Consider the following 72,089-nt stretch of genomic DNA (forward strand, 5'->3'; position numbering starts at 1 on the left):
ATAGGATAGGATAGAGGATAGGTTAGGATAGAGTATAGGATAGGATAGAGGATAGGATAGCATAGAGGATAGGATAGGATAGAGGATAGGATAGGATAGAGGATAGGATAGGATAGAGGATACGATAGGATAGGATAGAGGATAGGATAGGATAGAGGATAGGATAGGATAGAGGATAGAATAGGATAGAGGATAGGATAGGATAGAGGATAGGATAGGATAGAGGATCGGATAGGATAGAGGATAGGATAGGATAGAGGATAGGATAGGATAGAAGATAGGATAGGATAAAGGAGAGGATAGGATAGAGGATAGGATAGGATAGAGGATAGGATAGGATAGAGGATAGGATAGGATAGAGGATAGGATAGGATAGAGGATAGGATAGGATAGAGGACAGGATAGGATAGAGGATAGGATAGGATAGAGGATAGGATAGGATAGAGGATAGGATAGAGGATTGGTTAGTATAAAGGATAGGAGAGGATAGAGGATAGGATAGGATTGAGGATAGGATAGGATAGAGGATAGGATAGGATAGAGCATAGGATAGGATAGGATTGAGGGTAGGATAGGATAGAGGATAGGATAGGATAGAGGATAGGATAGGATAGAGGATAGGATAGAGGATTGGTTAGTATAAAGGATAGGAGAGGATAGAGGATAGGATAGGATTGAGGATAGGATAGGATAGAGGATAGGATAGGATAGAGCATAGGATAGGATAGGATTGAGGGTAGGATAGGATAGAGGATAGGATAGGATAGAGGATAGGATAGGATAGAGGATAGGATAGGATAGAGGATATGATAGAGGATAGGATAGACGATTGGATAGGATAGAGGATATTATAGGATAGAGGATATGATACGATAGCGGATAGGATATAATGGAGTATACGATAGTAATGAGGATAGGATAGCGTTGAGGATAGGATAGGATAGAGGATAGGATAGGATAGAGGATAGGATAGGATAGAGGATAGGATAGGATAGAGGATAGGTTAGGATAGAGGATAGGATAGGATAGAGGATAGGATAGGATAGAGGATAGGATAGGATAGAGGATAGGATAGGATAGAGGATAGGATAGAGGATAGGATAGAGGATAGGTTAGGATAGAGGATAGGTTAGGATAGAGGATAGGATAGGATAGAGGATGGGATAGGATAGAGGATAGGATAGGATAGAGGATAGGATAGAATAGAGGATAGGATAGGATAGAGGATAGGATAGGATAGAGGATAGGATAGGATAGAGGATGGGATAGGATAGAGGATAGGATATAATGGAGTATAGGATAGGAATGAGGATAGGATAGGGTTGAGGATAGGATAGGATAGAGGTTAGGATAGTGTAGAGAAGAGGATAGGATAGAGGATAGGATAGGATAGAGGATAGGATAGGATAGAGGATAGGATAGGATAGAGGATAGGATAGGATAGAGGATAGGATAGGATAGAGGATAGGATAGGATAGAGGATAGGATAGGATAGAGGATAGGATAGGATAGAGGATAGGATAGGATAGAGGATAGGATAGGATAGAGGATAGGATAGGATAGAGGATAGGATAGGATAGAGGATAGGATAGGATAGAGGATAGGATAGGATAGAGGATAGGATAGGATAGAGGATAGGATAGGATAGAGGATAGGATAGGATAGAGGATAGGATAGGATAGAGGATAGGATAGGATAGAGGATAGGATAGGATAGAGGATAGGATAGGATAGAGGATAGGATAGAGGATTGTTTAGTATAAAGGATAGGAGAGGATAGAGGATAGGATAGGATAGAGGATAGGATAGAGGATAGGATAGGATAGAGGATATGATAGAGGATAAGATAGAGGATTGGATAGGATAGAGGATATTATAGGATAGAGGATATGATACGATAGCTGATAGGATATAATGGAGTATAGGATAGTAATGAGGATAGGATAGCGTTGAGGATAGGATAGGATAGAGGATAGGATAGGATAGAGGGTAGGTTAGGATAGAGGATATGATAGGATAGAGGATAGGATAGGAAAGAGGATAGGATAGGATAGAGGATAGGATAGGATAGAGGATAGGATAGGATAGAGGATAGGATAGGGTAGAGGATAGGATAGGATAGAGGATAGGATATGATAGGATAGAGGATAGGATAGAGGATTGGATAGGATAGAGGATATTATAGGATAGAGGATATGATACGATAGCGGATAGGATATAATGGAGTATAGGATAGTAATGAGGATAGGATAGCGTTGAGGATAGGATAGGATAGAGGATAGGATAGGATAGAGGATAGGTTAGGATAGAGGATAGGATAGGATAGATGATAGGATAGGATAGAGGATAGGATAGGATAGAGGATAGGATAGGATAGAGGATAGGATAGGATAGAGGATAGGATAGAGGATGGGATAGAGGATAGGATAGAGGATGGGATAGAGGATAGGATAGGGGATTGGATAGGATAGAGGATATTATAGGATAGCGGATAGGATATAATGGAGTATAGGATAGGAATGAGGATAGGATAGCGTTGAGGATAGGATAGGATAGAGGATAGAATAGGATAGAGGGTAGGTTAGGATAGAGGATAGGATAGGATAGAGGATAGGATAGGAAAGAGGATAGGATAGGATAGAGGATAGGTTAGGATAGAGGATTGGATAGTATAAAGGATAGGTGAGGATAGAGAATAGGATAGCATTGAGGATAGGATAGGATAGTGGATAGGATAGGATAGAGCAGACGATAGAGGATAGGATAGGATAGAGGATAGGGTAGGAGATTGGATAGGATAGAGGATACGATAGGGTAGATGATATCATAGGCAAGAGGATAGGATATGATAGAGGATACGATATTATAGAGGATAGGATAGGATAGAGAATAGGATAGGATAGAGGATAGGTTAGGATAGAGTATAGGATAGGATAGAGGATAGGATAGCATAGAGGATAGGATAGGATAGAGGATAGGATAGGATAGAGGATAGGATAGGATAGAGGATACGATAGGATAGGATAGAGGATAGGATAGGATAGAGGATAGGATAGGATAGAGGATAGAATAGGATAGAGGATAGGATAGGATAGAGGATAGGATAGGATAGAGGATCGGATAGGATAGAGGATAGGATAGGATAGAGGATAGGATAGGATAGAAGATAGGATAGGATAAAGGATAGGATAGGATAGAGGATAGGATAGGATAGAGGATAGGATAGGATAGAGGATAGGATAGGATAGAGGATAGGATAGGATAGAGGATAGGATAGGATAGAGGACAGGATAGGATAGAGGATAGGATAGGATAGAGGATAGGATAGGATAGAGGATTGGTTAGTATAAAGGATAGGAGAGGATAGAGGATAGGATAGGATTGAGGATAGGATAGGATAGAGGATAGGATAGGATAGAGCATAGGATAGGATAGGATTGAGGGTAGGATAGGATAGAGGATAGGATAGGATAGAGGATAGGATAGGATAGAGGATAGGATAGAGGATTGGTTAGTATAAAGGATAGGAGAGGATAGAGGATAGGATAGGATTGAGGATAGGATAGGATAGAGGATAGGATAGGATAGAGCATAGGATAGGATAGGATTGAGGGTAGGATAGGATAGAGGATAGGATAGGATAGAGGATAGGATAGGATAGAGGATAGGATAGGATAGAGGATATGATAGAGGATAGGATAGACGATTGGATAGGATAGAGGATATTATAGGATAGAGGATATGATACGATAGCGGATAGGATATAATGGAGTATACGATAGTAATGAGGATAGGATAGCGTTGAGGATAGGATAGGATAGAGGATAGGATAGGATAGAGGATAGGATAGGATAGAGGATAGGATAGGATAGAGGATAGGTTAGGATAGAGGATAGGATAGGATAGAGGATAGGATAGGATAGAGGATAGGATAGGATAGAGGATAGGATAGGATAGAGGATAGGATAGAGGATAGGATAGAGGATAGGTTAGGATAGAGGATAGGTTAGGATAGAGGATAGGATAGGATAGAGGATGGGATAGGATAGAGGATAGGATAGGATAGAGGATAGGATAGAATAGAGGATAGGATAGGATAGAGGATAGGATAGGATAGAGGATAGGATAGGATAGAGGATGGGATAGGATAGAGGATAGGATATAATGGAGTATAGGATAGGAATGAGGATAGGATAGGGTTGAGGATAGGATAGGATAGAGGTTAGGATAGTGTAGAGAATAGGATAGGATAGAGGATAGGATAGGATAGAGGATAGGATAGGATAGAGGATAGGATAGGATAGAGGATAGGATAGGATAGAGGATAGGATAGGATAGAGGATAGGATAGGATAGAGGATAGGATAGGATAGAGGATAGGATAGGATAGAGGATAGGATAGGATAGAGGATAGGATAGGATAGAGGATAGGATAGGATAGAGGATAGGATAGGATAGAGGATAGGATAGGATAGAGGATAGGATAGGATAGAGGATAGGATAGGATAGAGGATAGGATAGGATAGAGGATAGGATAGGATAGAGGATAGGATAGGATAGAGGATAGGATAGGATAGAGGATAGGATAGAGGATTGTTTAGTATAAAGGATAGGAGAGGATAGAGGATAGGATAGGATAGAGGATAGGATAGAGGATAGGATAGGATAGAGGATATGATAGAGGATAAGATAGAGGATTGGATAGGATAGAGGATATTATAGGATAGAGGATATGATACGATAGCTGATAGGATATAATGGAGTATAGGATAGTAATGAGGATAGGATAGCGTTGAGGATAGGATAGGATAGAGGATAGGATAGGATAGAGGGTAGGTTAGGATAGAGGATATGATAGGATAGAGGATAGGATAGGAAAGAGGATAGGATAGGATAGAGGATAGGATAGGATAGAGGATAGGATAGGATAGAGGATAGGATAGGGTAGAGGATAGGATAGGATAGAGGATAGGATATGATAGGATAGAGGATAGGATAGAGGATTGGATAGGATAGAGGATATTATAGGATAGAGGATATGATACGATAGCGGATAGGATATAATGGAGTATAGGATAGTAATGAGGATAGGATAGCGTTGAGGATAGGATAGGATAGAGGATAGGATAGGATAGAGGATAGGTTAGGATAGAGGATAGGATAGGATAGATGATAGGATAGGATAGAGGATAGGATAGGATAGAGGATAGGATAGGATAGAGGATAGGATAGGATAGAGGATAGGATAGAGGATGGGATAGAGGATAGGATAGAGGATGGGATAGAGGATAGGATAGAGGATTGGATAGGATAGAGGATATTATAGGATAGCGGATAGGATATAATGGAGTATAGGATAGGAATGAGGATAGGATAGCGTTGAGGATAGGATAGGATAGAGGATAGAATAGGATAGAGGGTAGGTTAGGATAGAGGATAGGATAGGATAGAGGATAGGATAGGAAAGAGGATAGGATAGGATAGAGGATAGGTTAGGATAGAGGATTGGATAGTATAAAGGATAGGTGAGGATAGAGAATAGGATAGCATTGAGGATAGGATAGGATAGTGGATAGGATAGGATAGAGCAGACGATAGAGGATAGGATAGGATAGAGGATAGGGTAGGAGATTGGATAGGATAGAGGATACGATAGGGTAGATGATATCATAGGCAAGAGGATAGGATATGATAGAGGATACGATATTATAGAGGATAGGATAGGATAGAGAATAGGATAGGATAGAGGGTAGGTTAGGATAGAGGATATGATAGGATAGAGGATAGGATAGGAAAGAGGATAGGATAGGATAGAGGATAGGATAGAGGATAGGATAGAGGATTGGATAGGATAGAGGATATTATAGGATAGAGGATATGATGGGATAGCGGATAGGATATAATGGAGTATAGGATAGGAATGAGGATAGGATAGCGTTGAGGATAGGATAGGATAGAGGATAGGATAGGATAGAGGATATGATAGGACAGAGGATAGGATAGGATAGAGGATAGGATAGGATAGAGGATAGGATAGGATAGAGGATAGGATAGGGTAGAGGATAGGATAGGATAGAGGATAGGATATGATAGGATAGAGGATAGGATAGAGGATTGGTTAGTATAAAGGATAGGAGAGGATAGAGGATAGGATAGGATAGAGAATAGGATAGAGGATAGGATAGGATAGAGGATATGATAGAGGATAGGATAGAGGATTGGATAGGATAGAGGATATTATAGGATAGAGGATATGATACGATAGCGGATAGGATATAATGGAGTATAGGATAGTAATGAGGATAGGATAGCGTTGAGGATAGGATAGGATAGAGGATAGGATAGGATAGAGGATAGGTTAGGATAGAGGATAGGATAGGATAGATGATAGGATAGGATAGAGGATAGGATAGGATAGAGGATAGGATAGGATAGAGGATAGGATAGAGGATGGGATAGAGGATAGGATAGAGGATGGGATAGAGGATAGGATAGAGGATTGGATAGGATAGAGGATATTATAGGATAGCGGATAGGATATAATGGAGTATAGGATAGGAATGAGGATAGGATAGCGTTGAGGATAGGATAGGATAGAGGATAGAATAGGATAGAGGGTAGGTTAGGATAGAGGATAGGATAGGATAGAGGATAGGATAGGAAAGAGGATAGGATAGGATAGAGGATAGGTTAGGATAGAGGATTGGATAGTATAAAGGATAGGTGAGGATAGAGAATAGGATAGCATTGAGGATAGGATAGGATAGTGGATAGGATAGGATAGAGCAGACGATAGAGGATAGGATAGGATAGAGGATAGGGTAGGAGATTGGATAGGATAGAGGATACGATAGGGTAGATGATATCATAGGCAAGAGGATAGGATATGATAGAGGATACGATATTATAGAGGATAGGATAGGATAGAGAATAGGATAGGATAGAGGATAGGTTAGGATAGAGTATAGGATAGGATAGAGGATAGGATAGCATAGAGGATAGGATAGGATAGAGGATAGGATAGGATAGAGGATAGGATAGGATAGAGGATACGATAGGATAGGATAGAGGATAGGATAGGATAGAGGATAGGATAGGATAGAGGATAGAATAGGATAGAGGATAGGATAGGATAGAGGATAGGATAGGATAGAGGATCGGATAGGATAGAGGATAGGATAGGATAGAGGATAGGATAGGATAGAAGATAGGATAGGATAAAGGATAGGATAGGATAGAGGATAGGATAGGATAGAGGATAGGATAGGATAGAGGATAGGATAGGATAGAGGATAGGATAGGATAGAGGATAGGATAGGATAGAGGACAGGATAGGATAGAGGATAGGATAGGATAGAGGATAGGATAGGATAGAGGATAGGATAGAGGATTGGTTAGTATAAAGGATAGGAGAGGATAGAGGATAGGATAGGATTGAGGATAGGATAGGATAGAGGATAGGATAGGATAGAGCATAGGATAGGATAGGATTGAGGGTAGGATAGGATAGAGGATAGGATAGGATAAAGGATAGGATAGGATAGAGGATAGGATAGGATAGAGGATAGGATAGGATAGAGGATAGGATAGGATAGAGGATAGGATAGAGGATTGGTTAGTATAAAGGATAGGAGAGGATAGAGGATAGGATAGGATTGAGGATAGGATAGGATAGGATTGAGGGTAGGATAGGATAGAGGATAGGATAGGATAGAGGATAGGATAGGATAGAGGATAGGATAGGATAGAGGATATGATAGAGGATAGGATAGACGATTGGATAGGATAGAGGATATTATAGGATAGAGGATATGATACGATAGCGGATAGGATATAATGGAGTATACGATAGTAATGAGGACAGGATAGCGTTGAGGATAGGATAGGATAGAGGATAGGATAGGATAGAGGATAGGATAGGATAGAGGATAGGATAGGATAGAGGATAGGTTAGGATAGAGGATAGGATAGGATAGAGGATAGGATAGGATAGAGGATAGGATAGGATAGAGGATAGGATAGGATAGAGGATAGGATAGAGGATAGGTTAGGATAGAGGATAGGATAGGATAGAGGATGGGATAGGATAGAGGATAGGATAGGATAGAGGATAGGATAGAATAGAGGATAGGATAGGATAGAGGATAGGATAGGATAGAGGATAGGATAGGATAGAGGATGGGATAGGATAGAGGATAGGATATAATGGAGTATAGGATAGGAATGAGGATAGGATAGGGTTGAGGATAGGATAGGATAGAGGTTAGGATAGTGTAGAGAATAGGATAGGATAGAGGATAGGATAGGATAGAGGATAGGATAGGATAGAGGATAGGATAGGATAGAGGATAGGATAGGATAGAGGATAGGATAGGATAGAGGATAGGATAGGATAGAGGATAGGATAGGATAGAGGATAGGATAGGATAGAGGATAGGATAGGATAGAGGATAGGATAGGATAGAGGATAGGATAGGATAGAGGATAGGATAGGATAGAGGATAGGATAGGATAGAGGATAGGATAGGATAGAGGATAGGATAGGATAGAGGATAGGATAGGATAGAGGATAGGATAGGATAGAGGATAGGATAGGATAGAGGATAGGATACGATAGAGGATAGGATAGAGGATTGTTTAGTATAAAGGATAGGAGAGGATAGAGGATAGGATAGGATAGAGGATAGGATAGAGGATAGGATAGGATAGAGGATATGATAGAGGATAAGATAGAGGATTGGATAGGATAGAGGATATTATAGGATAGAGGATATGATACGATAGCTGATAGGATATAATGGAGTATAGGATAGTAATGAGGATAGGATAGCGTTGAGGATAGGATAGGATAGAGGATAGGATAGGATAGAGGGTAGGTTAGGATAGAGGATATGATAGGATAGAGGATAGGATAGGAAAGAGGATAGGATAGGATAGAGGATAGGATAGGATAGAGGATAGGATAGGATAGAGGATAGGATAGGGTAGAGGATAGGATAGGATAGAGGATAGGATATGATAGGATAGAGGATAGGATAGAGGATTGGTTAGTATAAAGGATAGGAGAGGATAGAGGATAGGATAGGATAGAGGATAGGATAGAGGATAGGATAGGATAGAGGATATGATAGAGGATAGGATAGAGGATTGGATAGGATAGAGGATATTATAGGATAGAGGATATGATACGATAGCGGATAGGATATAATGGAGTATAGGATAGTAATGAGGATAGGATAGCGTTGAGGATAGGATAGGATAGAGGATAGGATAGGATAGAGGATAGGTTAGGATAGAGGATAGGATAGGATAGATGATAGGATAGGATAGAGGATAGGATAGGATAGAGGATAGGATAGGATAGAGGATAGGATAGGATAGAGGATAGGATAGAGGATGGGATAGAGGATAGGATAGAGGATGGGATAGAGGATAGGATAGAGGATTGGATAGGATAGAGGATATTATAGGATAGCGGATAGGATATAATGGAGTATAGGATAGGAATGAGGATAGGATAGCGTTGAGGATAGGATAGGATAGAGGATAGAATAGGATAGAGGGTAGGTTAGGATAGAGGATAGGATAGGATAGAGGATAGGATAGGAAAGAGGATAGGATAGGATAGAGGATAGGTTAGGATAGAGGATTGGATAGTATAAAGGATAGGTGAGGATAGAGAATAGGATAGCATTGAGGATAGGATAGGATAGTGGATAGGATAGGATAGAGCAGACGATAGAGGATAGGATAGGATAGAGGATAGGGTAGGAGATTGGATAGGATAGAGGATACGATAGGGTAGATGATATCATAGGCAAGAGGATAGGATATGATAGAGGATACGATATTATAGAGGATAGGATAGGATAGAGAATAGGATAGGATAGAGGGTAGGTTAGGATAGAGGATATGATAGGATAGAGGATAGGATAGGAAAGAGGATAGGATAGGATAGAGGATAGGTTAGGATAGAGGATTGGATAGTATAAAGGATAGGTGAGGATAGAGAATAGGATAGCATTGTGGATAGGATAGGATAGTGGATACGATAGGATAGAGCAGACGATAGAGGATAGGATAGGATACAGCAGACGATAGAGGATAGGATAGGATAGAGGATAGGGTAGGAGATTGGATAGGATAGAGGATAGGATAGGGTAGATGATATTATAGGCAAGAGGATAGGATATGATTGAGGATACGATATTATAGAGGATAGGATAGTATAGAGAAATAGGATAGGATAGAGGATAGGTTAGCGTAGAGTATAGGGTAGGATAGAGGATAGGATAGGATAGAGGATAGGATAGGATAGAGGATAGGATACGATAGAGGATAGGTTAGGATAGAGGATAGGATAGGATAGAGGATAGGATAGGATAGAGGATAGGATAGGATAGAGGATAGGATAGGATAGAGGATAGGATAGGATAGAGGATAGGATAGAGGATAGGATAGAGGATAGGATAGGATAGAGGATAGGATAGGATAGAGGATAGGATAGGATAGAGGATAGGATAGGATAGAGGATAGGATAGGATAGAGGATAGGATAGGATAGAGGATAGGATAGGATAGAGGATAGGATAGGATAGAGGATAGGATAGGATAGAGGATAGGATAGAGGATAGGATAGAGGATTGGATAGGATAGAGGATATTATAGGATAGAGGATATGATGGGATAGCGGATAGGATATAATGGAGTATAGGATAGGAATGAGGATAGGATAGCGTTGAGGATAGGATAGGATAGAGGATAGGATAGGATAGAGGATATGATAGGACAGAGGATAGGATAGGATAGAGGATAGGATAGGATAGAGGATAGGATAGGATAGAGGATAGGATAGGGTAGAGGATAGGATAGGATAGAGGATAGGATATGATAGGATAGAGGATAGGATAGAGGATTGGTTAGTATAAAGGATAGGAGAGGATAGAGGATAGGATAGGATAGAGGATAGGATAGAGGATAGGATAGGATAGAGGATATGATAGAGGATAGGATAGAGGATTGGATAGGATAGAGGATATTATAGGATAGAGGATATGATACGATAGCGGATAGGATATAATGGAGTATAGGATAGTAATGAGGATAGGATAGCGTTGAGGATAGGATAGGATAGAGGATAGGATAGGATAGAGGATAGGTTAGGATAGAGGATAGGATAGGATAGATGATAGGATAGGATAGAGGATAGGATAGGATAGAGGATAGGATAGGATAGAGGATAGGATAGGATAGAGGATAGGATAGAGGATGGGATAGAGGATAGGATAGAGGATGGGATAGAGGATAGGATAGAGGATTGGATAGGATAGAGGATATTATAGGATAGCGGATAGGATATAATGGAGTATAGGATAGGAATGAGGATAGGATAGCGTTGAGGATAGGATAGGATAGAGGATAGAATAGGATAGAGGGTAGGTTAGGATAGAGGATAGGATAGGATAGAGGATAGGATAGGATAGAGGATAGGATAGGATAGAGGATAGGATAGGATAGAGGATAGGATAGAGGATGGGATAGAGGATAGGATAGAGGATTGGATAGTATAAAGGATAGGTGAGGATAGAGAATAGGATAGCATTGAGGATAGGATAGGATAGTGGATAGGATAGGATAGAGGATAGGTTAGGATAGAGGATAGGATAGGATAGAGGATAGGATAGGATAGAGGATAGGATAGGATAGAGGATAGGATAGGATAGAGGATAGGATAGAGGATGGGATAGAGGATAGGATAGAGGATGGGATAGAGGATAGGATAGAAGATTGGATAGGATAGAGGATAGGATAGGAAAGAGGATAGGATAGGATAGAGGATTGGATAGGATAGAGGATATTATAGGATAGAGGATATGATACGATAGCGGATAGGATATAATGGAGTATAGGATAGTAATGAGGATAGGATAGCGTTGAGGATAGGATAGGATAGAGGATAGGATAGGATAGAGAATAGGATAGGATAGAGGATAGGTTAGGATAGAGTATAGGATAGGATAGAGGATAGGATAGCATAGAGGATACGATAGGTTAGAGGATAGGATAGGATAGAGGATAGGATAGGATAGCGGATACGATAGGATAGGATAGAGGATAGGATAGGATAGAGGATAGGATACGATAGAGGATAGGATAGGATAGGATAGAGGATAGGATAGGATAGAGGATAGGATAGGATAGAGGATAGGATAGGATAGAGGATAGGATAGGATAGAGGATAGGATAGGATAGAGGATAGGATAGGATAGAGGATCGGATAGGATAGAGGATAGGATAGGATAGAGGATAGGATAGGATAGAGGATAGGATAGAGGATTGGTTAGTATAAAGGATAGGAGAGGATAGAGGATAGGATAGGATTGAGGATAGGATAGGATAGAGGATAGGATAGGATAGAGCATAGGATAGGATAGGATTGAGGGTAGGATAGGATACAGGATAGGATAGGATAGAGGATAGGATAGGATAGAGGATAGGATAGAGGATAGGATAGGATAGAGGATATGATAGAGGATAGGATAGACGATTGGATAGGATAGAGGATATTATCGGATAGAGGATATGATACGATAGCGGATGGGATATAATGGAGTATACGATAGTAATGAGGATAGGATAGCGTTGAGGATAGGATAGGATAGAGGATAGGATAGGATAGAGGATAGGATAGGATAGAGGATAGGATAGGAAAGAGGATAGGATAGGATAGAGGATAGGTTAGGATAGAGGATAGGATAGGATAGAGGATAGGATAGGATAGAGGATAGGATAGGATAGAGGATAGGATAGGATAGAGGATAGGATAGGATAGAGGATAGGATAGAGGATAGGATAGAGGATAGGTTAGGATAGAGGATAGGCTAGGATAGAGGATAGGATAGGATAGAGGATAGGATAGGATAGGATAGAGGATAGGATAGAATAGAGGATAGGATAGGATAGAGGATAGTATAGGATAGAGGATAGGATAGGATAGAGGATGGGATAGGATAGAGGATAGGATATAATGGAGTATAGGATAGGAATGAGGATAGGATAGGGTTGAGGATAGGATAGGATAGAGGTTAGGATAGTGTAGAGAATAGGATAGGATAGAGGATAGGATAGGATAGAGGATAGGATAGGATAGAGGATAGGATAGGATAGAGGATAGGATAGAGGATAGGATAGGATAGAGGATATGATAGAGGATAGGATAGACGATTGGATAGGATAGAGTATAGGATACGATAGAGGATAGGATAGGATAGGATAGAGGATAGGATAGGATAGAGGATAGGATAGGATAGAGGATAGGATAGGATAGAGGATAGGATAGGATAGAGGACAGGATAGGATAGAGGATAGGTTAGGATAGAGGATAGGATAGGATAGAGGATAGGATAGGATAGAGGATAGGATAGGATAGAGGATAGGATAGAATAGAGGATAGGATAGGATAGAGGATAGTATAGGATAGAGGATAGGATAGGATAGAGGATGGGATAGGATAGAGGATAGGATATAATGGAGTATAGGATAGGAATGAGGATAGGATAGGGTTGAGGATAGGATAGGATAGAGGTTAGGATAGTGTAGAGAATAGGATAGGATAGAGGATAGGATAGGATAGAGGATAGGATAGGATAGAGGATAGGATAGGATAGAGGATAGGTTAGGATAGAGGATATGATAGGATAGAGGATAGGATAGGAAAGAGGATAGGATAGGATAGAGGATAGGTTAGGATAGAGGATTGGATAGTATAAAGGATAGGTGAGGATAGAGAATAGGATAGCATTGTGGATAGGATAGGATAGAGAATAGGATAGCATTGTGGATAGGATAGGATAGTGGATAGGATAGGATAGAGCAGACGATAGAGGATAGGATAGGATAGAGCAGACGATAGAGGATAGGATAGGATAGAGGATAGGGTAGGAGATTGGATAGGATAGAGGATAGGATAGGGTAGATGATATTATAGGCAAGAGGATAGGATAGGATAGAGGATAGGATAGAGGATTGGTTAGTATAAAGGATAGGAGAGGATAGAGGATAGGATAGGATAGAGGATAGGATAGAGGATAGGATAGGATAGAGGATATGATAGAGGATAAGATAGAGGATTGGATAGGATAGAGGATATTATAGGATAGAGGATATGATACGATAGCTGATAGGATATAATGGAGTATAGGATAGTAATGAGGATAGGATAGCGTTGAGGATAGGATAGGATAGAGGATAGGATAGGATAGAGGATAGGTTAGGATAGAGGATAGGATAGGATAGAGGATAGGATAGGGATAGAGGATAGGATAGAGGATAGGATAGGATAGAGGATATGATAGAGGATAAGATAGAGGATTGGATAGGATAGAGGATATTATAGGATAGAGGATATGATACGATAGCTGATAGGATATAATGGAGTATAGGATAGTAATGAGGATAGGATAGCGTTGAGGATAGGATAGGATAGAGGATAGGATAGGATAGAGGATAGGTTAGGATAGAGGATAGGATAGGATAGAGGATAGGATAGGGATAGAGGATAGGATAGAGGATAGGATAGGATAGAGGATATGATAGAGGATAAGATAGAGGATTGGATAGGATAGAGGATATTATAGGATAGAGGATATGATACGATAGCTGATAGGATATAATGGAGTATAGGATAGTAATGAGGATAGGATAGCGTTGAGGATAGGATAGGATAGAGGATAGGATAGGATAGAGGATAGGTTAGGATAGAGGATAGGATAGGATAGAGGATAGGATAGGATAGAGGATAGGATAGGATAGAGGATAGGATAGGATAGAGGATAGGGTAGGATAGAGGATAGGATAGAGGATAGGATAGAGGATAGGATAGAGGATAGGATAGAGGATAGGATAGGATAGAGGATAGGATAGGATAGAGGATAGGATAGAGGATAGGATAGAGGATTGGATAGGATAGAGGATATTATAGGATAGAGGATATGATGGGATAGCGGATAGGATATAATGGAGTATAGGATAGGAATGAGGATAGGATAGCGTTGAGGATAGGTTAGGATAGAGGATAGGATAGGATAGAGGGTAGGTTAGGATAGAGGATATGATAGGATAGAGGATAGGATAGGAAAGAGGATAGGATAGGATAGAGGATAGGTTAGGATAGAGGATTGGATAGTATAAAGGATAGGTGAGGATAGAGAATAGGATAGCATTGTGGATAGGATAGGATAGTGGATACGATAGGATAGAGCAGACGATAGAGGATAGGATAGGATAGAGCAGACGATAGAGGATAGGATAGGATAGAGGATAGGGTAGGAGATTGGATAGGATAGAGGATAGGATAGGGTAGATGATATTATAGGCAAGAGGATAGGATATGATAGAGGATACGATATTATAGAGGATAGGATAGTATAGAGAATAGGATAGGATAGAGGATAGGTTAGCGTAGAGTATAGGGTAGGATAGAGGATAGGATAGGATAGAGGATAGGATAGGATAGAGGATAGGATAGGATAGAGGATAGGATAGGATAGAGGATAGGTTAGGATAGAGGATAGGATAGGATAGAGGATAGGATAGGATAGAGGATAGGATAGGATAGAGGATAGGATAGGATAGAGGATAGGATAGGATAGAGGATAGGATAGAGGATAGGATAGAGGATAGGATAGGATAGAGGATAGGATAGGATAGAGGATAGGATAGGATAGAGGATAGGATAGGATAGAGGATAGGATAGGATAGAGGATAGGATAGGATAGAGGATAGGATACGATAGAGGATAGGATAGGATAGAGGATAGGATAGGATAGAGGATAGGATAGGATAGAGGATAGGATAGGATAGAGGATAGGATAGAGGATAGGATAGAGGATTGGATAGGATAGAGGATATTATAGGATAGAGGATATGATGGGATAGCGGATAGGATATAATGGAGTATAGGATAGGAATGAGGATAGGATAGCGTTGAGGATAGGATAGGATAGAGGATAGGATAGGATAGAGGATATGATAGGACAGAGGATAGGATAGGATAGAGGATAGGATAGGATAGAGGATAGGATAGGATAGAGGATAGGATAGGGTAGAGGATAGGATAGGATAGAGGATAGGATATGATAGGATAGAGGATAGGATAGAGGATTGGTTAGTATAAAGGATAGGAGAGGATAGAGGATAGGATAGGATAGAGGATAGGATAGAGGATAGGATAGGATAGAGTATATGATAGAGGATAGGATAGAGGATTGGATAGGATAGAGGATATTATAGGATAGAGGATATGATACGATAGCGGATAGGATATAATGGAGTATAGGATAGTAATGAGGATAGGATAGCGTTGAGGATAGGATAGGATAGAGGATAGGATAGGATAGAGGATAGGTTAGGATAGAGGATAGGATAGGATAGATGATAGGATAGGATAGAGGATAGGATAGGATAGAGGATAGGATAGGATAGAGGATAGGATAGGATAGAGGATAGGATAGAGGATGGGATAGAGGATAGGATAGAGGATGGGATAGAGGATAGGATAGAGGATTGGATAGGATAGAGGATATTATAGGATAGCGGATAGGATATAATGGAGTATAGCATAGGAATGAGGATAGGATAGCGTTGAGGATAGGATAGGATAGAGGATAGAATAGGAAAGAGGATAGGATAGGATAGAGGATAGGTTAGGATAGAGGATTGGATAGTATAAAGGATAGGTGAGGATAGAGAATAGGATAGCATTGAGGATAGGATAGGATAGTGGATAGGATAGGATAGAGCAGACGATAGAGGATAGGATAGGATAGAGGATAGGGTAGGAGATTGGATAGGATAGAGGATACGATAGGGTAGATGATATCATAGGCAAGAGGATAGGATATGATAGAGGATACGATATTATAGAGGATAGGATAGGATAGAGAATAGGATAGGATAGAGGATAGGTTAGGATAGAGTATAGGATAGGATAGAGGATAGGATAGCATAGAGGATAGGATAGGATAGAGGATAGGATAGGATAGAGGATAGGATAGGATAGAGGATACGATAGGATAGGATAGAGGATAGGATAGGATAGAGGATAGGATAGGATAGAGGATAGAATAGGATAGAGGATAGGATAGGATAGAGGATAGGATAGGATAGAGGATCGGATACGATAGAGGATAGGATAGGATAGATGATAGGATAGGATAGAAGATAGGATAGGATAAAGGATAGGATAGGATAGAGGATAGGATAGGATAGAGGATAGGATAGGATAGAGGATAGGATAGGATAGAGGATAGGATAGGATAGAGGACAGGATAGGATAGAGGATAGGATAGGATAGAGGATAGGATAGGATAGAGGATAGGATAGAGGATTGGTTAGTATAAAGGATAGGAGAGGATAGAGGATAGGATAGGATTGAGGATAGGATAGGATAGAGGATAGGATAGGATAGAGCATAGGATAGGATAGGATTGAGGGTAGGATAGGATAGAGGATAGGATAGGATAGAGGATAGGATAGGATAGAGGATAGGATAGGATAGAGGATAGGATAGGATAGAGGATAGGATAGAGGATTGGTTAGTATATAGGATAGGAGAGGATAGAGGATAGGATAGGATTGAGGATAGGATAGGATAGAGGATAGGATAGGATAGAGCATAGGATAGGATAGGATTGAGGGTAGGATAGGATAGAGGATAGGATAGGATAGAGGATAGGATAGGATAGAGGATAGGATAGGATAGAGGATATGATAGAGGATAGGATAGACGATTGGATAGGATAGAGGATATTATAGGATAGAGGATATGATACGATAGCGGATAGGATATAATGGAGTATACGATAGTAATGAGGATAGGATAGCGTTGAGGATAGGATAGGATAGAGGATAGGATAGGATAGAGGATAGGATAGGATAGAGGATAGGATAGGATAGAGGATAGGTTAGGATAGAGGATAGGATAGGATAGAGGATAGGATAGGATAGAGGATAGGATAGGATAGAGGATAGGATATGATAGAGGATAGGATAGAGGATAGGATAGGATATAATGGAGTATAGGATAGGAATGAGGATAGGATAGGGTTGAGGATAGGATAGGATAGAGGTTAGGATAGTGTAGAGAATAGGATAGGATAGAGGATAGGATAGGATAGAGGATAGGATAGGATAGAGGATAGGATAGGATAGAGGATAGGATAGGATAGAGGATAGGATAGGATAGAGGATAGGATAGGATAGAGGATAGGATAGGATAGAGGATAGGATAGGATAGAGGATAGGATAGGATAGAGGATAGGATAGGATAGAGGATAGGATAGGATAGAGGATAGGATAGGATAGAGGATAGGATAGGATAGAGGATAGGATAGGATAGAGGATAGGATAGGATAGAGGATAGGATAGAGGATTGTTTAGTATAAAGGATAGGAGAGGATAGAGGATAGGATAGGATAGAGGATAGGATAGAGGATAGGATAGGATAGAGGATATGATAGAGGATAAGATAGAGGATTGGATAGGATAGAGGATATTATAGGATAGAGGATATGATACGATAGCTGATAGGATATAATGGAGTATAGGATAGTAATGAGGATAGGATAGCGTTGAGGATAGGATAGGATAGAGGATAGGATAGGATAGAGGGTAGGTTAGGATAGAGGATATGATAGGATAGAGGATAGGATAGGAAAGAGGATAGGATAGGATAGAGGATAGGATAGGATAGAGGATAGGATAGGATAGAGGATAGGATAGGGTAGAGGATAGGATAGGATAGAGGATAGGATATGATAGGATAGAGGATAGGATAGAGGATTGGTTAGTATAAAGGATAGGAGAGGATAGAGGATAGGATAGGATAGAGGATAGGATAGAGGATAGGATAGGATAGAGGATATGATAGAGGATAGGATAGAGGATTGGATAGGATAGAGGATATTATAGGATAGAGGATATGATACGATAGCGGATAGGATATAATGGAGTATAGGATAGTAATGAGGATAGGATAGCGTTGAGGATAGGATAGGATAGAGGATAGGATAGGATAGAGGATAGGTTAGGATAGAGGATAGGATAGGATAGATGATAGGATAGGATAGAGGATAGGATAGGATAGAGGATAGGATAGGATAGAGGATAGGATAGGATAGAGGATAGGATAGAGGATGGGATAGAGGATAGGATAGAGGATGGGATAGAGGATAGGATAGAGGATTGGATAGGATAGAGGATATTATAGGATAGCGGATAGGATATAATGGAGTATAGGATAGGAATGAGGATAGGATAGCGTTGAGGATAGGATAGGATAGAGGATAGAATAGGATAGAGGGTAGGTTAGGATAGAGGATAGGATAGGATAGAGGATAGGATAGGAAAGAGGATAGGATAGGATAGAGGATAGGTTAGGATAGAGGATTGGATAGTATAAAGGATAGGTGAGGATAGAGAATAGGATAGCATTGAGGATAGGATAGGATAGTGGATAGGATAGGATAGAGCAGACGATAGAGGATAGGATAGGATAGAGGATAGGGTAGGAGATTGGATAGGATAGAGGATACGATAGGGTAGATGATATCATAGGCAAGAGGATAGGATATGATAGAGGATACGATATTATAGAGGATAGGATAGGATAGAGAATAGGATAGGATAGAGGGTAGGTTAGGATAGAGGATATGATAGGATAGAGGATAGGATAGGAAAGAGGATAGGATAGGATAGAGGATAGGTTAGGATAGAGGATTGGATAGGGTAGATGATATTATAGGCAAGAGGATAGGATATGATAGAGGATACGATATTATAGAGGATAGGATAGTATAGAGAATAGGATAGGATAGAGGATAGGTTAGCGTAGAGTATAGGGTAGGATAGAGGATAGGATAGGATAGAGGATAGGATAGGATAGAGGATAGGATAGGATAGAGGATAGGTTAGGATAGAGGATAGGATAGGATAGAGGATAGGATAGGATAGAGGATAGGATAGGATAGAGGATAGGATAGGATAGAGGATAGGATAGGATAGAGGATAGGATAGAGGATAGGATAGAGGATAGGATAGGATAGAGGATAGGATAGGATAGAGTTTAGGATAGGATAGAGGATAGGATAGGATAGAGGATAGGATAGGATAGAGGATAGGATAGGATAGAGGATAGGATAGGATAGAGGATAGGATAGGATAGAGGATAGGATAGGATAGAGGATAGGATAGGATAGAGGATAGGATAGAGGATAGGATAGAGGATTGGATAGGATAGAGGATATTATAGGATAGAGGATATGATGGGATAGCGGATAGGATATAATGGAGTATAGGATAGGAATGAGGATAGGATAGCGTTGAGGATAGGATAGGATAGAGGATAGGATAGGATAGAGGATATGATAGGACAGAGGATAGGATAGGATAGAGGATAGGATAGGATAGAGGATAGGATAGGATAGAGGATAGGATAGGGTAGAGGATAGGATAGGATAGAGGATAGGATATGATAGGATAGAGGATAGGATAGAGGATTGGTTAGTATAAAGGATAGGAGAGGATAGAGGATAGGATAGGATAGAGGATAGGATAGAGGATAGGATAGGATAGAGGATATGATAGAGGATAGGATAGAGGATTGGATAGGATAGAGGATATTATAGGATAGAGGATATGATACGATAGCGGATAGGATATAATGGAGTATAGGATAGTAATGAGGATAGGATAGCGTTGAGGATAGGATAGGATAGAGGATAGGATAGGATAGAGGATAGGTTAGGATAGAGGATAGGATAGGATAGATGATAGGATAGGATAGAGGATAGGATAGGATAGAGGATAGGATAGGATAGAGGATAGGATAGGATAGAGGATAGGATAGAGGATGGGATAGAGGATAGGATAGAGGATGGGATAGAGGATAGGATAGAGGATTGGATAGGATAGAGGATATTATAGGATAGCGGATAGGATATAATGGAGTATAGGATAGGAATGAGGATAGGATAGCGTTGAGGATAGGATAGGATAGAGGATAGAATAGGATAGAGGGTAGGTTAGGATAGAGGATAGGATAGGATAGAGGATAGGATAGGAAAGAGGATAGGATAGGATAGAGGATAGGTTAGGATAGAGGATTGGATAGTATAAAGGATAGGTGAGGATAGAGAATAGGATAGCATTGAGGATAGGATAGGATAGTGGATAGGATAGGATAGAGCAGACGATAGAGGATAGGATAGGATAGAGGATAGGGTAGGAGATTGGATAGGATAGAGGATACGATAGGGTAGATGATATCATAGGCAAGAGGATAGGATATGATAGAGGATACGATATTATAGAGGATAGGATAGGATAGAGAATAGGATAGGATAGAGGATAGGTTAGGATAGAGTATAGGATAGGATAGAGGATAGGATAGCATAGAGGATAGGATAGGATAGAGGATAGGATAGGATAGAGGATAGGATAGGATAGAGGATACGATAGGATAGGATAGAGGATAGGATAGGATAGAGGATAGGATAGGATAGAGGATAGAATAGGATAGAGGATAGGATAGGATAGAGGATAGGATAGGATAGAGGATCGGATAGGATAGAGGATAGGATAGGATAGAGGATAGGATAGGATAGAAGATAGGATAGGATAAAGGATAGGATAGGATAGAGGATAGGATAGGATAGAGGATAGGATAGGATAGAGGATAGGATAGGATAGAGGATAGGATAGGATAGAGGATAGGATAGGATAGAGGACAGGATAGGATAGAGGATAGGATAGGATAGAGGATAGGATAGGATAGAGGATAGGATAGAGGATTGGTTAGTATAAAGGATAGGAGAGGATAGAGGATAGGATAGGATTGAGGATAGGATAGGATAGAGGATAGGATAGGATAGAGCATAGGATAGGATAGGATTGAGGGTAGGATAGGATAGAGGATAGGATAGGATAGAGGATAGGATAGGATAGAGGATAGGATAGGATAGAGGATAGGATAGGATAGAGGATAGGATAGAGGATTGGTTAGTATAAAGGATAGGAGAGGATAGAGGATAGGATAGGATTGAGGATAGGATAGGATAGAGGATAGGATAGGATAGAGCATAGGATAGGATAGGATTGAGGGTAGGATAGGATAGAGGATAGGATAGGATAGAGGATAGGATAGGATAGAGGATAGGATAGGATAGAGGATATGATAGAGGATAGGATAGACGATTGGATAGGATAGAGGATATTATAGGATAGACGATATGATACGATAGCGGATAGGATATAATGGAGTATACGATAGTAATGAGGATAGGATAGCGTTGAGGATAGGATAGGATAGAGGATAGGATAGGATAGAGGATAGGATAGGATAGAGGATAGGATAGGATAGAGGATAGGATAGGATAGAGGATAGGATAGGATAGAGGATAGGATAGGATAGAGGATAGGATAGAGGATAGGATAGAGGATAGGTTAGGATAGAGGATAGGTTAGGATAGAGGATAGGATAGGATAGAGGATGGGATAGGATAGAGGATAGGATAGGATAGAGGATAGGATAGAATAGAGGATAGGATAGGATAGAGGATAGGATAGGATAGAGGATAGGATAGGATAGAGGATGGGATAGGATAGAGGATAGGATATAATGGAGTATAGGATAGGAATGAGGATAGGATAGGGTTGAGGATAGGATAGGATAGAGGTTAGGATAGTGTAGAGAATAGGATAGGATAGAGGATAGGATAGGATAGAGGATAGGATAGGATAGAGGATAGGATAGGATAGAGGATATAGGATAGGATAGAGGATAGGATAGGATAGAGGATAGGATAGGATAGAGGATAGGATAGGATAGAGGATAGGATAGGATAGAGGATAGGATAGGATAGAGGATAGGATAGGATAGAGGATAGGATAGGATAGAGGATAGGATAGGATAGAGGATAGGATAGGATAGAGGATAGGATAGGATAGAGGATAGGATAGGATAGAGGATAGGATAGGATAGAGGATAGGATAGGATAGAGGATAGGATAGGATAGAGGATAGGATAGGATAGAGGATAGGATAGGATAGAGGATAGGATAGGATAGAGGATAGGATAGGATAGAGGATAGGATAGGATAGAGGATAGGATAGGATAGAGGATAGGATAGAGGATTGTTTAGTATAAAGGATAGGAGAGGATAGAGGATAGGATAGGATAGAGGATAGGATAGAGGATAGGATAGGATAGAGGATATGATACGATAGCTGATAGGATATAATGGAGTATAGGATAGTAATGAGGATAGGATAGCGTTGAGGATAGGATAGGATAGAGGATAGGATAGGATAGAGGGTAGGTTAGGATAGAGGATATGATAGGATAGAGGATAGGATAGGAAAGAGGATAGGATAGGATAGAGGATAGGTTAGGATAGAGGATTGGATAGTATAAAGGATAGGTGAGGATAGAGAATAGGATAGCATTGTGGATAGGATAGGATAGTGGATAGGATAGGATAGAGCAGACGATAGAGGATAGGATAGGATAGAGCAGACGATAGAGGATAGGATAGGATAGAGGATAGGGTAGGAGATTGGATAGGATAGAGGATAGGATAGGGTAGATGATATTATAGGCAAGAGGATAGGATAGGATAGAGGATAGGATAGAGGATTGGTTAGTATAAAGGATAGGAGAGGATAGAGGATAGGATAGGATAGAGGATAGGATAGAGGATAGGATAGGATAGAGGATATGATAGAGGATAAGATAGAGGATTGGATAGGATAGAGGATAGGATAGGATAGAGGATAGGATAGAGGATAGGATAGAGGATAGGATAGGATAGAGGATAGGATAGGATAGAGGATAGGATAGGATAGAGGATAGGATAGGATAGAGGATAGGATAGGATAGAGGATAGGATAGGATAGAGGATAGAATAGGATAGAGGATAGGATAGGATAGAGGATAGGATAGAGGATAGGATAGAGGATTGGATAGGATAGAGGATATTATAGGATAGAGGATATGATGGGATAGCGGATAGGATATAATGGAGTATAGGATAGGAATGAGGATAGGATAGCGTTGAGGATAGGATAGGATAGAGGATAGGATAGGATAGAGGATATGATAGGACAGAGGATAGGATAGGATAGAGGATAGGATAGGATAGAGGATAGGATAGGATAGAGGATAGGATAGGGTAGAGGATAGGATAGGATAGAGGATAGGATATGATAGGATAGAGGATAGGATAGAGGATTGGTTAGTATAAAGGATAGGAGAGGATAGAGGATAGGATAGGATAGAGGATAGGATAGAGGATAGGATAGGATTAGAGGATATGATAGAGGATAGGATAGAGGATTGGATAGGATAGTGGATATTATAGGATAGAGGATTTGATACGATAGCGGATAGGATATAATGGAGTATAGGATAGTATTGAGGATAGGATAGCGTTGAGGATAGGATAGGATAGAGGATAGGATAGGATAGAGGATAGGTTAGGATAGAGGATAGGATAGGATAGATGATTGGATTGGATAGAGGAGTGGATAGGATAGAGGATAGGATAGGATAGAGGATAGGGATAGGATAGTGGATTGGATAGAGGATGGGATAGAGGATAGGATAGAGGATGGGATAGAGGATAGGATAGAGGATTGGATAGGTTAGAGGATATTATAGGATAGCGGATAGGATATAATGGAGTATAGGATAGGAATGAGGATAGGATAGCGTGAGGATAGGATAGGATAGAGGTTAGTATAGGATAGAGGGTAGGTTTGGATAGAGGATAGGATAGGATAGTGGATAGGATAGGAAAGAGGATAGGATAGGATAGTGGGATAGGTTAGGATAGTGGATTGGATAGTATAAAGGATAGGTGAGGATAGAGAATAGGATAGCATTGAGGATAGGATAGGATAGTGGATAGGATAGGATAGAGCAGACGATAGAGGATAGGATAGGATAGAGGATAGGGTAGGAGATTGGATAGGATAGAGGATACGATAGGGTAGATGATATCATAGGCAAGAGGATAGGATATGATAGAGAATACGATATTATAGAGGATAGGATAGGATAGAGAATAGGATAGGATGAGGATAGGTTAGGATAGAGTATAGGATAGGATAGAGGATAAGGATAGCATAGAGGATAGGATAGGATAGAGGATAGGATAGGATAGAGGATAGGATAGGATAGAGGATACGATAGGATAGGATAGAGGATAGGATTAGGATAGAGGATAGGATAGGATAGAGGATAGAATAGGATAGAGGATAGGATAGGATAGAGGATAGGATAGGATAGAGGATCGGATAGGATAGAGGAATAGGATAGGATAGAGGATAGGATAGGATAGAAGATAGGATAGGATAAAGGATAGGATAGGATAGAGGATAGGATAGGATAGAGGATAGGATAGGATAGAGGATAGGATAGGATAGAGGATAGGATAGGATTGAGGACAGGATAGGATAGAGGATAGGATAGGATAGAGGATAGGATAGGATAGAGGATAGGATAGAGGATTGGTTTGTATAAAGGATAGGAGAGGATAGAGGATAGGATAGGATTGAGGATAGGATAGGATAGAGGATAGGATAGGATAGAGCATTGGATAGGTTAGGATTGAGGGTAGGATAGGATAGTGGATAGGATAGGATAGAGGATAGGATAGGATAGAGGATAGGATAGGATTGAGGATAGGATAGGTTAGAGGAGTGGTTAGTATAAAGGATAGGAGAGGATAGAGGATACGATAGGATTGAGGATAGGATAGGATAGAGGATAGGATAGGATAGAGCATAGGATAGGATAGGATGAGGGTAGGATAGGATAGAGGATAGGATAGGATAGAGGATAGGATAGGATAGAGGATAGGATAGGATAGAGGATATGATAGAGGATAGGATGGACGATTGGATAGGATAGAGGATATTATAGGATAGAGGATATGATACGATAGCGGATAGGATATAATGGAGTATACGATTGTAATGAGGATAGGATAGCGTTGAGGATAGGATAGGATAGAGGATAGGATAGGATAGAGGATAGGATAGGATAGAGGATAGGATAGGATAGAGGATAGGTTCTGATAGAGGATAGGATAGGATAGAGGATAGGATAGGATAGAGGATAGGATAGGATAGAGGATAGGATAGGATAGAGGATAGGATAGGATAGAGGATAGGATAGAGGATAGGATAGAGGATTGGATAGGATAGAGGATATTATAGGATAGAGGATATGATGGGATAGCGGATAGGATATAATGGAGTATAGGATAGGAATGAGGATAGGATAGCGTTGAGGATAGGATAGGATAGAGGATAGGATAGGATAGAGGATATGATAGGACAGAGGATAGGATAGGATAGAGGATAGGATAGGATAGAGGATAGGATAGAGGATGGATAGAGGATAGGATAGAGGATGGGATAGAGGATAGGATAGAGGATGGGATAGAGGATAGGATAGAGGATTGGATAGGATAGAGGATATTATAGGATAGCGGATAGGATATAACGGAGTATAGGATAGGAATGAGGATAAGGATAGCGTTGAGGATAGGATAGGATAGAGGATAGAATAGGATAGTGGTAGGTTATGATAGAGGTTGGATAGGGATAGAGGATAGGATAGGGAAAGAGGATAAGGATAGGATAGAGGATAGGTTAGGATAGAGGATTGGATAGTATAAAGGATAGGTGAGGATAGAGAATAGGATAGCATTGAGGATAGGATAGGATAGTGGATAGGATAGGATAGAGCAGACGATAGAGGATAGGATAGGATAGAGGATAGGGTAGGAGATTGGATAGGATAGAGGATACGATAGGGTAGATGATATCATAGGCAAGAGGATAGGATATGATAGAGGATACGATATTATAGAGGATAGGATAGGATAGAGAATAGGATAGGATAGAGGATAGGTTAGGATAGAGTATAGGATAGGATAGAGGATAGGATAGCATAGAGGATAGGATAGGATAGAGGATAGGATAGGATAGAGGATAGGATAGGATAGAGGATACGATAGGATAGGATAGAGGATAGGATAGGATAGAGGATAGGATAGGATAGAGGATAGGATAGGATAGAGGATCGGATAGGATAGAGGATAGGATAGGATAGAGGATAGGATAGGATAGAAGATAGGTTAGGATAGAGGATAGGATAGGATAGAGGATAGGATAGGATAGAGGATAGGATAGGATAGAGGATAGGATAGAGATTGGATAGGATAGAGGATATTATAGGATAGAGGATATGATAGAGGATAGGAAAGAGGATTGGATAGGATAAGAGGATATTATAGGATAGAGGATATGATACGATAGCGGATATGATATAATGGAGTATAGGATAGTAATGATGATAGGATAGAGTTGAGGATAGGATAGGATAGAGGATAGGATAGGATAGAGGATAGGATAGGATAGAGGATAGGATAGGATAGAGGATAGGATAGGATAGAGGATAGGATAGAGGAGTAGGCTAGAGGATAGGTTAGGATAGAGGATAGGTTAGGATAGAGGTTAGGGTAGGAGATTGGATAGGATAGAGGATAGGATAGGATAGAGGATTAGATAGGATAGAGGATAGGATAGAGGATAGGATAGAGGATAGGATAGGATAGAGGATAGGATAGGATAGAGGATAGGATAGGATAGAGGATAGGATAGGATAGAGGATAGGATAGGATAGAGGATAGGATAGGATAGAGGATAGGATAGGATAGAGGATAGGATAGGATAGAGGATAGGATAGGATAGAGGATAGGATAGGATAGAGGATAGGATAGGATAGAGGATAGGATAGGATAGAGGATAGGATAGGATAGAGGATAGGATAGGATAGAGGATAGGATAGGATAGAGGATAGGATAGGATAGAGGATAGGATAGGATAGAGGATAGGATAGGATAGAGGATAGGATAGAGGATAGGATAGAGGATTGGATAGGATAGAGGATATTATAGGATAGAGGATATGATGGGATAGCGGATAGGATATAATGGAGTATAGGATAGGAATGAGGATAGGATAGCGTTGAGGATAGGATAGGATAGAGGATAGGATAGGATAGAGGATATGATAGGACAGAGGATAGGATAGGATAGAGGATAGGATAGGATAGAGGATAGGATAGGATAGAGGATAGGATAGGATAGAGGATAGGATAGGATAGGATAGAGGATAGGATAGAGGATTGGTTAGTATAAAGGATAGGAGAGGATAGAGGATAGGATAGGATAGAGGATAGGATAGAGGATAGGATAGGATAGAGGATATGATAGGATAGAGGATAGGATAGGATAGAGGATAGGATAGGATAGAGGATAGGATAGGATAGGATAGAGGATAGGATAGAGGATTGGTTAGTATAAAGGATAGGAGAGGATAGAGGATAGGATAGGATAGAGGATAGGATAGAGGATAGGATAGGATAGAGGATATGATAGAAGATAGGATAGAGGATTGGATAGGATAGAGGATATTATAGGATAGAGGATATGATGGGATAGCGGATAGGATATAATGGAGTATAGGATAGGAATGAGGATAGGATAGCGTTGAGGATAGGATAGGATAGAGGATAGGATAGGATAGAGGATATGATAGGACAGAGGATAGGATAGGATAGAGGATAGGATAGGATAGAGGATAGGATAGGATAGAGGATAGGATAGGATAGAGGATAGGATAGGATAGGATAGAGGATAGGATAGAGGATTGGTTAGTATAAAGGATAGGAGAGGATAGAGGATAGGATAGGATAGAGGATAGGATAGAGGATAGGATAGGATAGAGGATAGGTTAGGATAGAGGATAGGATAGGATAGAGGATAGGATAGGATAGAGGATAGGATAGGATAGAGGATAGGATAGGATAGAGGATAGGATAGGGTAGGGGATAGGATAGAGGGTGGGATAGAGGATAGGATAGAGGATGGGATAGAGGATAGGATAGAGGATATTATAGGATAGCGGATAGGATATAATGGAGTATAGGATAGGAATGAGGATAGGATAGCGTTGAGGATAGGATAGGATAGAGGATAGAATAGGATAGAGGGTAGGTTAGGATAGAGGATAGGATAGGATAGAGGATAGGATAGGAAAGAGGATAGGATAGGATAGAGGATAGGTTAGGATAGAGGATTGGATAGTATAAAGGATAGGTGAGGATAGAGAATAGGATAGCATTGAGGATAGGTGAGGATAGAGAATAGGATAGCATTGAGGATAGGATAGGATAGTGGATAGGATAGGATAGAGCAGACGATAGAGGATAGGATAGGATAGAGGATAGGGTAGGAGATTGGATAGGATAGAGGATACGATAGGGTAGATGATATCATAGGCAAGAGGATAGGATATGATAGAGGATACGATATTATAGAGGATAGGATAGGATAGAGAATAGGATAGGATAGAGGATAGGTTAGGATAGAGTATAGGATAGGATAGAGGATAGGATAGCATAGAGGATAGGATAGGATAGAGGATAGGATAGGATAGAGGATAGGATAGGATAGAGGATACGATAGGATAGGATAGAGGATAGGATAGGATAGAGGATAGGATAGGATAGAGGATAGGATAGGATAGGATAGAGGATAGGATAGGATAGAGGATAGGATAGGATAGAGGATAGGATAGGATAGAGGATAGGATAGGATAGAGGATCGGATAGGATAGAGGATAGGATAGGATAGAGGATAGGATAGGATAGAAGATAGGATAGGATAAAGGATAGGATAGGATAGAGGATAGGATAGGATAGAGGATAGGATAGGATAGAGGATAGGATAGGATAGAGGATAGGATAGGATAGAGGATAGGATAGGATAGAGGATAGGATAGGATAGAGGATAGGATAGAGGATTGGTTAGTATAAAGGATAGGAGAGGATAGAGGATAGGATAGGATTGAGGATAGGATAGGATAGAGGATAGGATAGGATAGAGCATAGGATAGGATAGGATTGAGGGTAGGATAGGATAGAGGATAGGATAGGATAGAGGATAGGATAGGATAGAGGATAGGATAGGATAGAGGATAGGATAGGATAGAGGATAGGATAGAGGATTGGTTAGTATAAAGGATAGGAGAGGATAGAGGATAGGATAGGATTGAGGATAGGATAGGATAGAGGATAGGATAGGATAGAGCATAGGATAGGATAGGATTGAGGGTAGGATAGGATAGAGGATAGGATAGGATAGAGGATAGGATAGGATAGAGGATAGGATAGGATAGAGGATATGATAGAGGATAGGATAGACGATTGGATAGGATAGAGGATATTATAGGATAGAGGATATGATACGATAGCGGATAGGATATAATGGAGTATACGATAGTAATGAGGATAGGATAGCGTTGAGGATAGGATAGGATAGAGGATAGGATAGGATAGAGGTTAGGATAGGATAGAGGATAGGATAGGATAGAGGATAGGTTAGGATAGAGGATAGGATAGGATAGAGGATAGGATAGGATAGAGGATAGGATAGGATAGAGGATAGGATAGGATAGAGGATAGGATAGGATAGAGGATAGGATAGGATAGAGGATAGGATAGAGGATAGGATAGAGGATAGGTTAGGATAGAGGATAGGTTAGGATAGAGGATAGGATAGGATAGAGGATGGGATAGGATAGAGGATAGGATAGAATAGAGGATAGGATAGGATAGAGGATAGGATAGGATAGAGGATAGGATAGGATAGAGGATGGGATAGGATAGAGGATAGGATATAATGGAGTATAGGATAGGAATGAGGATAGGATAGGGTTGAGGATAGGATAGGATAGAGGTTAGGATAGTGTAGAGAATAGGATAGGATAGAGGATAGGATAGGATAGAGGATAGGATAGGATAGAGGGTAGGTTAGGATAGAGGATATGATAGGATAGAGGATAGGATAGGAAAGAGGATAGGATAGGATAGAGGATAGGTTAGGATAGAGGATTGGATAGTATAAAGGATAGGTGAGGATAGAGAATAGGATAGCATTGTGGATAGGATAGGATAGTGGATAGGATAGGATAGAGCAGACGATAGAGGATAGGATAGGATAGAGCAGACGATAGAGGATAGGATAGGATAGAGGATAGGGTAGGAGATTGGATAGGATAGAGGATAGGATAGGGTAGATGATATTATAGGCAAGAGGATAGGATAGGATAGAGGATAGGATAGAGGATTGGTTAGTATAAAGGATAGGAGAGGATAGAGGATAGGATAGGATAGAGGATAGGATAGAGGATAGGATAGGATAGAGGATATGATAGAGGATAAGATAGAGGATTGGATAGGATAGAGGATATTATAGGATAGAGGATATGATACGATAGCTGATAGGATATAATGGAGTATAGGATAGTAATGAGGATAGGATAGCGTTGAGGATAGGATAGGATAGAGGATAGGATAGTAATGAGGATAGGTTAGGATAGAGGATAGGATAGGATAGAGGATAGGATAGGATAGAGGATAGGATTGGATAGAGGATAGGATAGGATAGAGGATAGGATAGGATAGAGGATAGGATAGGAAAGAGGATAGGATAGAGGATAGGATAGAGGATAGGATAGGATAGAGGATAGGATAGGAAAGAGGATAGGATAGGATAGAGGATAGGTTAGGATAGAGGATTGGATAGTATAAAGGATAGGTGAGGATAGAGAATAGGATAGGATAGAGGATAGGATAGGATAGAGGATAGGTTAGGATAGAGGATAGGATAGGATAGAGGATAGGATAGGATAGAGGATAGGATAGGATAGAGGATAGGATAGGATAGAGGATAGGATAGGATAGAGGATAGGATAGAGGATAGGATAGAGGATAGGATAGGATAGAGGATAGGATAGGATAGAGGATAGGATAGGATAGAGGATAGGATAGGATAGAGGATAGGATAGGATAGAGGATAGGATAGGATAGAGGATAGGATAGAGGATTGTTTAGTATAAAGGATAGGAGAGGATAGAGGATAGGATAGGATAGAGGATAGGATAGAGGATAGGATAGGATAGAGGATATGATAGAGGATAAGATAGAGGATTGGATAGGATAGAGGATATTATAGGATAGAGGATATGATACGATAGCTGATAGGATATAATGGAGTATAGGATAGTAATGAGGATAGGATAGCGTTGAGGATAGGATAGGATAGAGGATAGGATAGGATAGAGGGTAGGTTAGGATAGAGGATATGATAGGATAGAGGATAGGATAGGAAAGAGGATAGGATAGGATAGAGGATAGGTCAGGATAGAGGATTGGATAGTATAAAGGATAGGTGAGGATAGAGAATAGGATAGCATTGTGGATAGGATAGGATAGTGGACAGGATAGGATAGAGCAGACGATAGAGGATAGGATAGGATAGAGCAGACGATAGAGGATAGGATAGGATAGAGGATAGGGTAGGAGATTGGATAAGATAGAGGATAGGATAGGGTAGATGATATTATAGGCAAGAGGATAGGATAGGATAGAGGATAGGATAGAGGATTGGTTAGTATAAAGGATAGGAGAGGATAGAGGATAGGATAGGATAGAGGATAGGATAGAGGATAGGATAGGATAGAGGATATGATAGAGGATAAGATAGAGGATTGGATAGGATAGAGGATATTATAGGATAGAGGATATGATACGATAGCTGATAGGATATAATGGAGTATAGGATAGTAATGAGGATAGGATAGCGTTGAGGATAGGATAGGATAGAGGATAGGATAGGATAGAGGATAGGTTAGGATAGAGGATAGGATAGGATAGAGGATAGGATAGGGATAGAGGATAGGATAGAGGATAGGATAGGATAGAGGATATGATAGAGGATAAGATAGAGGATTGGATAGGATAGAGGATATTATAGGATAGAGGATATGATACGATAGCTGATAGGATATAATGGAGTATAGGATAGTAATGAGGATAGGATAGCGTTGAGGATAGGATAGGATAGAGGATAGGATAGTAATGAGGATAGGTTAGGATAGAGGATAGGATAGGATAGAGGATAGGATAGGATAGAGGATAGGATAGGATAGAGGATAGGATAGGATAGAGGATAGGATAGGATAGAGGATAGGATAGAGGATAGGATAGAGGATAGGATAGAGGATAGGATAGGATAGAGGATAGGATAGAGGATAGGATAGGATAGAGGATAGGATAGAGGATAGGATAGAGGATTGGATAGGATAGAGGATATTATAGGATAGAGGATATGATGGGATAGCGGATAATATATAATGGAGTATAGGATAGGAATGAGGATAGGATAGCGTTGAGGATAGGATAGGATAGAGGATAGGATAGGATATAGGGTAGGTTAGGATAGAGGATATGATAGGATAGAGGATAGGATAGGAAAGAGGATAGGATAGGATAGAGGATAGGTTAGGATAGAGGATTGGATAGTATAAAGGATAGGTGAGGATAGAGAATAGGATAGGATAGAGGATAGGATAGGATAGAGGATAGGTTAGGATAGAGGATAGGATAGGATAGAGGATAGGATAGGATAGAGGATAGGATAGGATAGAGGATAGGATAGGATAGAGGATAGGATAGGATAGAGGATAGGATAGGATAGAGGATAGGATAGGATAGAGGATAGGATAGGATAGAGGATAGGATAGGATAGAGGATAGGATAGGATAGAGGATAGGATAGGATAGAGGATAGGATAGGATAGAGGATAGGATAGGATAGAGGATAGGATAGGATAGAGGATAGGATAGAGGATAGGATAGAGGATTGGATAGGATAGAGGATATTATAGGATAGAGGATATGATGGGATAGCGGATAGGATATAATGGAGTATAGGATAGGAATGAGGATAGGATAGCGTTGAGGATAGGATAGGATAGAGGATAGGATAGGATAGAGGATAGGATAGGATAGAGGATAGGATAGGATAGAGGATAGGATAGGATAGAGGATAGGATAGGATAGAGGATAGGATAGGATAGAGGATAGGATAGGATAGAGGATAGGATAGGATAGAGGATAGGATAGGATAGAGGATAGGATAGGATAGAGGATAGGATAGGATAGAGGATAGGATAGGATAGAGGATAGGATAGGATAGGATAGGATAGAGGATAGGATAGAGGATAGGATAGGATAGAGGATATGATAGAGGATAGGATAGAGGATTGGATAGGATAGAGGATATTATAGGATAGAGGATATGATACGATAGCGGATAGGATATAATGGAGTATAGGATAGTAATGAGGATAGGATAGCGTTGAGGATAGGATAGGATAGAGGATAGGATAGGATAGAGGATAGGTTAGGATAGAGGATAGGATAGGATAGAGGATAGGATAGGATAGAGGATAGGATAGGATAGAGGATAGGATAGAGGATGGGATAGAGGATAGGATAGAGGATTGGATAGGATAGAGGATATTATAGGATAGCGGATAGGATATAATGGAGTATAGGATAGGAATGAGGATAGGATAGCGTTGAGGATAGGATAGGATAGAGGATAGAATAGGATAGAGGGTAGGTTATGATAGAGGATAGGATAGGATAGAGGATAGGATAGGAAAGAGGATAGGATAGGATAGAGGATAGGTTAGGATAGAGGATTGGATAGTATAAAGGATAGGTGAGGATAGAGAATAGGATAGCATTGAGGATAGGATAGGATAGTGGATAGGATAGGATAGAGCAGACGATAGAGGATAGGATAGGATAGAGGATAGGGTAGGAGATTGGATAGGATAGAGGATACGATAGGGTAGATGATATCATAGGCAAGAGGATAGGATATGATAGAGGATACGATATTATAGAGGATAGGATAGGATAGAGAATAGGATAGGATAGAGGATAGGTTAGGATAGAGGATAGGTTAGGATAGAGGATTGGATAGTATAAAGGATAGGTGAGGATAGAGAATAGGATAGCATTGAGGATAGGATAGGATAGTGGATAGGATAGGATAGAGCAGAAGATAGAGGATAGGATGGGATAGAGGATAGGGTAGGAGATTGGATAGGATAGAGGATACGATAGGGTAGATGATATCATAGGCAAGAGGATAGGATATGATAGAGGATACGATATTATAGAGGATAGGATAGGATAGAGAATAGGATAGGATAGAGGATAGGTTAGGATAGAGTATAGGATCGGATAGAGGATAGGATAGCACAGAGGATAGGATAGGATAGAGGATAGGATAGGATAGAGGATAGGATAGGATAGAGGATACGATAGGATAGGATAGAGGATAGGATAGGATAGAGTATAGGATAGGATAGAGAATAGGTTAGGATAGAGGATAGGATAGGATTGAGGATAGGATAGGATAGAGGATAGGATAGGATAGAGGATAGGATAGGATAGAGGATAGGATAGAGGATTGGATAGGATAGAGGATATGATAGGATAGCGGATAGGATATAATGGAGTATAGGATAGGAATGAGGATAGGATAGGGTTCATGATAGGATAGGATAGAGGATAGGATAGGATAGAGGATAGGTTAGGATAGAGGATAGGATAGGATAGAGGATAGGATAGGATAGAGGATAGGATAGGATAGAGGATAGGATAGAATAGAGGATAGGATAGGATAGAGGATATGATAGGATAGAGGATAGGATATAATGGAGTATAGGATAGGAATGAGGATAGGATAGGGTTGAGGATAGGATAGGATAGAGGTTAGGATAGTGTAGAGAATAGGATAGGATAGAGGATAGGATAGGATAGAGGATAGGATAGGATAGAGGATAGGATAGGATAGAGGATAGGATAGGATAGAGGATAGGATAGGATAGGATAGAGGATAGGATAGGATAGAGGATAGGATAGGATAGAGGATAGGGTAGGATAGAGGATAGGATAGGATAGGATAGAGGATAGGATAGGATAGAGGATAGGATAGGATAGAGGATAGGATAGGATAGAGGATAGGACAGGATAGAGGATAGGATAGAGGATAGGATAGGATAGAGGATATGATAGAGGATAGGATAGAGGATTGGATAGGATAGAGGATATTATAGGATAGAGGATATGATACGATAACGGATATGATATAATGGAGTATAGGATAGTAATGATGATAGGATAGCGTTGAGGATAGGATAGGATAGAGGATAGGATAGGATAGAGGATAGGTTAGGATAGAGGATAGGATAGGATAGAGGATAGGATAGGATAGAGGATAGGATAGGATAGAGGATAGGATAGGATAGAGGATAGGATAGGATAGAGGATAGGATAGAGGATGGGATAGAGGATAGGATAGAGGATTGGTTAGTATAAAGGATAGGAGAGGATAGAGGATAGGACAGGATAGAGGATAGGATAGAGGATAGGATAGGATAGAGGATATGATAGAGGATAGGATAGAGGATTGGATAGGATAGAGGATATTATAGGATAGAGGATATGATACGATAGCGGATATGATATAATGGAGTATAGGATAGTAATGATGATAGGATAGCGTTGAGGATAGGATAGGATAGAGGATAGGATAGGATAGAGGATAGGTTAGGATAGAGGATAGGATAGGATAGAGGATAGGATAGGATAGAGGATAGGATAGGATAGAGGATAGGATAGGATAGAGGATAGGATAGGATAGAGGATAGGATAGAGGATGGGATAGAGGATAGGATTATGGATTGGATAGGATAGAGGATATTATAGGATAGAGGATATGATAGGATAGCGGATAGAATAGGATAGAGGGTAGGTTAGGATAGAGGATAGGATAGGATAGAGGATAGGATAGGAAAGAGGATAGGATAGGATAGAGGATAGGTTAGGATAGAGGATTGGATAGTATAAAGGATAGGTGAGGATAGAGAATAGGATAGCATTGAGGATAGGATAGGATAGTGGATAGGATAGGATAGAGCAGACGATAGAGGATAGGATAGGATAGAGGATAGGGTAGGAGATTGGATAGGATAGAGGATACGATAGGGTAGATGATATCATAGGCAAGAGGATAGGATATGATAGAGGATACGATATTATAGAGGATAGGATAGGATAGAGAATAGGATAGGATAGAGGATAGGTTAGGATAGAGTATAGGATAGGATAGGGGATAGGATAGCATAGAGGATAGGATAGGATAGAGGATAGGATAGGATAGAGGATAGGATAGGATAGAGGATAGGATAGGATAGAGGATACGATAGGATAGGATAGAGGATAGGATAGGATAGAGGATAGGATAGGATAGAGGATAGGATAGGATAGGATAGAGGATAGGATAGGATAGAGGATAGGATAGGATAGAGGATAGGATAGGATAGAGGATAGGATAGGATAGAGGATCGGATAGGATAGAGGATAGGATAGGATAGAGGATAGGATAGGATAGAGCATGGGATAGGATAGGATTGAGGGTAGGATAGGATAGAGGATAGGATAGGATAGAGGATAGGATAGGATAGAGGATAGGATAGGATAGAGGATAGGATAGGATAGAGGATAGGATAGAGGATTGGTTAGTATAAAGGATACGAGAGGATAGAGGATAGGATAGGATTGAGCATAGGATAGGATAGGATTGAGGGTAGGATAGGATAGAGGATAGGATAGGATAGAAGATAGGATAGGATAAAGGATAGGATAGGATAGAGGATAGGATAGGATAGAGGATAGGATAGGATAGAGGATAGGATAGGTTAGAGGATAGGATAGGATAGAGGATAGGATAGGATAGAGGATAGGATAGGATAGAGGATAGGATAGAGGATTGGTTAGTATAAAGGATAGGAGAGGATAGAAGATAGGATAGGATTGAGGATAGGAAAGGATAGAGGATAGGATAGGATAGAGCATGGGATAGGATAGGATTGAGGGTAGGATAGGATAGAGGATAGGATAGGATAGAGGATAGGATAGGATAGAGGATAGGATAGGATAGAGGATAGGATAGAGGATTGGTTAGTATAAAGGATAGGAGAGGATAGAGGATAGGATAGGATTGAGCATAGGATAGGATAGGATTGAGGGTAGGATAGGATAGAGGATAGGATAGGATAGAGGATAGGATAGGATAGAGGATAGGATAGAGGATAGGATAGGATAGAGGATATGATAGAGGATAGGATAGACGATTGGATAGGATAGAGGATATTATAGGATAGAGGATATGATACGATAGCGGATAGGATATAATGGAGTATACGATAGTAATGAGGATAGGATAGCGTTGAGGATAGGATAGGATAGAGGATAGGATAGGATAGAGGATAGGATAGGATAGAGGATAGGTTAGGATAGAGGATAGGATAGGATAGAGGATAGGATAGGATAGAGGATAGGATAGGATAGAGGATAGGATAGGATAGAGGATAGGATAGGATAGAGGATAGGATAGAGGATAGGATAGAGGATAGGTTAGGATAGAGGATAGGTTAGGATAGAGGATAGGATAGGATAGAGGATGGGATAGGATAGAGGATAGGATAGGATAGAGGATAGGATAGAATAGAGGATAGGATAGGATAGAGGATAGGATAGGATAGAGGATAGGATAGGATAGAGGATGGGATAGGATAGAGGATAGGATATAATGGAGTATAGGATAGGAATGAGGATAGGATAGGGTTGAGGATAGGATAGGATAGAGGTTAGGATAGTGTAGAGAATAGGATAGGATAGAGGATAGGATAGGATAGAGGATAGGATAGGATAGAGGATAGGATAGGATAGAGGATAGGATAGGATAGAGGATAGGATAGGATAGAGGATAGGATAGGATAGAGGGTAGGTTAGGATAGAGGATATGATAGGATAGAGGATAGGATAGGAAAGAGGATAGGATAGGATAGAGGATAGGTTAGGATAGAGGATTGGATAGTATAAAGGATAGGTGAGGATAGAGAATAGGATAGCATTGTGGATAGGATAGGATAGTGGATAGGATAGGATAGAGCAGACGATAGAGGATAGGATAGGATAGAGCAGACGATAGAGGATAGGATAGGATAGAGGATAGGGTAGGAGATTGGATAGGATAGAGGATAGGATAGGGTAGATGATATTATAGGCAAGAGGATAGGATAGGATAGAGGATAGGATAGAGGATTGGTTAGTATAAAGGATAGGAGAGGATAGAGGATAGGATAGGATAGAGGATAGGATAGAGGATAGGATAGGATAGAGGATATGATAGAGGATAAGATAGAGGATTGGATAGGATAGAGGATATTATAGGATAGAGGATATGATACGATAGCTGATAGGATATAATGGAGTATAGGATAGTAATGAGGATAGGATAGCGTTGAGGATAGGATAGGATAGAGGATAGGATAGGGATAGAGGATAGGATAGAGGATAGGATAGGATAGAGGATATGATAGAGGATAAGATAGAGGATTGGATAGGATAGAGGATATTATAGGATAGAGGATATGATACGATAGCTGATAGGATATAATGGAGTATAGGATAGTAATGAGGATAGGATAGCGTTGAGGATAGGATAGGATAGAGGATAGGATAGGATAGAGGATAGGTTAGGATAGAGGATAGGATAGGATAGAGGATAGGATAGGATAGAGGATAGGATAGGATAGAGGATAGGATAGGATAGAGGATAGGATAGGATAGAGGATAGGATAGAGGATAGGATAGAGGATAGGATAGGATAGAGGATAGGATAGAGGATAGGATAGGATAGAGGATAGGATAGAGGATAGGATAGAGGATTGGATAGGATAGAGGATATTATAGGATAGAGGAGATGATGGGATAGCGGATAGGATATAATGGAGTATAGGATAGGAATGAGGATAGGATAGCGTTGAGGATAGGATAGGATAGAGGATAGGATAGGATAGAGGGTAGGTTAGGATAGAGGATATGATAGGATAGAGGATAGGATAGGAAAGAGGATAGGATAGGATAGAGGATAGGTTAGGATAGAGGATTGGATAGGATAGAGGATAGGATAGGATAGAGGATAGGGTAGGATAGAGGATAGGATAGGATAGAGGATAGGATAGGATAGAGGATAGGATAGGATAGAGGATAGGTTAGGATAGAGGATAGGATAGGATAGAGGATAGGATAGGATAGAGGATAGGATAGGATAGAGGATAGGATAGGATAGAGGATAGGATAGGATAGAGGATAGGATAGAGGATAGGATAGAGGATAGGATAGAGGATAGGATAGGATAGAGGATAGGATAGGATAGAGGATAGGATAGGATAGAGGATAGGATAGGATAGAGGATAGGATAGGATAGAGGATAGGATAGGATAGAGGATAGGATAGGATAGAGGATAGGATAGGATAGAGGATAGGATAGGATAGAGGATAGGATAGGATAGAGGATAGGATAGGATAGAGGATAGGATAGGATAGAGGATAGGATAGGATAGAGGATAGGATAGGATAGAGGATAGGATAGGATAGAGGATAGGATAGGATAGAGGATAGGATAGGATAGAGGATAGGATAGGATAGAGGATTGGATAGGATAGAGGATATTATAGGATAGAGGATATGATGGGATAGCGGATAGGATATAATGGAGTATAGGATAGGAATGAGGATAGGATAGCGTTGAGGATAGGATAGGATAGAGGATAGGATAGGATAGAGGATATGATAGGACAGAGGATAGGATAGGATAGAGGATAGGATAGGATAGAGGATAGGATAGGATAGAGGATAGGATAGGATAGAGGATAGGATAGTATAGAGGATTGGATAGGATAGGATAGAGGATAGGATAGAGGATTGGTTAGTATAAAGGATAGGAGAGGATAGAGGATAGGATAGGATAGAGGATAGGATAGAGGATAGGATAGGATAGAGGATATGATAGAGGATAGGATAGAGGATTGGATAGGATAGAGGATATTATAGGATAGAGGATATGATACGATAGCGGATAGGATATAATGGAGTATAGGATAGTAATGAGGATAGGATAGCGTTGAGGATAGGATAGGATAGAGGATAGAATAGGATAGAGGGTAGGTTATGATAGAGGATAGGATAGGATAGAGGATAGGATAGGATAGAGGATAGAATAGGATAGAGGGTAGGTTATGATAGAGGATAGGATAGGATAGAGGATAGGATAGGATAGAGGATAGGGTAGGATAGAGGATAGGAAAGGATAGGATAGAGGATAGGATAGGATAGAGGATAGGATAGGATAGAGGATAGGATAGGATAGAGGATAGGATAGGATAGGATAGAGGATAGGATAGAGGATTGGTTAGTATAAAGGATAGGAGAGGATAGAGGATAGGATAGAGGATAGGATAGAGGATAGGATAGGATAGAGGATATGATAGAGGATAGGATAGAGGATTGGATAGGATAGAGGATATTATAGGATAGAGGATATGATACGATAGCGGATATGATATAATGGAGTATAGGATAGTAATGATGATAGGATAGCGTTGAGGATAGGATAGGATAGAGGATAGGATAGGATAGAGGATAGGTTAGGATAGAGGATAGGATAGGATAGAGGATAGGATAGGATAGAGGATAGGATAGGATAGAGGATAGGATAGGATAGAGGATAGGATAGGATAGGATAGAGGATAGGATAGGATAGAGGATAGGATAGGTAGAGGATAGGATAGCGTTGAGGATAGGATAGGATAGAGGATAGAATAGGATAGAGGGTAGGTTAGGATAGAGGATAGGATAGGATAGAGGATAGGATAGGAAAGAGGATAGGATAGGATAGAGGATAGGTTAGGATAGAGGATTGGATAGTATAAAGGATAGGTGAGGATAGAGAATAGGATAGCATTGAGGATAGGATAGGATAGTGGATAGGATAGGATAGAGCAGACGATAGGGGATATAATGGAGTATAGGATAGGAATGAGGATATGATAGGATAGCGGATAGGATATAATGGAGTATAGGACAGGAATGAGGATAGGATAGGGTTCAGGATAGGATAGGATAGAGGATAGGATAGGATAGAGGATAGGTTAGGATAGAGGATAGGATAGGATAGAGGAAAGGATAGGATAGAGGATAGGATAGGATAGAGGATAGGATAGAATAGAGGATAGGATAGGATAGAATAGAGGATAGGATAGGATAGAGGATAGGATAGGATAGAGGATATGATAGGATAGAGGATAGGATATAATGGAGTATAGGATAGGAATGAGGATAGGATAGGGTTGAGGATAGGATAGGATAGAGGTTAGGATAGTGTAGAGAATAGGATAGGATAGAGGATAGGATAGGATAGAGGATAGGATAGGATAGAGGATAGGATAGGATAGAGGATAGGATAGGATAGAGGATAGGATAGGTCAGAGGATAGGATAGGATAGAGGATAGGATAGGATAGAGGATAGGATAGGATAGAGGATAGGATAGGATAGAGGATAGGATAGGATAGAGGATAGGATAGGATAGAGGATAGGATAGGATAGAGGATAGGATAGGATAGAGGATAGGATAGGATAGAGGATAGGATAGGATAGAGGATAGGATAGGATAGAGGATAGGATAGGATAGAGGATAGGATAGGATAGAGGATAGGATAGGATAGAGGATAGGATAGGATAGAGGATAGGATAGGATAGAGGATAGGATAGGATAGAGGATAGGATAGAGGATTGGTTAGTATAAAGGATAGGAGAGGATAGAGGATAGGATAGGATACAGGATAGGATAGAGGATAGGATAGGATAGAGAATATGATAGAGGATAGGATAGAGGATTGGATAGGATAGAGGATATTATAGGATAGAGGATATGATACGATAGCGGATAGGATATAATGGAGTATAGGATAGTAATGAGGATAGGATAGGATAGAGGATAGGATAGGATAGAGGATAGGTTAGGATAGAGGATTGGATAGTATAAAGGATAGGTGAGGATAGAGAATAGGATAGCATTGTGGATAGGATAGGATAGTGGATAGGATAGGATAGAGCAGACGATAGAGGATAGGATAGGATAGAGCAGACGATAGAGGATAGGATAGGATAGAGGATAGGGTAGGAGATTGGATAGGATAGAGGATACGATAGGGTAGATGATATCATAGGCAAGAGGATAGGATATGATAGAGGATACGATATTATAGAGGATAGGATAGGATAGAGAATAGGATAGGAGAGAGGATAGGTTAGGATAGAGTATAGGATCGGATAGAGGATAGGATAGCATAGAGGATAGGATAGGATAGAGGATAGGATAGGATAGAGGATAGGATAGGATAGAGGATACGATAGGATAGGATAGAAGATAGGATAGGATAGAGGATAGGATAGAGGATAGGATAGGATAGAGGATATGATAGAGGATAGGATAGACGATTGGATAGGATAGAGGATATTATAGGATAGAGGATATGATACGATAGCGGATAGGATATAATGGAGTATACGATAGTAATGAGGATAGGATAGCGTTGAGGATAGGATAGGATAGAGGATAGGATAGGATAGAGGATAGGATAGGATAGAGGATAGGATAGGATGGAGGATAGGATAGAGGATAGGATAGGATAGAGGATATAATAGAGGATAGGATAGAGGATTGGATAGGATAGAGGATATTATAGGATAGAGGATATGATACGATAGCGGATAGGATATAATGGAGTATAGGATAGTAATGAGGATAGGATAGCGTTGAGGATAGGATAGGATAGAGGATAGGATAGGATAGAGGATAGGTTAGGATAGAGGATAGGATAGGATAGAGGATAGGATAGGATAGAGGATAGGATAGGATAGAGGATAGGATAGGATAGAGGATAGGATAGAGGATAGGATAGGATAGAGGATAGGATAGGATAGAGGATAGGATAGAGGATAGGATAGAGGATTGGATAGGATAGAGGATATTATAGGATAGAGGATATGATGGGATAGCGGATAGGATATAATGGAGTATAGGATAGGAATGAGGATAGGATAGCGTTGAGGATAGGATAGGATAGAGGATAGGATAGGATAGAGGGTAGGTTAGGATAGAGGATATGATAGGATAGAGGATAGGATAGGAAAGAGGATAGGATAGGATAGAGGATAGGTTAGGATAGAGGATTGGATAGTATAAAGGATAGGTGAGGATAGATAATAGGATAGCATTGTGGATAGGATAGGATAGTGGATAGGATAGGATAGAGCAGACGATAGAGGATAGGATAGGATAGAGCAGACGATAGAGGATACGATAGGATAGAGGATAGGGTAGGAGCTTGGATAGGATAGAGGATAGGATAGGGTAGAGGATAGGATAGGATAGAGGATAGGATAGGATAGAGGATAGGATAGGATAGAGGATAGGATAGGATAGAGGATAGGATAGGATAGAGGATAGGATGGGATAGGATAGAGGATAGGATAGGAGATTGGATAGGATAGAGGATACGATAGGGTAGATGATATCGTAGGCAAGAGGATAGGATATGATAGAGGATAGGATAGGATAGAGAATAGGATAGGATAGAGGATAGGTTAGGATAGAGTATAGGATCGGATAGAGGATAGGATAGCATAGAGGATAGGATAGGATAGAGGATAGGATAGGATAGAGGATAGGATAGGATAGAGGATACGATAGGATAGGATAGAAGATAGGATAGGATAGAGGATAGGATAGAGGATAGGATAGAGGATAGGATAGGATAGAGGATAGGATAGGATAGAGGATATGATAGAGGATAGGATAGACGATTGGATAGGATAGAGGATATTATAGGATAGAGGATATGATACGATAGCGGATAGGATATAATGGAGTATACGATAGTAATGAGAATAGGATAGCGTTGAGGATAGGATAGGATAGAGGATAGGATAGGATAGAGGATAGGATAGGATAGAGGATAGGATAGGATAGAGGATAGGATAGGATAGGATAGAGGATAGGATAGCATAGAGGATAGGATAGGATAGAGGATAGGATAGGATAGAGGATAGGATAGGATAGAGGATAGGATAGGATAGAGGATAGGATAGGATGGAGGATAGGATAGGATAGAGGATAGGATAGGATAGAGGATAGGATAGGATAGAGGATAGGATAGGATGGAGGATAGGATAGAGGATAGGATAGGATAGAGGATATAATAGAGGATAGGATAGAGGATTGGATAGGATAGAGGATATTATAGGATAGAGGATATGATACGATAGCGGATAGGATATAATGGAGTATAGGATAGTAATGAGGATAGGATAGCGTTGAGGATAGGATAGGATAGAGGATAGGATAGGATAGAGGATAGGTTAGGATAGAGGATAGGATAGGATAGAGGATAGGATAGGATAGAGGATAGGATAGGATAGAGGATAGGATAGGATAGAGGATAGGATAGAGGATAGGATAGGATAGAGGATAGGATAGGATAGAGGATAGGATAGAGGATAGGATAGAGGATTGGATAGGATAGAGGATATTATAGGATAGAGGATATGATGGGATAGCGGATAGGATATAATGGAGTATAGGATAGGAATGAGGATAGGATAGCGTTGAGGATAGGATAGGATAGAGGATAGGATAGGATAGAGGGTAGGTTAGGATAGAGGATATGATAGGATAGAGGATAGGATAGGAAAGAGGATAGGATAGGATAGAGGATAGGTTAGGATAGAGGATTGGATAGTATAAAGGATAGGTGAGGATAGATAATAGGATAGCATTGTGGATTGGATAGGATAGTGGATAGGATAGGATAGAGCAGACGATAGAGGATAGGATAGGATAGAGCAGACGATAGAGGATACGATAGGATAGAGGATAGGGTAGGAGCTTGGATAGGATAGAGGATAGGATAGGGTAGAGGATAGGATAGGATAGAGGATAGGATAGGATAGAGGATAGGATAGGATAGAGGATAGGATAGGATAGAGGATAGGATAGGATAGAGGATAGGATGGGATAGGATAGAGGATAGGATAGGAGATTGGATAGGATAGAGGATACGATAGGGTAGATGATATCGTAGGCAAGAGGATAGGATATGATAGAGGATAGGATAGGATAGAGAATAGGATAGGATAGAGGATAGGTTAGGATAGAGTATAGGATCGGATAGAGGATAGGATAGCATAGAGGATAGGATAGGATAGAGGATAGGATAGGATAGAGGATAGGATAGGATAGAGGATACGATAGGATAGGATAGAAGATAGGATAGGATAGAGGATAGGATAGAGGATAGGATAGAGGATAGGATAGGATAGAGGATAGGATAGGATAGAGGATATGATAGAGGATAGGATAGACGATTGGATAGGATAGAGGATATTATAGGATAGAGGATATGATACGATAGCGGATAGGATATAATGGAGTATACGATAGTAATGAGAATAGGATAGCGTTGAGGATAGGATAGGATAGAGGATAGGATAGGATAGAGGATAGGATAGGATAGAGGATAGGATAGGATAGAGGATAGGATAGGATAGGATAGAGGATAGGATAGCATAGAGGATAGGATAGGATAGAGGATAGGATAGGATAGAGGATAGGATAGGATAGAGGATAGGATAGGATAGAGGATAGGATAGGATGGAGGATAGGATAGAGGATAGGATAGGATAGAGGATATAATAGAGGATAGGATAGAGGATTGGATAGGATAGAGGATATTATAGGATAGAGGATATGATACGATAGCGGATAGGATATAATGGAGTATAGGATAGTAATGAGGATAGGATAGCGTTGAGGATAGGATAGGATAGAGGATAGGATAGGATAGAGGATAGGTTAGGATAGAGGATAGGATAGGATAGAGGATAGGATAGGATAGAGGATAGGATAGGATAGAGGATAGGATAGGATAGAGGATAGGATAGAGGATAGGATAGGATAGAGGATAGGATAGGATAGAGGATAGGATAGAGGATAGGATAGAGGATTGGATAGGATAGAGGATATTATAGGATAGAGGATATGATGGGATAGCGGATAGGATATAATGGAGTATAGGATAGGAATGAGGATAGGATAGCGTTGAGGATAGGATAGGATAGAGGATAGGATAGGATAGAGGGTAGGTTAGGATAGAGGATATGATAGGATAGAGGATAGGATAGGAAAGAGGATAGGATAGGATAGAGGATAGGTTAGGATAGAGGATTGGATAGTATAAAGGATAGGTGAGGATAGATAATAGGATAGCATTGTGGATAGGATAGGATAGTGGATAGGATAGGATAGAGCAGACGATAGAGGATAGGATAGGATAGAGCAGACGATAGAGGATACGATAGGATAGAGGATAGGGTAGGAGCTTGGATAGGATAGAGGATAGGATAGGGTAGAGGATAGGATAGGATAGAGGATAGGATAGGATAGAGGATAGGATAGGATAGAGGATAGGATAGGATAGAGGATAGGATAGGATAGAGGATAGGATGGGATAGGATAGAGGATAGGATAGGAGATTGGATAGGATAGAGGATACGATAGGGTAGATGATATCGTAGGCAAGAGGATAGGATATGATAGAGGATAGGATAGGATAGAGAATAGGATAGGATAGAGGATAGGTTAGGATAGAGTATAGGATCGGATAGAGGATAGGATAGCATAGAGGATAGGATAGGATAGAGGATAGGAAAGGATAGAGGATAGGATAGGATAGAGGATACGATAGGATAGGATAGAAGATAGGATAGGATAGAGGATAGGATGGAGGATAGGATAGAGGATAGGATAGGATAGAGGATAGGATAGGATAGAGGATATGATAGAGGATAGGATAGACGATTGGATAGGATAGAGGATATTATAGGATAGAGGATATGATACGATAGCGGATAGGATATAATGGAGTATACGATAGTAATGAGAATAGGATAGCGTTGAGGATAGGATAGGATAGAGGATAGGATAGGATAGAGGATAGGATAGGATAGAGGATAGGATAGGATAGAGGATAGGATAGGATAGAGGATAGGATAGGATAGAGGATAGGATAGAGGATAGGATAGAGGATTGGATAGGATAGAGGATATGATAGGATAGCGGATAGGATATAATGGAGTATAGGATAGGAATGAGGATAGGATAGGGTTCAGGATAGGATAGGATAGAGGATAGGATAGGATAGAGGATAGGTTAGGATGGAGGATAGGATAGGATAGAGGATAGGATAGGATAGAGGATAGGATAGGATAGAGGATAGGATAGAATAGAGGATAGGATAGGATAGAGGATAGGATAGGATAGAGGATATGATAGGATAGAGGATAGGATATAATGGAGTATAGGATAGGATTGAGGATAGGATAGGGTTGAGGATAGGATAGGATAGAGGTTAGGATAGTGTAGAGAATAGGATAGGATAGAGGATAGGATAGGATAGAGGATAGGATAGGATAGAAAATAGGATAGGATAGAGGATAGGATAGGATAGGATACAGGATAGGATAGCATAGAGGATAGGATAGGATAGAGGATAGGATAGGATAGAGGATAGGATAGGATAGAGGATAGGATAGGATAGAGGATAGGATAGGATGGAGGATAGGATAGGATAGAGGATAGGATAGAGGATTGGTTAGTATAAAGGATGGGAGAGGATAGAGGATAGGATAGGATAGAGGATAGGATAGAGGATAGGATAGAGGATAGGATAGGATAGAGGATATGATAGAGGATAGGATAGAGGATTGGATAGGATAGAGGATATTATAGGATAGAGGATATGATACGATAGCGGATAGGATATAATGGAGTATAGGATAGTAATGAGGATAGGATAGCGTTGAGGATAGGATAGGATAGAGGATAGGATAGGATAGAGGATAGGTTAGGATAGAGGATAGGATAGGATAGAGGATAGGATAGGATAGAGGATAGGATACGATAGAGGATAGGATAGGATAGAGGATAGGATAGAGGATAGGATAGGATAGAGGATAGGATAGGATAGAGGATAGGATAGAGGATAGGATAGAGGATTGGATAGGATAGAGGATATTATAGGATAGAGGATATGATGGGATAGCGGATAGGATATAATGGAGTATAGGATAGGAATGAGGATAGGATAGCGTTGAGGATAGGATAGGATAGAGGATAGGATAGGATAGAGGGTAGGTTAGGATAGAGGATATGATAGGATAGAGGATAGGATAGGAAAGAGGATAGGATAGGATAGAGGATAGGTTAGGATAGAGGATTGGATAGTATAAAGGATAGGTGAGGATAGAGAATAGGATAGCATTGTGGATAGGATAGGATAATTGATAGGATAGGATAGAGCAGACGATAGAGGATAGGATAGGATAGAGCAGACGATAGAGGATACGATAGGATAGAGGATAGGGTAGGAGATTGGATAGGATAGAGGATAGGATAGGGTAGATGATATTATAGGCAAGAGGATAGGATATGATAGAGGATACGATATTATAGAGGATAGGAAAGGATAGAGAATAGGATAGGATAGAGGATAGGTTAGGATAGAGTATAGGATCGGATAGAGGATAGGATAGCATAGAGGATAGGATAGGATAGAGGATAGGATAGGATAGAGGATAGGATAGGATAGAGGATACGATAGGATAGGATAGAAGATAGGATAGGATAGAGGATAGGATAGAGGATAGGATAGGATAGAGGATATGATAGAGGATAGGATAGACGATTGGATAGGATAGAGGATATTATAGGATAGAGGATATGATACGATAGCGGATAGGATATAATGGAGTATACGATAGTAATGAGGATAGGATAGCGTTGAGGATAGGATAGGATAGAGGATAGGATAGGATAGAGGATAGGATAGGATAGAGGATAGGATAGGATAGAGGATAGGATAGGATAGAGGATAGGATAGAGGATAGGATAGAGGATTGGATAGGATAGAGGATATGATAGGATAGCGGATAGGATATAATGGAGTATAGGATAGGAATGAGGATAGGATAGGATAGGATAGAGGATAGGTTAGGATGGAGGATAGGATAGGATAGAGGATAGGATAGGATAGAGGATAGGATAGGATAGAGGATAGGATAGAATAGAGGATAGGATAGGATAGAGGATAGGATAGGATAGAGGATATGATAGGATAGAGGTTAGGATAGTGTAGAGAATAGGATAGGATAGAGGATAGGATAGGATAGAGGATAGGATAGGATAGAAAATAGGATAGGATAGAGGATAGGATAGGATAGGATAGAGGATAGGATAGCATAGAGGATAGGATAGGATAGAGGATAGGATAGGATAGAGGATAGGATAGGATAGAGGATAGGATAGGATAGAGGATAGGATAGGATGGAGGATAGGATAGGATAGAGGATAGGATAGAGGATTGGTTAGTATAAAGGATGGGAGAGGATAGAGGATAGGATAGGATAGAGGATAGGATAGAGGATAGGATAGGATAGAGGATATGATAGAGGATAGGATAGAGGATTGGATAGGATAGAGGATATTATAGGATAGAGGATATGATACGATAGCGGATAGGATATAATGGAGTATAGGATAGTAATGAGGATAGGATAGCGTTGAGGATAGGATAGGATAGAGGATAGGATAGGATAGAGGATAGGTTAGGATAGAGGATAGGATAGGATAGAGGATAGGATAGGATAGAGGATAGGATAGGATAGAGGATAGGTTAGGATGGAGGATAGGATAGGATAGAGGATAGGATAGGATAGAGGATAGGATAGGATAGAGGATAGGATAGAATAGAGGATAGGATAGGATAGAGGATAGGATAGGATAGAGGATATGATAGAGGATAGGATAGACGATTGGATAGGATAGAGGATATTATAGGATAGAGGATATGATACGATAGCGGATAGGATATAATGGAGTATAGGATAGTAATGAGGATAGGATAGCGTTGAGGATAGGATAGGATAGAGGATAGGATAGGATAGAGGATAGGTTAGGATAGAGGATAGGATAGGATAGAGGATAGGATAGGATAGAGGATAGGATAGGATAGAGGATAGGATAGGATAGAGGATAGGATAGAGGATAGGATAGGATAGAGGATAGGATAGGATAGAGGATATGATAGAGGATAGGATAGACGATTGGATAGGATAGAGGATATTATAGGATAGAGGATATGATACGATAGCGGATAGGATATAATGGAGTATACGATAGTAATGAGGATAGGATAGCGTTGAGGATAGGATAGGATAGAGGATAGGATAGGATAGAGGATAGGATAGGATAGAGGATAGGATAGGATAGAGGATAGGATAGGATAGAGGATAGGATAGAGGATAGGATAGAGGATTGGATAGGATAGAGGATATGATAGGATAGCGGATAGGATATAATGGAGTATAGGATAGGAATGAGGATAGGATAGGATAGAGGATAGGATAGGATAGAGGATAGGTTAGGATGGAGGATAGGATAGGATAGAGGATAGGATAGGATAGAGGATAGGATAGGATAGAGGATAGGATAGAATAGAGGATAGGATAGGATAGAGGATAGGATAGGATAGAGGATATGATAGGATAGAGGTTAGGATAGTGTAGAGAATAGGATAGGATAGAGGATAGGATAGGATAGAGGATAGGATAGGATAGAAAATAGGATAGGATAGAGGATAGGATAGGATAGGATAGAGGATAGGATAGCATAGAGGATAGGATAGGATAGAGGATAGGATAGGATAGAGGATAGGATAGGATAGAGGATAGGATAGGATAGAGGATAGGATAGGATGGAGGATAGGATAGGATAGAGGATAGGATAGAGGATTGGTTAGTATAAAGGATGGGAGAGGATAGAGGATAGGATAGGATAGAGGATAGGATAGAGGATAGGATAGGATAGAGGATATGATAGAGGATAGGATAGAGGATTGGATAGGATAGAGGATATTATAGGATAGAGGATATGATACGATAGCGGATAGGATATAATGGAGTATAGGATAGTAATGAGGATAGGATAGCGTTGAGGATAGGATAGGATAGAGGATAGGATAGGATAGAGGATAGGTTAGGATAGAGGATAGGATAGGATAGAGGATAGGATAGGATAGAGGATAGGATAGGATAGAGGATAGGATAGGATAGAGGATAGGATAGAGGATAGGATAGAGGATAGGATAGGATAGAGGATAGGATAGGATAGAGGATAGGATAGAGGATAGGATAGAGGATTGGATAGGATAGAGGATATTATAGGATAGAGGATATGATGGGATAGCGGATAGGATATAATGGAGTATAGGATAGGAATGAGGATAGGATAGCGTTGAGGATAGGATAGGATAGAGGATAGGATAGGATAGAGGGTAGGTTAGGATAGAGGATATGATAGGATAGAGGATAGGATAGGAAAGAGGATAGGATAGGATAGAGGATAGGTTAGGATAGAGGATTGGATAGTATAAAGGATAGGTGAGGATAGAGAATAGGATAGCATTGTGGATAGGATAGGATAGTGGATAGGATAGGATAGAGCAGACGATAGAGGATAGGATAGGATAGAGCAGACGATAGAGGATACGATAGGATAGAGGATAGGGTAGGAGATTGGATAGGATAGAGGATAGGATAGGGTAGAGGATAGGATAGGATAGAGGATAGGATACGATAGAGGATAGGATAGGATAGAGGATAGGATAGGATAGAGGATAGGATGGGATAGGATAGAGGATAGGATAGGAGATTGGATAGGATAGAGGATACGATAGGGTAGATGATATCATAGGCAAGAGGATAGGATATGATAGAGGATACGATATTATAGAGGATAGGATAGGATAGAGAATAGGATAGGATAGAGGATAGGTTAGGATAGAGTGTAGGATCGGATAGAGGATAGGATAGCATAGAGGATAGGATAGGATAGAGGATAGGATAGGATAGAGGATAGGATAGGATAAAGGATACGATAGGATAGGATAGAAGATAGGATAGGATAGAGGATAGGATAGAGGATAGGATAGGATAGAGGATAGGATAGGATAGAGGATATGATAGAGGATAGGATAGACGATTGGATAGGATAGAGGATATTATAGGATAGAGGATATGATACGATAGCGGATAGGATATAATGGAGTATACGATAGTAATGAGGATAGGATAGCGTTGAGGATAGGATAGGATAGAGGATAGGATAGGATAGAGGATAGGATAGGATAGAGGATAGGATAGGATAGAGGATAGGATAGAGGATAGGATAGAGGATAGGATAGAGGATTGGATAGGATAGAGGATTTGATAGGATAGCGGATAGGATATAATGGAGTATAGGATAGGAATGAGGATAGGATAGGGTTCAGGATAGGATAGGATAGAGGATAGGATAGGATAGAGGATAGGTTAGGATGGAGGATAGGATAGGATAGAGGATAGGATAGGATAGAGGATAGGATAGGATAGAGGATAGGATAGAATAGAGGATAGGATAGGATAGAGGATAGGATAGGATAGAGGATATGATAGGATAGAGGATAGGATATAATGGAGTATAGGATAGGATTGAGGATAGGATAGGGTTGAGGATAGGATAGGATAGAGGTTAGGATAGTGTAGAGAATAGGATAGGATAGAGGATAGGATAGGATAGAGGATAGGATAGGATAGAAAATAGGATAGGATAGAGGATAGGATAGGATAGGATAGAGGATAGGATAGCATAGAGGATAGGATAGGATAGAGGATAGGATAGGATAGAGGATAGGATAGGATAGAGGATAGGATAGGATAGAGGATAGGATAGGATGGAGGATAGGATAGGATAGAGGATAGGATAGAGGATTGGTTAGTATAAAGGATGGGAGAGGATAGAGGATAGGATAGGATAGAGGATAGGATAGAGGATAGGATAGGATAGAGGATATGATAGAGGATAGGATAGAGGATTGGATAGGATAGAGGATATTATAGGATAGAGGATATGATACGATAGCGGATAGGATATAATGGAGTATAGGATAGTAATGAGGATAGGATAGCGTTGAGGATAGGATAGGATAGAGGATAGGATAGGATAGAGGATAGGTTAGGATAGAGGATAGGATAGGATAGAGGATAGGATAGGATAGAGGATAGGATAGGATAGAGGATAGGATAGGATAGAGGATAGGATAGAGGATAGGATAGGATAGAGGATAGGATAGGATAGAGGATAGGATAGAGGATAGGATAGAGGATTGGATAGGATAGAGGATATTATAGGATAGAGGATATGATGGGATAGCGGATAGGATATAATGGAGTATAGGATAGGAATGAGGATAGGATAGCGTTGAGGATAGGATAGGATAGAGGATAGGATAGGATAGAGGGTAGGTTAGGATAGAGGATATGATAGGATAGAGGATAGGATAGGAAAGAGGATAGGATAGGATAGAGGATAGGTTAGGATAGAGGATTGGATAGTATAAAGGATAGGTGAGGATAGAGAATAGGATAGCATTGTGGATAGGATAGGATAGTGGATAGGATAGGATAGAGCAGACGATAGAGGATAGGATAGGATAGAGCAGACGATAGAGGATACGATAGGATAGAGGATAGGGTAGGAGATTGGATAGGATAGAGGTTAGGATAGGGTAGAGGATAGGATAGGATAGAGGATAGGATAGGATAGAGGATAGGATAGGATAGAGGATAGGATAGGATAGAGGATAGGATAGGATAGAGGATAGGATGGGATAGGATAGAGGATAGGATAGGATAGAGGATAGGATAGGATAGAGGATAGGATAGGATAGAGGATAGGATATGATAGGATAGAGGATAGGATAGGATAGAGGATAGGATAGGATAGAGGATAGGATAGGATAGAGGATAGGATGGGATAGGATAGAGGATAGGATAGGATAGAGGATAGGATAGGATAGAGGATAGGATAGGATAGAGGATAGGATAGGATAGATAATAGGATAGGATAGAGGATAGGATAGGATAGAGGATAGGATGGGATAGGATAGAGGATAGGATAGGATAGAGGATAGGATAGGATAGAGGATAGGATAGGATAGAGGATAGGATAGGATAGATAATAGGATAGGATAGAGGATAGGATAGGATAGAGGATAGGATGGGATAGGATAGAGGATAGGATAGGATAGAGGATAGGATAGGATAGAGGATAGGATAGGATAGAGGATAGGATAGGATAGAGGATAGGATAGGATAGAGGATAGGATAGGATAGAGGATAGGATAGGATAGGATAGAGGATAGGATAGGATAGAGGATAGGATAGGATAGAGGATAGGATAGGATAGAGGATAGGATAGGATAGAGGATAGGATAGGATAGAGGATAGGATAGGATAGAGGATAGGATGGGATAGGATAGAGGATAGGATAGGATAGAGGATAGGAAAGGATAGAGGATAGGATAGGATAGAGGATAGGATAGGATAGAGGATAGGATAGGATGGAGGATAGGATATGATAGAGGATAGGATAGGATAGAGGGTAGGATAGGATATTGGATAGGATAGGATAGAGGATAGGATAGGATAGACGATAGGATAGGATAGAGGATAGGATAGGATAGAGGATAGGGTAGGATAGAGGAAAGGATAGGATAGAGGATAGGATAGGATAGAGGATAGGATAGGATAGAGGATAGGATAGGATAGAGGATAGGATAGGATAGAGGATAGGATAGGATAGGATAGAGGATAGGATAGAGGATTGGTTAGTATAAAGGATAGGAGAGGATAGAGGATAGGATAGGATAGAGGATAGGATAGAGGATAGGATAGGATAGAGGATATGATAGAGGATAGGATAGAGGATTGGATAGGATAGAGGATATTATAGGATAGAGGATATGATACGATAGCGGATAGGATATAATGGAGTATAGGATAGTAATGAGGATAGGATAGCGTTGAGGATAGGATAGGATAGAGGATAGGATAGGATAGAGGATAGGATAGGATATAGGATAGGATAGGATAGAGGATAGGATAGGATAGAGGATAGGATAGGATAGAGGATAGGATAGGATAGAGGATAGGATAGAGGATGGCATAGAGGATAGGATAGAGGATTGGATAGGATAGAGGATATTATAGGATAGAGGATATGATAGGATAGCGGATAGGATATAATGGAGTATAGGATAGGAATGAGGACAGGATAGCGTTGAGGATAGGATAGGATAGAGGATAGGATAGGATAGAGGGTAGGTTAGGATAGAGGATAGGATAGGATAGAGGATAGGATAGGAAAGAGGATAGGATAGGATAGAGGATAGGTTAGGATAGAGGATTGGATAGTATAAAGGATAGGTGAGGATAGAGAATAGGATAGCATTGAGGATAGGATAGGATAGTGGATAGGATAGGATAGAGCAGACGATAGAGGATAGGATAGGATAGAGGATAGGGTAGGAGATTGGATAGGATAGAGGATACGATAGGGTAGATGATATCATAGGCAAGAGGATAGGATATGATAGAGGATACGATATTATAGGGGATAGGATAGGATAGAGAATAGGATAGGATAGAGGATAGGTTAGGATAGAGTATAGGATCGGATAGAGGATAGGATAGGATAGAGGATACGATAGGATAGGATAGAGGATAGGATAGGATAGAGGATAGGATAGGATAGGATAGAGGATAGGATAGGATAGAGGATAGGATAGGATAGAGGATAGGATAGGATAGAGGATCGGATAGGATACAGGATAGGATAGGATAGAGGATAGGATAGGATAGAAGATAGGATAGGATAGAGGATAGGATAGGATAGAGGATAGGATAGAGGATTGGTTAGTATAAAGGATAGGAGAGGATAGAGGATAGGATAGGATTGAGGATAGGATAGGATAGAGGATAGGATAGGATAGAGCATAGGATAGGATAGGATTAAGGGTAGGATAGGATAGAGGATAGGATAGGATAGAGGATAGGATAGGATAGAGGATAGGATAGAGGATAGGATAGAGGATAGGATAGAGGATAGGATAGGATAGAGGATATGATGGGATAGCGGATAGGATATAATGGAGTATAGGATAGGAATGAGGATAGGATAGCGTTGAGGATAGGATAGGATAGAGGATAGGATAGGATAGAGGGTAGGTTAGGATAGAGGATATGATAGGATAGAGGATAGGATAGGAAAGAGGATAGGATAGGATAGAGGATAGGTTAGGATAGAGGATTGGATAGTATAAAGGATAGGTGAGGATAGAGAATAGGATAGCATTGTGGATAGGATAGGATAGTGGATAGGATAGGATAGAGCAGACGATAGAGGATAGGATAGGATAGAGCAGACGATAGAGGATACGATAGGATAGAGGATAGGGTAGGAGATTGGATAGGATAGAGGATAGGATAGGGTAGATGATATTATAGGCAAGAGGATAGGATATGATAGAGGATACGATATTATAGAGGATAGGATAGGATAGAGAATAGGATAGGATGGAGGATAGGTTAGGATAGAGTATAGGATCGGATAGAGGATAGGATAGCATAGAGGATAGGATAGGATAGAGGATAGGATAGGATAGAGGATAGGATAGGATAGAGGATAGGATAGGATAGAGGATACGATAGGATAGGATAGAGGATAGGATAGGATAGAGGATAGGATAGAGGATAGGATAGGAAAGAGGATAGGATAGGATAGAGGATAGGTTAGGATAGAGGATTGGATAGTATAAAGGATAGGTGAGGATAGAGAATAGGATAGCATTGAGGATAGGGTAGGATAGTGGATAGGATAGGATAGAGCAGACGATAGAGGATAGGGTAGGAGATTGGATAGGATAGAGGATACGATAGGGTAGATGATATCATAGGCAAGAGGATAGGATATGATAGAGGATACGATATTATAGAGGATAGGATAGGATAGAGAATAGGATAGGATAGAGGATAGGTTAGGATAGAGTATAGGATCGGATAGAGGATAGGATAGCATAGAGGATAGGATAGGATAGAGGATAGGATAGGATAGAGGATAGGATAGGATAGAGGATAGGATAGGATAGAGGATAGGATAGAGGATGGGATAGAGGATAGGATAGAGGATTGGATAGGATAGAGGATATTATAGGATAGAGGATATGATAGGATAGCGGATAGGATATAATGGAGTATAGGATAGGAATGAGGATAGGATAGCGTTGAGGATAGGATAGGATAGAGGATAGGATAGGATAGAGGGTAGGTTAGGATAGAGGATAGGATAGGATAGAGGATAGGATAGGAAAGAGGATAGGATACGATAGAGGATAGGTTAGGATAGAGGATTGGATAGTATAAAGGATAGGTGAGGATAGAGAATAGGATAGCATTGAGGATAGGATAGGATAGTGGATAGGATAGGATAGAGCAGACGATAGAGGATAGGATAGGATAGAGGATAGGGTAGGTGATTGGATAGGATAGAGGATACGAGAGGGTAGATGATATCATAGGCAAGAGGATAGGATATGATAGAGGATACGATATTATAGAGGATAGGATAGGATAGAGAATAGGATAGGATAGAGGATAGGTTAGGATAGAGTATAGGATCGGATAGAGGGTAGGATAGCATAGAGGATAGGATAGGATAGAGGATAGGATAGGATAGAGGATAGGATAGGATAGAGGATACGATAGGATAGTATAGAGGATAGGATAGGATAGAGGATAGGATAGAGGATAGGATAGGATAGAGGATATGATAGAGGATAGGATAGACGATTGGATAGGATAGAGGATATTATAGGATAGAGGATATGATACGATAGCGGATAGGATATAATGGAGTATACGATAGTAATGAGGATAGGACAGCGTTGAGGATAGGATAGGATAGAGGATAGGATAGGATAGGGGATAGGATAGGATAGAGGATAGGTTAGGATAGAGGATAGGATAGGATAGAGGATAGGATAGGATAGAGGATAGGATAGGATAGAGGATAGGATAGGATAGAGGATAGGATAGAGGATAGGATAGAGGATTGGATAGGATAGAGGATATGATAGGATAGCGGATAGGATATAATGGAGTATAGGATAGGAATGAGGATAGGATAGGGTTCAGGATAGGATAGGATAGAGGATAGGATAGGATAGAGGATAGGATAGAATAGAGGATAGGATAGGATAGAGGATAGGATAGGATAGAGGATAGGATAGGATAGAGGATATGATAGGATAGCGGATAGGATATAATGGAGTATAGGATAGGAATGAGGATAGGATAGGGTTCAGGATAGGATATGATAGAGGATACGATATTATAGAGGATAGGATAGTATAGAGAATAGGATAGGATAGAGGATAGGTTAGGATAGAGTATAGGATAGGATAGAGGATAGGATAGGATAGAGGATAGGATAGGATAGAGGATAGGATAGAGGATAGGATAGAGGATTGGATAGGATAGAGGATATTATAGGATAGAGGATATGATGGGATAGAGGATATGATGGGATAGCGGATAGCATATAATGGAGTATAGGATAGGAATGAGGATAGGATAGCGTTGAGGATAGGATAGGATAGAGGATAGGGTAGGATAGAGGGTAGGTTAGGATAGAGGATATGATAGGATAGAGGATAGGGTAGGAAAGAGGATAGGATAGGATAGAGGATAGGTTAGGATAGAGGATTGGATAGTATAAAGGATAGGTGAGGATAGAGAATAGGATAGCATTGTGGATAGGATAGGATAGTGGATAGGATAGGATAGAGCAGACGATAGAGGATAGGATAGGATAGAGCAGACGATAGAGGATAGGATAGGATAGAGGATAGGGTAGGAGATTGGATAGGATAGAGGATAGGATAGGGTAGATGATATTATAGGCAAGAGGATAGGATATGATAGAGGATACGATATTATAGAGGATAGGATAGTATAGAGAATAGGATAGGATAGAGGATAGGTTAGGATAGAGTATAGGATAGGATAGAGGATAGGATAGGATAGAGGATAGGATAGGATAGAGGATAGGATAGGATAGAGGATAGGATAGGGGATTGGATAGGATAGAGGATAGGAGACGATGGAGGATAGGATAGGATAGAGGATAGGATAGGATAGAGGATTGGATAGTATAAAGGATAGGTGAGGATAGAGAATAGGATAGCATTGAGGATAGGATAGGATAGTGGATAGGATAGGATAGAGCAGACGATAGAGGATAGGATAGGATCGAGGATAGGATAGGGGATTGGATAGGATAGATGATAGGAGACGATGGAGGATAGGATAGGATAGAGGATAGGATAGGATAGACGATTGGATAAGATAGAGGATAGGTTAGGATAGAGGATAGGATAGGATAGGATAGAGGATAGGATAGGATAGAGGATAGGATAGGATAGGATAGAGGATAGGATAGGATAGAGGATAGGATAGGATAGAGGATAGGATAGGATAGAGGATAGGATAGGATAGAGGATAGGATAGGATAGAGGACAGGATAGGATAGAGGATAGGATAGGATAGAGGATAGGATAGAGGATTGGTTAGTATAATGGATAGGAGAGGATAGAGGATAGGATAGGATAGAGGATAGGATAGAGGATAGGATAGAGGATAGGATAGGATAGAGGATATGATGGAGGATAGGATAGAGGATTGGATAGGATAGAGGATATTATAGGATAGAGGATATGATACGATAGCGGATAGGATATAATGGAGTATAGGATAGTAATGAGGATAGGATAGCGTTGAGGATAGGATAGGATAGAGGATAGGATAGGATAGTGGATAGGTCAGGATAGAGGATAGGATAGGATAGAGGATAGGATTGGATAGAGGATAGGATAGGATAGAGGATAGGATAGGATAGAGGATAGGATAGAGGATAGGATAGGATAGAGGATAGGATAGGATAGAGGATAGGATAGAGGATAGGATAGAGGATATTATAGGATAGAGGATATGATGGGATAGCGGATAGGATATAATGGAGTATAGGAGAGGAATGAGGATAGGATAGCGTTGAGCATAGGATAGGATAGAGGATAGGGTAGGATAGAGGGTAGGTTAGGATAGAGGATATGATAGGATAGAGGATAGGGTAGGAAAGAGGATAGGATAGGATAGAGGATAGGTTAGGATAGAGGATTGGATAGTATAAAGGATAGGTGAGGATAGAGAATAGGATAGCATTGTGGATAGGATAGGATAGTGGATAGGATAGGATAGAGCAGACGATAGAGGATAGGATAGGATAGAGCAGACGATAGAGGATAGGATAGGATAGAGGATAGGGTAGGAGATTGGATAGGATAGAGGATAGGATAGGGTAGATGATATTATAGGCAAGAGGATAGGATATGATAGAGGATACGATATTATAGAGGATAGGATAGTATAGAGAATAGGATAGGATAGAGGATAGGTTAGGATAGAGTATAGGATCGGATAGAGGATAGGATAGCATAGAGGATAGGATAGGATAGAGGATAGGATAGGATAGAGGATAGGATAGGATAGAGGATAGGATAGGATAGAGGATACGATAGGATAGAGGGTAGGTTAGGATAGAGGATATGATAGGATAGAGGATAGGATAGGAAAGAGGATAGGATAGGATAGAGGATAGGATAGGATAGAGGATAGGATAGGATAGAGGATAGGATAGGATAGAGGATAGGATAGGATAGAGGATAGGATAGGATAGAGGATAGGATAGGATAGAGGATAGGATAGGATAGAGGATAGGATAGGATAGAGGATAGGATAGGATAGAGGATAGGATAGGATAGGATAGAGGATAGGATAGGATAGAGGATAGGATAGGATAGAGGATAGGATAGGATAGGATAGAGGATAGGATAGAGGATTGGTTAGTATAAAGGATAGGAGAGGATAGAGGATAGGATAGGATAGAGGATAGGATAGAGGATAGGATAGGATAGAGGATATGATAGAGGATAGGATAGAGGATTGGATAGGATAGAGGATATTATAGGATAGAGGATATGATACGATAGCGGATAGGATATAATGGAGTATAGGATAGTAATGAGGATAGGATAGCGTTGAGGATAGGATAGGATAGAGGATAGGATAGGATAGAGGATAGGTTAGGATAGAGGATAGGATAGGATAGAGGATAGGATAGGATAGAGGATAGGATAGGATAGAGGATAGGATAGGATAGAGGATAGGATAGGATAGAGGATAGGATAGGATAGAGGATAGGATAGAGGATGGGATAGAGGATAGGATAGAGGATTGGATAGGATAGAGGATATTATAGGATAGAGGATATGATAGGATAGCGGATAGGATATAATGGAGTATAGGATAGGAATGAGGATAGGATAGCGTTGAGGATAGGATAGGATAGAGGATAGGATAGGATAGAGGGTAGGTTAGGATAGAGGATAGGATAGGATAGAGGATAGGATAGGAAAGAGGATAGGATAGGATAGAGGATAGGTTAGGATAGAGGATTGGATAGTATAAAGGATAGGTGAGGATAGAGAATAGGATAGCATTGAGGATAGGATAGGATAGTGGATAGGATAGGATAGAGCAGACGATAGAGGATAGGATAGGATAGAGGATAGGGTAGGAGATTGGATAGGATAGAGGATACGATAGGGTAGATGATATCATAGGCAAGAGGATAGGTTAGGATAGAGTATATGATAGAATAGAGGATAGGATAGCATAGAGGATAGGATAGAGGATAGGATAGGATAGAGGATAGGTCAGGATAGAGGATAGGATAGGATAGAGGATAGGATAGGATAGAGGATAGGATAGGATAGAGGATAGGATAGGATAGAGGATAGGATAGGATAGAGGATAGGATAGAGGATAGGATAGGATAGAGGATAGGATAGGATAGAGGATAGGATAGAGGATAGGATAGAGGATTGGATAGGATAGAGGATATTATAGGATAGAGGATATGATGGGATAGCGGATAGGATATAATGGAGTATAGGATAGGAATGAGGATAGGATAGCGTTGAGGATAGGATAGGATAGAGGATAGGGTAGGATAGAGGGTAGGTTAGGATAGAGGATATGATAGGATAGAGGATAGGGTAGGAAAGAGGATAGGATAGGATAGAAGATAGGTTAGGATAGAGGATTGGATAGTATAAAGGATAGGTGAGGATAGAGAATAGGATAGCATTGTGGATAGGATAGGATAGTGGATCGGATAGGATAGAGCAGACGATAGAGGATAGGATAGGATAGAGCAGACGATAGAGGATAGGATAGGATAGAGGATAGGGTAGGAGATTGGATAGGATAGAGGATAGGATAGGGTAGATGATATTATAGGCAAGAGGATAGGATATGATAGAGGATACGATATTATAGAGGATAGGATAGTATAGAGAATAGGATAGGATAGAGGATAGGTTAGGATAGAGTATAGGATAGGATAGAGGATAGGATAGGATAGAGGATAGGATAGGATAGAGGATAGGATAGGATAGAGGATAGGATAGGATAGAGGATAGGATAGAGGATTGGTTAGTATAAAGGATAGGAGAGGATAGAGGATAGGATAGGATTGAGGATAGGATAGGATAGAGGATAGGATAGGATAGAGCATAGGATAGGATAGGATAGAGGATAGGATAGGATAGAGCATAGGATAGGATAGGATTGAGGGTAGGATAGGATAGAGGATAGGATAGGATAGAGGATAGGATAGGATAGAGGATAGGATAGAGGATAGGATAGGATAGAGGATATGATAGAGGATAGGATAGACGATTGGATAGGATAGAGGATATTATAGGATAGAGGATATAATACGATAGCGGATAGGATATAATGGAGTATACGATAGTAATGAGGATAGGATAGCGTTGAGGATAGGATAGGATAGACGATAGGATAGGATAGAGGATAGGATAGGATAGAGGATAGGATAGGATAGAGGATAGGTTAGGATAGAGGATAGGATAGGATAGAGGATAGGATAGGATAGAGGATAGGATACGATAGAGGATAGGATAGGATAGAGGATAGGATAGGATAGAGGATAGGATAGAGGATAGGATAGAGGATTGGATAGGATAGAGGATATGATAGGATAGCGGATAGGATATAATGGAGTATAGGATAGGAATGAGGATAGGATAGGGTTCAGGATAGGATAGGATAGAGGATAGGATAGGATAGAGGATAGGTTAGGATAGAGGATAGGATAGGATAGAGGATAGGATAGGATAGAGGATAGGATAGGATAGAGGATAGGATAGAATAAAGGATAGGATAGGATAGAGGATAGGATAGGATAGAGGATAGGATAGGATTGAGGATAGGATAGAGGATTGGTTAGTATAAAGGATAGGAGAGGATAGAGGATAGGATAGGATAGAGGATGGGATAGGATAGAGTATAGAATAGGATAGAGCATAGGATAGGATAGGATTGATGGTAGGATAGGATAGATGATAGGATAGGATTGATGGTAGGATAGGATAGATGATAGGATAGGATAGAGGATAGGATAGGGGATTGTATAGGATAGAGGACAGGAGACGATAGATGATAAGATAGGCGATTGGATAGGATGGAGGAAAGGAGACGATAGAGATTGGATAGGATAGATGATATAATAGGAAAGAGGATAGGATATGATAGAGGATACGATATTATAGAGGATAGGACAGGATAGAGGATAGGATAGGATAGAGGATAGGATAGGATAGAGGATAGGATAGGATAGAGGATAGGATAGGATAGAGGATAGGATAGGATAGAGGATAGGATAGGATAGAGGATAGGATAGGATAGAGGATAGGTTAGGATAGAGGATAGGATAGGATAGTGGATAGGATAGGATAGAGCAGACGATAGAGGATAGGATAGGATCGAGGATAGGATAGGGGATTGGATAGGATAGAGGATAGGAGACGATGGAGGATAGGATAGGATAGAGGATAGGATAGGATAGACGATTGGATAAGATAGAGGATAGGTTAGGATAGAGGATAGGATAGGATAGGATAGAGGATAGGATAGGATAGAGGATAGGATAGGATAGAGGATAGGATAGGATAGAGGATAGGATAGGACAGAGGATAGGATATTATAGAGGATAGGATAGGATAGAGGATAGGATAGGATAGAGGATAGGATAGGATAGAGGACAGGATAGGATAGAGGATAGGATAGGATAGAGGATAGGATAGAGGATTGGTTAGTATAAAGGATAGGAGAGGATAGAGGATAGGATAGGATAGAGGATAGGATAGAGGATAGGATAGGATAGAGGATATGATAGAGGATAGGATAGAGGATTGGATAGGATAGAGGATATTATAGGATAGAGGATATGATACGATAGCGGATAGGATATAATGGAGTATAGGATAGTAATGAGGATAGGATAGCGTTGAGGATAGGATAGCGTTGAGGATAGGATAGGATAGAGGATAGGATAGGATAGAGGATAGGATAGGATAGAGGATAGGTCAGGATAGAGGATAGGATAGGATAGAGGATAGGATAGGATAGAGGATAGGATAGGATAGAGGATAGGATAGGATAGAGGATAGGATAGGATAGAGGATAGGATAGAGGATAGGATAGGATAGAGGATAGGATAGGATAGAGGATAGGATAGAGGATAGGATAGAGGATTGGATAGGATAGAGGATATTATAGGATAGAGGATATGATGGGATAGCGGATAGGATATAATGGAGTATAGGATAGGAATGAGGATAGGATAGCGTTGAGGATAGGATAGGATAGAGGATAGGGTAGGATAGAGGGTAGGTTAGGATAGAGGATATGATAGGATAGAGGATAGGGTAGGAAAGAGGATAGGATAGGATAGAGGATAGGTTAGGATAGAGGATTGGATAGTATAAAGGATAGGTGAGGATAGAGAATAGGATAGCATTGTGGATAGGATAGGATAGTGGATAGGATAGGAGAGAGCAGACGATAGAGGATAGGATAGGATAGAGCAGACGATAGAGGATAGGATAGGATAGAGGATAGGGTAGGAGATTGGATAGGATAGAGGATAGGATAGGGTAGATGATATTATAGGCAAGAGGATAGGATATGATAGAGGATACGATATTATAGAGAATAGGATAGTATAGAGAATAGGATAGGATAGAGGATAGGTTAGGATAGAGTATAGGATAGGATAGAGGATAGGATAGGATAGAGGATAGGATAGGATAGAGGATAGGATAGGATAGAGGATAGGATAGGATAGAGGATAGGATAGAGGATTGGTTAGTATAAAGGATAGGAGAGGATAGAGGATAGGATAGGATTGAGGATAGGATAGGATAGAGGATAGGATAGGATAGAGCATAGGATAGGATAGGATTGAGGGTAGGATAGGATAGAGGATAGGATAGGATAGAGGATAGGATAGGATAGAGGATAGGATAGAGGATAGGATAGGATAGAGGATATGATAGAGGATAGGATAGACGATTGGATAGGATAGAGGATATTATAGGATAGAGGATATAATACGATAGCGGATAGGATATAATGGAGTATACGATAGTAATGAGGATAGGATAGCGTTGAGGATAGGATAGGATAGACGATAGGATAGGATAGAGGATAGGATAGGATGGAGGATAGGTTAGGATAGAGGATAGGATAGGATAGAGGATAGGATAGGATAGAGGATAGGATACGATAGAGGATAGGATAGGATAGAGGATAGGATAGGATAGAGGATAGGATAGAGGATAGGATAGAGGATTGGATAGGATAGAGGATATGATAGGATAGCGGATAGGATATAATGGAGTATAGGATAGGAATGAGGATAGGATAGGGTTCAGGATAGGATAGGATAGAGGATAGGATAGGATAGAGGATAGGTTAGGATAGAGGATAGGATAGGATAGAGGATAGGATAGGATAGAGGATAGGATAGGATAGAGGATAGGATAGAATAGAGGATAGGATAGGATAGAGGATAGGATAGGATAGAGGATAGGATAGGATAGAGGATGGGATAGGATAGAGGATAGGATATAATGGAGTATAGGATAGGAATGATAATAGGATAGGGTTGAGGATAGGATAGGATAGAGGTTAGGATAGTGTAGAGAATAGGATAGGATAGAGGATAGGATTGGATACAGTATAGAATAGGATAGAGCATAGGATAGGATAGGATTGAGGATAGTATAGGATAGGGGATAGGATAGGATAGGATAGGGGATAGGATAGGATAGAGGATATTATAGGAAAGAGGATAGGATATGATAGAGGATAGGATAGGATAGAGGATAGGATAGGATAGAGGATAGGATAGGATAGAGGGTAGGATAGGATAGAGGATAGGATAGGATAGGATAGAGGATAGGATAGGATAGGATAGAGGAAAGGATTGGATAGAGGATAGGATAGGATAGAGAATAGGATAGGATAGAGGATAGGATAGGATTGAGGATAGGATAGGATAGAGGATAGGATAGGATAGAGGATAGGATAGGATAGAGGATAGGATATGATAGAGGAAACGATATTATAGAGAATAGGATAGGAGAGAGGATAGGATAGGATAGAGGATAGGATAGCAAAGCGGATAGGATAGGATAGGATACAGGATAGGATATCAAAGCGGATAGGATAGGATAGAGGATAGGATAGCAAAGCGGATAGGATAGGATAGGATACAGGATAGGATATCAAAGCGGATAGGATAGGATGTAGGATTAGATAGGATAGAGGATAGGATAGGATAGAGGATAGGATAGGATAGATGATATTATAGGATAGAGGATAGAATATGATAGAGGATACGATATTATACAGGATACGATAGGATAGAGGATTGGATAGGGGATTGGATAGGATAGAGGATAGGATAGGATAGAGGATAGGATAGGATAGAGGATAGGATAGGATAGGATAGAGGATAGGATAGGATAGAGGATAGGATAGGATAGAGGATAGGATAGAGGATAGGATAGAGGATTGGATAGGATAGAGGATATTATAGGATAGAGGATATGAGAGGATAGCGGATAGGATATAATGGAGTATAGGATAGTAATGAGGATAGGATAGCGTTGAGGATTGGATAGGATAGAGGATATTATAGGATAGAGGATATGATACGATAGCGGATAGGATAGCGTTGAGGATTGGATAGGATAGAGGATATTATAGGATAGAGGATATGATACGATAGCGGATAGGATATAATGGAGTATAGGATAGTAATGAGGATAGGATAGCGTTGAGGATAGGATAGGATAGAGGATAGGTTAGGATAGAGGATAGGATAGGATAGAGGATAGGATAGGATAGAGGATAGGATAGGATAGAGGATAGGTTAGGATAGAGGATAGGATACGATAGAGGATAGGATAGGATAGAGGATAGGATAGGATAGAGTATAGAATAGGATAGAGCATAGGATAGGATAGGATTGAGGGTAGGATAGGATAGAGGATAGGATAGGATAGAGGATAGGATAGGGGATTGGATAGGATAGAGGACAGGAGACGATAGAAGATAAGATAGGGGATTGGATAGGATAGAGGAAAGGAGACGATAGAGATTGGATAGGATAGATGATATTATAGGAAAGAGGATAGGATATGATAGAGGATACGATATTATAGAGGATAGGACAGGATAGAGGATAGGATAGGATAGAGGATAGGATAGGATAGAGGATATGATAGGGGATTGGATAGGATAGAGGATAGGAGACGATGGAGGATAGGATAGGATAGAGGATTGGATAGGGTAGAGGATTGGATACTATAAAGGATAGGTGAGGATAGAGAATAGGATAGCATTGAGGATAGGATAGGATAGTGGATAGGATAGGATAGAGCAGACGATAGAGGATAGGATAGGATAGAGGATAGGGTAGGGGATTGGATAGGATAGAGGATAGGATAGGGTAGATGATATTATAGGCAAGAGGATAGGATATGATAGAGGATACGATATTATAGAGGATAGGATAGGATAGAGGATAGGATAGGATAGAGGATAGGATAGGATAGAGGATAGGATAGGATAGAGGATAGGATAGGATAGAGGATAGGATAGGATAGAAGATAGGATAGGATAGAGGATAGGATAGGATAGAGGATACGATAGGATAGGATAGAGGATACGATAGGATAGGATAGAGGATACGATAGGATAGAGGAGAGGATTGGATAGAGGATAGGATAGAGGATAGGATAGAGGATTGGATAGGATAGAGGATATGATAGGATAGCGGATAGGATATAATGGAGTATAGGATAGGAATGAGGATAGGATAGGGTTCAGGATAGGATAGGATAGAGGATAGGATAGGATAGAGGATATGTTAGGATAGAGGATAGGATAGGATAGAGGATAGGATAGGATAGAGGATAGGATAGGATAGGATAGAGGATAGGATAGAGCAGACGATAGAGGATAGGATAGGATCGAGGATAGGATAGGGGATTGGATAGGATAGAGGATAGGAGACGATGGAGGATAGGATAGGATAGAGGATAGGATAGGATAGAGGATTGGATAGTATAAAGGATAGGTGAGGATAGAGAATAGGATAGCATTGAGGATAGAATAGGATAGTGGATAGGATAGGATAGAGGATAGGATAGGATAGGATAGAGGATAGGATAGGATAGAGGATAGGATAGGATAGAGGATAGGATAGGATATAGGATAGGGTAGGAAAGAGGATAGGATAGGATAGAGGATAGGTTAGGATAGAGGATTGGATAGTATAAAGGATAGGTGAGGATAGAGAATAGGATAGCATTGTGGATAGGATAGGATAGTGGATAGGATAGGATAGAGCAGACGATAGAGGATAGGATAGGATAGAGCAGACGATAGAGGATAGGATAGGATAGAGGATAGGGTAGGAGATTGGATAGGATAGAGGATAGGATAGGGTAGATGATATTATAGGCAAGAGGATAGGATATGATAGAGGATACGATATTATAGAGGATAGGATAGTATAGAGAATAGGATAGGATAGAGGATAGGTTAGGATAGAGTATAGGATAGGATAGAGGATAGGATAGGATAGAGGATAGGATAGGATAGAGGATAGGATAGGATAGAGGATAGGATAGGATAGAGGATAGGATAGAGGATTGGTTAGTATAAAGGATAGGAGAGGATAGAGGATAGGATAGGATTGAGGATAGGATAGGATAGAGGATAGGATAGGATAGAGCATAGGATAGGATAGGATTGAGGGTAGGATAGGACAGAGGATAGGATAGGATAGAGGATAGGATAGGATAGAGGATAGGATAGAGGATAGGATAGGATAGAGGATATGATAGAGGATAGGATAGACGATTGGATAGGATAGAGGATATTATAGGATAGAGGATATAATACGATAGCGGATAGGATATAATGGAGTATACGATAGTAATGAGGATAGGATAGCGTTGAGGATAGGATAGGATAGACGATAGGATAGGATAGAGGATAGGATAGGATAGAGGATAGGTTAGGATAGAGGATAGGATAGGATAGAGGATAGGATAGGATAGAGGATAGGATACGATAGAGGATAGGATAGGATAGAGGATAGGATAGGATAGAGGATAGGATAGAGGATAGGATAGAGGATAGGATAGAGGATTGGATAGGATAGAGGATATGATAGGATAGCGGATAGGATATAATGGAGTATAGGATAGGAATGAGGATAGGATAGGGTTCAGGATAGGATAGGATAGAGGATAGGATAGGATAGAGGATAGGTTAGGATAGAGGATAGGATAGGATAGAGGATAGGATAGGATAGAGGATAGGATAGGATAGAGGATAGGATAGAATAGAGGATAGGATAGGATAGAGGATAGGATAGGATAGAGGATAGGATAGGATAGAGGATGGGATAGGATACAGGATAGGATATAATGGAGTATAGGATAGGAATGATAATAGGATAGGGTTGAGGATAGGATAGGATAGAGGTTAGGATAGTGTAGAGAATAGGATAGGATAGAGGATAGGATTGGATACAGTATAGAATAGGATAGAGCATAGGATAGGATAGGATTGAGGATAGGATAGGATAGGGGATAGGATAGGATAGGATAGATGATAGGATAGGATAGAGGATATTATAGGAAAGAGGATAGGATATGATAGAGGATAGGATAGGATAGAGGATAGGATACGATAGAGGATAGGATAGGATAGAGGGTAGGATAGGATAGAGGATAGGATAGGATAGGATAGAGGATAGGATAGGATAGGATAGAGGAAAGGATTGGATAGAGGATAGGATAGGATAGAGAATAGGATAGGATAGAGGATAGGATAGGATTGAGGATAGGATAGGATAGAGGATAGGATAGGATAGAGGATAGGATAGGATAGAGGATAGGATATGATAGAGGAAACGATATTATAGAGAATAGGATAGGAGAGAGGATAGGATAGGATAGAGGATAGGATAGCAAAGCGGATAGGATAGGATAGGATACAGGATAGGATATCAAAGCGGATAGGATAGGATAGAGGATAGGATAGCAAAGCGGATAGGATAGGATAGGATACAGGATAGGATATCAAAGCGGATAGGATAGGATGTAGGATTAGATAGGATAGAGGATAGGATAGGATAGAGGATAGGATAGGATAGATGATATTATAGGATAGAGGATAGAATATGATAGAGGATACGATATTATACAGGATACGATAGGATAGAGGATTGGATAGGGGATTGGATAGGATAGAGGATAGGATAGGATAGAGGATAGGATAGGATAGAGGATAGGATAGAGGATAGGATAGAGGATTGGATAGGATAGAGGATATTATAGGATAGAGGATATGAGAGGATAGCGGATAGGATATAATGGAGTATAGGATAGTAATGAGGATAGGATAGCGTTGAGGATTGGATAGGATAGAGGATATTATAGGATAGAGGATATGATACGATAGCGGATAGGATATAATGGAGTATAGGATAGTAATGAGGATAGGATAGCGTTGAGGATAGGATAGGATAGAGGATAGGTTAGGATAGAGGATAGGATAGGATAGAGGATAGGATAGGATAGAGGATAGGATAGGATAGAGGATAGGATAGGATAGAGGATAGGTTAG

This window comes from Halictus rubicundus, unplaced genomic scaffold (genome assembly GCF_050948215.1).
Source record: "Halictus rubicundus isolate RS-2024b unplaced genomic scaffold, iyHalRubi1_principal scaffold0149, whole genome shotgun sequence".
Lineage (NCBI taxonomy): Eukaryota > Metazoa > Arthropoda > Insecta > Hymenoptera > Halictidae > Halictus > Halictus rubicundus.